This window comes from Nicotiana tabacum, chromosome 18 (assembly GCF_000715075.1).
Source record: "Nicotiana tabacum cultivar K326 chromosome 18, ASM71507v2, whole genome shotgun sequence".
Classification (NCBI taxonomy): Eukaryota; Viridiplantae; Streptophyta; class Magnoliopsida; order Solanales; family Solanaceae; genus Nicotiana; species Nicotiana tabacum.
This window is the reverse complement of record NC_134097.1, coordinates 130,467,399-130,539,487: the sequence shown is the minus strand read 5'-3', so window position 1 is coordinate 130,539,487 and position 72,089 is coordinate 130,467,399. Positions and strand designations below refer to the sequence as shown.

At 36.9% G+C, this 72,089-nt stretch overlaps 2 protein-coding genes across 2 annotated transcripts; one reads left to right on the top strand and one right to left on the bottom strand.

The window, feature by feature from the left end:
• Positions 1–39,803: 39,803 nt before the first annotated feature.
• On the top strand, positions 39,804–45,724 carry LOC142172695 (lysM domain receptor-like kinase 4). Its single transcript, XM_075236367.1, has 2 exons — positions 39,804–39,964; positions 43,948–45,724. The coding sequence occupies exons 1-2, from the start codon at positions 39,804–39,806 to the stop codon at positions 45,722–45,724; spliced, it is 1,938 nt and encodes a 645-aa protein (XP_075092468.1).
• A 1,208-nt stretch (positions 45,725–46,932) lies between these two features.
• On the bottom strand, positions 46,933–48,954 carry LOC107829541 (alpha carbonic anhydrase 7-like). The gene is made up of 5 exons (XM_075236508.1): positions 48,610–48,954; positions 48,394–48,496; positions 47,807–47,974; positions 47,650–47,703; positions 46,933–47,167 (listed from the first exon to the last, which is right to left on the bottom strand). Exons 1-5 carry the CDS (start codon positions 48,795–48,797, stop codon positions 47,084–47,086), a joined length of 597 nt encoding a protein of 198 aa, XP_075092609.1. The 5' UTR covers positions 48,798–48,954; the 3' UTR covers positions 46,933–47,083.
• Positions 48,955–72,089: the final 23,135 nt, after the last annotated feature.

The following is a 72,089-nucleotide window of genomic DNA, read 5'->3' as shown; positions in this document are numbered from 1 at the left end:
TTTGGGGAAGACCGTGAAATTCGCTAAACGGTCCTTCCGAATTCTAATTAAACCATACATTTTGTGAGGGCCCCGCAATCTATACGTTTTATTTGGCGAGGCTGGTCTCATTTTTATTTTTAAAGGATAAACCTACAATGAATATATTTTCTATTAAGTTCGTCTCTAAACTAAAAGAAAATCTCTTAATTATTTACATGCTGAAAAACGTAACTTATTAGTTATTAGTTTACGGCTAATGCGAATGGAAAATTGCGATCGAGTTTGTACAAAGAAAAACTGCTTTCATTTTATATTCTGTTATTCAATAATACTAGAACATGAGATTGACCATAATATCAAAACAGATTAATTATTCTCCGTAATTTAAACTAACATTATTAGATGAAGAAAGTATACATATGCAACCTCATTATTCATTAATCATTCAACTACATCTTTATACGAAGAAAGAAAAATTATATTCAACCACAAATCTAAACAGGAGGAATTCAACAGGAACAAAGCCTGATTAATATTTCATTTTTTGCTTCAAGTCGAGATTGTACAAATGTGTACCTGGAAACAGCAGTACAAGAACAAAAGAAGGAGAAGTCAGCAGCAGTAATAACACAGCAACAGCAGATTCAGCAACATCGCAAACCAGTACAGTAGGAATAGCAGAAAACCCAGGAGACTATAAACGACTCCAAGTATAGTGAAGAAGTAAAAGGCAGGAAGGTTCTGACTATTTCAGATCTTAAGCGAGGCAATGAAGCAGTAACTATTCTTTTTCAACTTCAAAACTCTCCAAAATGAATTCTGCCCCTGTATATTCAGTGTATACAGAATGTATATCGGGTGTATACTTCTCACTCCGCCCCCTCTTTTTTTCTTCTCTCTATCTAGTTTTTCCTCTCTTTTTTTCCACCCTTCTTCCTAAATTTTCTCTTCTATTTATAGCAAAATTTTCGAAATTTTCAGATTTGTTTTTTATTATTTTTTTAATTAAAAGAAATCCCACTTACAAATTGCTTTTATTTTTTTAGAAAAAGAAATCCCACCTTTATTTACTTTTATTTTTAAAATTCCAACTTTAATTACTTTATCTTATTTAAAATCCCACTTTTTATTTTTTTTAAAAGAGAATCTCGCTTTATTTAACTTTTCTTTAAAAAACAAACCACTATCTTTTCTTTTTCTTTTAAAAATGCTACTTTCAATTACTTTAAATTTTTTTAAATTTTCAGATACCTTTATATTTATTTTTTAATTCCAACCTTCTTTTACTTTTAAATTTTTTTTTAAAACTTTTTTTTTTTTAAATTTTCTACATTCTTTTACTTTTTTTTTTAAATCATTCCCGAAATTATTATATATGTTTTTTTAAAAAACAAAATAAAAAATAAAAAAATAAAATAAAATATTTTCGGATTTTTTTTTATATATAAAAAAAACAAAAAATAAAACTATTAATAGTGATAATTCACCTTTTATTTTTTATTTTTTTTTGGTTTTGTTTTGTGTTGGACAAAATTGAAGATGGGGTGTTGTGTTAATGGAGCGGACCGGGTCGACACGGTTTGAAACGGACCGGGTCATGGGGAAAGTTGGGCAATTATTTGGGCCTGTGGTTTGAAATTGAAGAAGTGGCCCAATCCGATTTTTCTTTGTATTTTTGTTCTCTTTTCTTCTTTTATTTTTCTAAAACTAAATTATAAAAGTACTTAAATTATTATTAAGAACTAAATTAAGTTATAAAAGCGCAAATTAACTTCCAATAACAATTAACGCACAATTAAGCATAAAATTGTTCATTTGGACATTAAATGCTAAAAATGCAAAAGATGCCTATTTTTGTATTTTTTTTATTAATTTAACAAATAAACATGCATAGACAAACATACAAATAGTTACACAAAATATCACAAAAATTGCACACCAAGAAAAATTATTTTATTTTTTGAATTTTTTGGGAGTAATTCTCATATAGGGCAAAAATCACGTGCTTACAGCTGCCCCTCTTTGCCCGAAGACACGAAGTGTTTTCGTGCAAAGATAAAGCGAGCGATTTTTGCCCATCCGAGTACTCAGTGTGAAGCATTTTTTTTTTGAAAAAGATTTGACCGAACCTTTGCTTCAAAGGTTTCCTACATATCCTGGGCTAAACAGGAATCAGGTCAATGTAGTTCGGGAAGTTTTGGTAGCTGGGACTACCGTGAGACTGCAATGTTACTGCTGTTGCATGCTGTTATCACTGCTTACCGATCTCCTTGTTACACCGTGTTTAAAAGAAAACAAGAAGCTAGGCTAGACTAAAATTTGTTCTTGTTGCCTTGCTTTCTTGTCAGCTTGTGTTTCCTCTGGTGCTTTTCTTCAGATGCTTTTCTTCCCTTTGACACATGCACTTGAGTTTGTGCTGGGACCTCTTGTTGCATCCTTTTGCTTCCCGGTGCTGGGGATTTTTATTGTTTCCTGCTGGGGATTCCTGTTGTAACCCTCTGTTTTATTGTCCTCTGACTTGATCTTGAAATGTGTGCCTCTGTTGTATGGGCGGGCTCCCAACTTCAATACTTGAAAATTAATGCTGAAATGTATGCCTCTGTTATCTGGGCGGGCTCCAAACTTCAACGCTTGAAATGTAAAGACTGAATGTATTCCTCTCGTTATACAGGTGGGCGCCTGGCATGAAATGTGATGACTGAAAAGTATTCCTTTCGTTATACAGGTGGGCGCCTGGCATCAACAACAACTTTGAAAATAAAATCCTATTCGAGGGCGGATGACCCAAAAATATCCTATTCGAGGGCGGATGAACCCAAAATATCCTATTCGAGGGCGGATGAATCCAAAATATCCTATTCGAGGGCGGATGAACCCAAAATATCCTATTCGAGGGCGGATGAACCCAAAATATCCTATTCGAGGGCGGATGAACCCAAAATATCCTATTCGAGGGCGGATGAACCCAAAATATCCTATTCGAGGGCGGATGAACCCAAAATATCCTATTCGAGGGCGGATGAACCCAAAATATCCTATTCGAAGGCGGATGAACCCAAAATATCCTATTCGAGGGCGGATGAACCCAAAATATCCTATTCGAGGGCGGATGAACCCAAAATATCCTATTCGAGGGCGGATGAACCCAGAATATCCTATTCGAGGGCGGATGAACCCAGAATATCCTATTCGAGGGAGGATGAACCCAGAATATCCTATTCGAGGGCGGATGAACCCAGAATATCCTATTCGAGGGCGGATGAACCCAGAATATCCTATTCGAGGGCGGATGAACCCAGAATATCCTATTCGAGGGCGGATGAACCCAGAATATCCTATTCGAGGGCGGATGAACCCAGAATATCCTATTCGAGGGCGGATGAACCCAGAATATCCTATTCGAGGGCGGATGAACCCAGAATATCCTATTCGAGGGCGGATGAACCCAGAATATCCTATTCGAGGGCGGATGAACCCAGAATATCCTATTCGAGGGCGGATGAACCCAGAATATCCTATTCGAGGGCGGATGAACCCAAATATCCTATTCGAGGGCGGATGAACCCAAATATCCTATTCGAGGGCGGATGAACCCAAAATATCCTATTCGAGGGCGGATGAACCCAAAATATCCTATTCGAGGGCGGATGAACCCAAAATATCCTATTCGAGGGCGGATGAACCCAAAATATCCTATTCGAGGGCGGATGAACCCAGAATATCCTATTCGAGGGCGGATGAACCCAAAATATCCTATTCGAGGGCGGATGAACCCAAAATATCCTATTCGAGGGCGGATGAACCCAAATATCCTATTCGAGGGCGGATGAACCCAATATATCCTATTCGAGGGCGGATGAACCCAAAATATCCTATTCGAGGGCGGATGAACCCAGAATATCCTATTCGAGGGCGGATGAACCCAGAATATCCTATTCGAGGGCGGATGAACCCAGAATATCCTATTCGAGGGTGGATGATCCCAAAATATCCTATTCGAGGGTGGATGAACCCAAATATCCTATTCGAGGGCGGATGATCCCAATTTCAACATCTTGGAATTGTCTTACCTCCGACTGTTTTTCTCCAAATCTTGTTGTCTTGCTATCTCTTAAAACTTGAATTGATTTCCTTGTTCTTTTGAGAAAATTTTCGACCATGGCAGAAAATCTTCTGCCCCAGTTTTGATGCTTTTCCTTGTTCTCCAGGTGGACGCCTGACTTCTGATATTTCAACTGTTCTTCCTTGTTCTCCACGTGGACGCCTGACTGCTAATTCAATTCTTCATCCTTGTTCTCCAGATTATTGCTATTTCTTTTCTTCATCCTTGTTCTCCAGGTGGACGCCTGATTGTTGTTTCTTTCATTGCTCTTCCTTGTTCTCCAGGTGGACGCCTGATTTCTGATATTTCATTGCTCTTCCTTGTTCTCCAGGTGGATGCCTGATTACTAATACTTCAACTACTCATCCTTGTTCTCCAGGTGGATGCCTGATTGCTGTTTCTTTCATTGCTCTTCCTTGTTCTCCAGGTGGACGCCTGATTTCTGATATTTCATTGCTCTTCCTTGTTCTCCAGGTGGATGCCTGATTACTAATACTTCAACTACTCATCCTTGTTCTCCAGGTGGATGCCTGATTGCTGGGGATAATACCACTGGGGGAGTCTCCTTTCTTTCCTTCCTTCAAATTCAATGTTTTTTCTTTTTTTCTTTCTTAACACTGCTGGGGATAAAAGTGTTATCTTCTTGGGATAACGTTGTTGAGGATAACGCTGCTGGGGAATTTTATCCCTTCAAATCGATGCTTCATTCTTCTGGAAGCTGCTGGGGAGGATAATGGCTCTTTGCTTTTCTGAGCACAAATGTCATCTCTTTGTTTTGTCTGCTGGGGATCAACTTCCTCCATTGGAAGCTTATTATGTTGCGGGAAACCCTGGTTCAAAGACCACTTCCTTGGTGCTATCTTTATTCTTCCCCAAATGGGTACCTGATTTCCAGAAAATTTTCTAACTGAAAAGAAAATTTTCTGCCCCAGTTTGCATTTTCCCTTATGGTCTTCACTGCCATTCCATTTACCTGTTTCAAACCAAACAAAATTTGTTAGTTTAAAAACCCGGTGGTTGGTTATGATACTCCTACTGGGATGATTTTTTCCCTTTCTCCCTTCCCCACTCTATGTTGTCCGACCCTCTTGGAACTTGGTCGAAAATCTGTTGGGGATGCTCCTACATCTCGATGATCTGTCGGGGGCCCTCTTGGAATTAGGTCCACAATTTTCTCAACTGTTGTTTTCCTATTTTTCTCCAACTTCCCCTGGAAATTTGGTCCTATTGGGATCTAGGCCCCTTTCATCATTTGGTCTTGCGACCAACTTCTTTTCTCTTATCGCCTTATCTTTGGCGTGTCCTATTCGCATTTTGCTTTGCATCATTTTGGCAACTGGTAGTAAGCTCTGAAAATCCTTTTCAAAAACAAACTGCTGGGAAGGTAAGTCTTTTAAACCAAGAAATGAAAAAGTGATGATTTCAAAAAATAGAAAAAAGAAGAAGTCTTTCTGAACAAATGCTAGGGAAAAGGAAAGAAAAGAACTTATCTGAATGATATAACCGATTCCAACGATCATGTCGTGCATTCCGAATTAATCAACCCAGTCTATTTGTATCAATCAACCTTCCAGACGGCCTCATGTTGCTGGGGATAAACAGGCACTCAACTCTTTGCGGATCCTTCCCGCCAATCTTGTTTTATCGCCTCATAGTGCCCTTCGAGGGGTTTTCACTAATAAGACTCTCTCATTTCTCTCAACTCCTGTCGCCTTATGGTGCCTGTGAAGGTTTTCACCGATAAGACTCTCTCATTTTATTTTATTTTTCAGCTGGGAATTGGAGTGTTGCCGATATGACTCTCTCTGTTGGGGATTCTTTCGGCTATCAATTCAGTTCCAGCTTATGATCTTCTTCTTTGCTGGGGATCAGAGTGTTATTCCCGACTTCCATTTGCATTGACTTAGCACTTCTCAGATACTGATCGGGAGGTCTTTTTTGGACATCAATAGGGATTTTTGTGTATGGCTGAAAGGAGAAGGGGGTATCAAAAGTTCAAAAATAATTTTTAGGGGTAAAATAGTACAACTCTTGGAATCAAACTTTCTTGCCAAAATTACAAGCGCCAACTTCTGCCCCAGTTTTTCTTGCTTGGGGATTTTTATTTTGTCACAATATGTTACCTTATGCACACTATGTTACACTATGACCGAGCCGTGAGGCGCCTACGTATCCTTCTTTGAGGAATCAGGGCAAACGTAGTTCCCATTCCTTTGTTTTTTTTTCTTGACTTTTCTTTTGTTCTTATTATCATTACTTTTTTCGTTTTCATTACAGATTCCAAAAGAGGGGTATGAAAGAGTAAATAAGGCTCAAAAGGGGAAGCAAAGGTCAAAGTGTTTGGATAGAAGAAAGAATTGCCTCCGTCATTTCATTCTCTGATAAATGCTAAGTACAAACAAACAACAATTACAATTACCAGAAATCATAATATCTCTTAACTGCGTCAGAATTGATAGCCATGTCGACGCATTTCCCTTCGATATTTGTGGATCATAAAGCGTCGGGCTTGCTCTGTTTAGATTGCGATGATCAACACATACCTCGGATTTTCCTTTTTTTTTTTTTTGGCACCACATTAGCCCACCAATCAGGATATCGAGCGGCCCGAATAACCTTAGTATTCAGCTGTTTGGTCACTTCTTCCTTAATCTTCCCACTCACGTTGGTTTTGATCTTCCTGAATTTTGCTGGACGGGGGGTAATGCCGGGTCAGTGGGCAATTTTTGAACCACTAGATTGGTGCTTAAGCCCGGCATGTCGTCGTATGACCATGCAAAATGTTTTGAATTCAGTAAGTGCTTTGATTAGTTCTTCCCTGATGTTTGGTTCCATGTGGATGCTTATCTTAGCTTCCCTGATGTCATCCGCATCCCCTAGATTGACGGCTTCCGTGTCATTTGAGTTGGGCTCTTTTTTTTTTCAACTTGGCTCAACTCTCTGTTAATTTTTCTGAAGGCTTAGTCCTCATCGTATTCCGACTTATCATCACAATCTTGTACTATAAGTTCGAAATCAGATTGATTGATTTCTTTTTTTAGACTAGGTTGAAGATCCGTCGTGCATGCCATGTCATTAGAATCAGTAGAAAGAGAACTGTTCAGAAGACAAAAATAAGAAGAAAAATTAAAACAAAATAAGGAATGAGGGAAAAAAACTTTCACTTTATTAAAATACGGGATAGCAAGGTTTCACACTTTGGCGAGCACAAGAAAGATTTGGATTACAACCCTGGAATAATCCAGACAACAAAAAAGAAAATCAGAGCCCACTACCAAGACTCCCTTCGTATAGGAAGAGGAGTAGCCATTCAATTGTTGATTTTTGCTTTCAACCCCACAAACTGTACATCTGCCTCATTGGACCCTTTTCCCAACACCATAACTGGCTTGTTATCCACCTTTTCCAACTATACCACCGTTTTCCCACTGGTTAACATTTATTTTGAACCGACACGGATCATCATCACTGTTTGTGAGGGTTTCTTTAGCTTCCCTCCTTCGTGCATTAGCTCAATCATGTGGGTTTCAAGTTGTGCCGGCAACGGGTTCTGATTGATGTTGGGTGCCTCTGGTGTCTGAACCTCAATCTTGTTGGTGTCAATAAGTTTTTGTACTGCATGTTTCAACTTCCAACATTTCTCGGTATCATGACCGAGAGCCCCCGAACAATACTCACAGCTTACCGAGTGGTCCATATTTTTGGGAAAGGGATTTGGCAATCTAGGCTCAACAGGACTCAACAAGCCTAACTGCCTTAATTTGTGGAACACGGCAGTATAGGTTTCCCCTAACTCAGTGAATGTTCTTTGTATTTTTTCATTTCTGAAAGCCTGATTTCCCCGGAAACCTACCCCTGGAGGGTTCTTGTAGGCTCTTGGTGGTGAATAGGTGTTTTGTAGTGGTGTATGTGTGTTCTGGGGAGCCGGTGCGCGCCATTGCGAGCGAACCGGAGGCTGAGTATATGTTTGGGCTTGGTTAATGGAAGAATGGGGCTCTGTAAGGTGATAGTAGTGTTGGGATGAATTGTGGTGGTAAGTTGATTGGCGAGGTCGTTGTTGATTATAGTAAGGCGGTGAACCTCTGGGTCCCGACCAAATTCCTGAACCAACTACCGCTGCTTCCTCTCTCTTCTTTCTTCCGATTTCTCCTACCCTGCCTTGAATAGCTTGAGTAGCTGCCTTAATTGCTGAATAGCTCATAATTTTATTTGTCTTGAGGCCTTCTTCCACCATACCTCCCATCTTCACTACCTCGTTGAATGATTTCCCTACCGCTGAAACCAAATGGGCATAGTAAGTTGGTTCCAAGGCTTGGAGGAAGTAGTCTACCATTTCACTCTCCTTCATAGGAGGATCCACTCTTGCTGCCTGTTCTCTCCACCGAAAACCATACTCTCTGAAACTTTCATTATGTTTCTTCTCAAATTTTGTCAAAGATAATCTATCTGGGATGATTTCCAGATTGTATTGGAAATGGTATGTGAATGCCTGTGCCAGGTCATCCCAGGTGTACCATCTCCCATGGTCCTGGCGTGTATACCACTCCAAAGCTGATCCGCTTAGACTTTGACTGAAGTAAGCCATCAATAATTCATCCTTTCCCCCAGCTCCTCGCATCTTGCTACAGAAACCCCTTAAGTGGGCTACTGGGTCGTCGTGCCCATCGTATAGGTCAAATTTAGGCATCTTGAAACCAACTGGTAATTGTACATTTGGGAACAAGCACAAATCCTTGTAAGCTACACTGACTTGCCCACCTAATCTCTGCATGTCTCGGAATGATTGTTCTAGACTTTTGACCTTCCTGAACATTTCTTCTTGTTCAGCATTTTTGGCTGGCTTGTCAATTTCGGTTGGGATATCAAAACGAGGAGCAGTTGAATGGATTTCGGAGGCTTTGAGGGTGGGCTCCGGGGGTAATATTGGTTGTCCTGGGCCTGGAATGTAGGCTCACTAGGAGATTTGTGGAATGTAGCCGGGGGAGGTGCTACGAAAACAGGAGTCACAGGTGGAGGAAAGTATGAAACTGGTTTTGGAGGTGGAGACTGCGGTGTTTGAGAGGTGGTTCCTCGGTAGTGTTGGTAAATGGGAAAATTTGGGGATAATTCAGTGGTAATATTATCTTGAGTTTGGGTCATTGATGGAGCAGGGTTAGTTGGGTAAGATAGGGGTAACTGCCCTGTAGACCAAGCCTGGTACATTTCAGCCATTTGCTGTTTGAGTTTAAACATCTCTTCTTTCATTTTCCCGACATCCATCTCCTCTAGCTCAATACCTGTGTTAACATCTGGGATAGACATACTTTCGGGTATTCGTCCTTTTGATCTCGTGTGATAATGATAATATGCCAGTATACTCTTTAGAGAAACTAACTGCTTGAATTCTGGAAATGAACAAACTTGTTAGTTTTGAGAATTTAACACATATATAATTACACGTTGAGATGCAATGCTCCTAGACAAATATCCCCTTTCTATTATGCATTTGCTCGACTGCTTGTGTCGTCCCAGTTTTCTTGAAAATTTTATTCACTTATATTTTATTTTATTTTATTATATATATTTTATTGTGGTGGTCGAATCTTATAGAGATTGCCTACGTATCATGACCCCGCATGAATCAGACCTTGCGTAGTTCGGACCAATAAAAGATAAGCAATACTAATCATTTTTTTTTCAATTTTCATATTGGGTTTCAAAGGTTTAAAAATGACCTACAAACTAGAAAATCAAACGACCCACATATTATAATCAAAAGTTTTACAAACTCCAAAACAAACGGCCAGCTTCCTTTCTCCGTTTGACAAATGCAACCAAACGGTTATTTTTGCAAATGTAGCCCCGTCCAAATTTTGAGGCCGGAGAGGATTATTTTATGACACTTTACACACTTGTCCGTTCTTTTACGAAAATAGCCTTTCGACAACTGAAAGATACTCTGAGGCTATTTCGGCAAGAACGGTTTAAGACGCGGCCGAAGCTGGCTCGGCTTATTATGACAAAATTCAAACGGTATTCACCTGACCGCCGACTATTTTTTTTTTTTTTTTCAAATTACAATAAAAACCTGGTGTTACAAACACGGCCCTTCAGCGCCTCGGGGACGAAGATTTTTAAGGCTGTGTGGGTCAACTAGACCAAAATCCTAAACATGACCCAAAAGGTGGTTGTTTATGCAAAGTCGGCCTTCTGGCGTCCCATTCGGGAACATTCGGCTATGTCTTGATAAAACAACGTCACCCGACTTCTTTATGACTCTTAAAATTTGACATATTTTTTTTTTGGCTATTTTGTTTTAGCAAAAAGTGGAGGCTGGACACTGCCCGACTTATTTATGAAAAAAAATTAAAATTTTGACATGTTTTTTATTTATTTATTGGTTTTTGGCTATTTTAGCAAAAATGGGGGTTGGACCCGATGAGGGTTGCCTACGTATCTCACATCCGGTGAGAATCAAACCCGCGTAGTTCGGGCAGGTCATGAATAAAGTAAATAAACTAATTTTAAATTATTATTTTTTTGAATTTGTAAAAGAACTGCTTTAAAAGAAGAAAGGAAGTATTTTTTTTTTTGGATTTTTGATTGATTTTCTTTTTGAAAGAAAGACTTCTAAGAATTCCTTTTCTTTTGATTTGAACTTTGAGAATTTCAAAAGTAAAAGGAAGATTTTTTTTTGTTTTTTCTTATTCTAAGAAGAAAGAAAATATTTTTTGGAATTTTACCTTTAATAAAAGAAATGCTTTCTAAAAAAAATATTTCTTGAATTTTGAATTTTATTTTCAATTTTTAAAGAAGAAGGAAAATATTTTCGAATTTTTTTTATTTTATAATATATATATATTTTTTAATAATTAAAAAGACTTTCTAAAGAAGTCAATAATGGAAAATATTTTTGGATTTTTTGTTTTGAAAATTGGGAGTCTAAAAAAACTTTTCTAGACTTTTTGGCAGGACAAATATTTTTGCAACAAATAAAGATATATATACATTTTTTGGAAATAAAGAAAAACTTTTTGGATTTTTAAAACCACTTTCAACGCCCGACTCTTTTTATTTTATTATTTTTATTTTTATTTTGGCATCTAAACAAATAAAACCACTTTCAACGCGACTCTTTTTATTTTATTATTTTTATTTTTGTTTTGGTATCTAAACAAATAAATAAATAAAAAACCCATTTTAAAAACAAGACTCTTTTTCATTTTCATTTTTATGGCAAGACAAACTATTTTTTTTCTAATTTGTTTTTGTTTTTTTAAAAAAAAAACAAGACAGAACAACGACTTTTTTTTCTTCTAATTTTTCCTTTGATTTTAATAAAACAAACTAATAAAAAAAATTAATTTTTTTTCATTTTCTCAAAATTTCGGCAGAGTTTTGACAGTATTTGGGCATTGGTTTTTTTTTCAAAAATAAACAGTCAATTCCCTAACCGCTATTTCTTTTTTCCAATTTTAAAATATTATTCCTGATATTCAAAAGTCAGTCAACACACAAATCCGAATCAAATAAATGCGCAAGTAGCAGCAAGTAAGATGCATCAGGATGGTCATTTTTTTTTGTACACCTGTCCTAGACAGACCCAACCCCTGTGTTGAGCCTCCAAAGTCAAATGCACGTGATGCAAACAATCGTTCCTACTAGGGATCCGGCATGAAGCTGAGTTATTCTAAGTGAAAAAAAACCTGAGGCATATTGATCTAGCCCTGGCTTACCCAAACGGACAGTTTGAGCCGAAGCGGGGGCAACGTACCGGGAGCACGAAAGTCTACCCGGCCTAGTTACTTGTCCCAACTTCGTCTTATTTGGTATGACTTCTAACAGAAAGGTGGGTCACGCGCACGTGTACACCATAAATTCAGAAGACTCAGAAAGAAGAAGGGTTTCGTAGCAGTTTTATATACACAGTTCAGATAATATTAAAGCGGTAAAAAGCAACATTTAGCACATTAAGCATAAATCATGTAAAAATCAGATAATAAATAAATCCAACTATAACAATTATTTCAAGCTCGAATTCTTGAACCCTGAACCACAGATTCTGGGTTTGTTCCCCAGCAGAGACGCCAGAGCTGTCACACCTCCTTTTTCCGCACCCGCGAGGGTGCAAGGGAGTTTTTCCAATTAAAGGACAATCGAGACGGGATTGGTTTATTTATTTTAGAGTCGCCACTTGGGAGATTTAGGGTGTCCCAAGTCACCAATTTTAATCCCGAATCGAGGAAAAGAACGACTCCATATTATAGTCTGCGTACCAGAAATTCGGATAAGGAATTCTGTTAACCCGGGAGAAGGTGTTAGGCATTCCCGAGTTCCGTGGTTCTAGCACGGTCGCTCAACTGTTATATTCGGCTTGATTGTCTGATTTTATACAAATATGAACTTATGTGCAAATTTTATCTTTTAACCGCTTTATTATTATTGTTTTTAAAAGAAATATGAGCATCGCTTAAAACACGTCTTTGGACTGCGTTACATGAAATGCACCCACAATCCGGAACACGTTTTATTTGATGTTTTGGGATTTGGATTCGGGTCGCATGAAATGCACACCCAGGCTTAAGAAAGTAAAATATTAAACACGCGCCTAAAGAGACTATCGCGTTATTATTTTGGGGAAGACCGTGAAATTCGCTAAACGGTCCTTCCGAATTCTAATTAAACCATACATTTTGTAAGGGCCCCACAATCTATACGTTTTATTTGGCGAGGCTCGTCTCATTTTTATTTTTAAAGGATAAACCTACAATGACTATATTTTCTATTAAGTTCGTCTCTAAACTAAAAGAAAATCTCTTAATTATTTACATGCTGAAAAACGTAACTTATTAGTTATTAGTTTACGGCTAATGCGAATGGAAAATTGCGATCGAGTTTGTACAAAGAAAAACTGCTTTCATTTTATATTCTGTTATTCAATAATACTAGAACATGAGATTGACCATAATATCAAAACAGATTAATTATTCTCCGTAATTTAAACTAACATTATTAGATGAAGAAAGTATACATATGCAACCTCATTATTCATTAATCATTCAACTACATCTTTATACGAAGAAAGAAAAATTATATTCAACCACAAATCTAAATAGGAGGAATTCAACAGGAACAAAGCCTGATTAATATTTCATTTTTTGCTTCAAGCCGAGATTGTACAAATGTGTACCTGGAAACAACAGTACAAGAACAAAAGAAGGAGAAGTCAGCAGCAGTAATAACACAGCAACAGCAGATTCAACAACATCGCAAACCAGTACAGTAGGAATAGCAGAAAACCCAGGAGACTATAAACGACTCCAAGTATAGTGAAGAAGTAAAAGGCAGGAAGGTTCTGACTATTTCAGATCTTAAGCGAGGCAATGAAGCAGTAACTATTCTTTTTCAACTTCAAAACTCTCCAAAATGAATTCTGCCCCTGTATATTCAGTGTATACAGAATGTATATCGGGTGTATACCTCTCACTCCGCCCCCTCTTTTTTTCTTCTCCCTATCTAGTTTTTCCTCTCTTTTTTTCCAACCCTTCTTCCTAAATTTTCTCTTCTATTTATAGCAAAATTTTCGAAATTTTCAGATTTTTTTTTATTTTATTATTTTTTTAATTAAAAGAAATCCCACTTACAAATTGCTTTTATTTTTTTAGAAAAAGAAATCCCACCTTTATTTACTTTTATTTTTAAAATTCCAACTTTATTTACTTTATCTTATTTAAAATCCCACTTTTTATTTTTTTTAAAAGAGAATCTCACTTTATTTAACTTTTCTTTAAAAAACAAACCACTATCTTTTCTTTTTCTTTTAAAAATACTACTTTCAATTACTTTAAATTTTTTTAAATTTTCAGATACCTTTATATTTATTTTTTAATTCCAACCTTCTTTTACTTTTAAAATTTTTTTTAAAACTTTTTATTTTTTTTTTAAATTTTCTACATTCTTTTACTTTTTTTTTAAATCATTCCCGAAATTATTATATATGTTTTTTTAAAAAAAAAATAAAAAATAAAAAAATAAAAAAAAATATTTTCGGATTTTTTTTTATATATAAAAAAAACAAAAAATAAAACTATTAATAGTGATAATTCACCTTTTATTTTTTATTTTTTTTTTGGTTTTGTTTTGTGTTGGACAAAATTGAAGATGGGGTGTTGCGTTAATGGAGCGGACCGGGTCGACACGGTTTGAAACGGACCGGGTCATGGGGAAAGTTTGGCAATTATTTGGGCCTGTGGTTTGAAATTGAAGAAGTGGCCCAATCCGATTTTTCTTTGTATTTTTGTTCTCTTTTCTTCTTTTATTTTTCTAAAACTAAATTATAAAAGTACTTAAATTATTATTAAGAACTAAATTAAGTTATAAAAGCGCAAATTAACTTCCAATAACAATTAACGCACAATTAAGCATAAAATTGTTCATTTGGACATTAAATGCTAAAAATGCAAAAGATGCCTATTTTTGTATTTTTTTTATTAATTTAACAAATAAACATGCATAGACAAACATACAAATAGTTACACAAAATATCACAAAAATTGCACACCAAGAAAAATTATTTTATTTTTTGAATTTTTTGGGAGTAATTCTCATATAGGGCAAAAATCACGTGCTTACAACCTGATTTACTTGCAGGAATAAAGTACTCTTTGGGGGAGTACAACATAGATGAATTGAAAAGAGCGACACATAATTTTAGTGAAGGAACTAAGATAAAACAAGTAATTGATGTACACTCAAAAATCAATCATGTTAATATAGTTAAGCTTCGAGGTGTTTGTTATGGTGAGGATGACATTTCAGGATCCTATCTTGTGTTTGAATATCCATCAAATGGAACATTAAGGGATTGTTTGTCAAACTCCTTAGCTTCTCTTAGTTGGAATAGAAGAACTCAAATTGCCTTTGACATTGCCACGAGGCTACATTACTTGCACTTTTGCAGTATTCCACCGAATACACACATGAACATAATTAGCAAAAAAAATCTTCTTGACTTCGAATTGGATGGCAAAATTAGCTATTTTTTAAGCAAAAGCTATCATTGGAACGACGAAGGAAATTGGAAGTATTGGATGTCTCGGGGGCTGGATTGCCCCTGTGTATCTAGTACATGGCTTAGTGTCTGAAAAATGTACATTTTTGCATTTGGGGTAGTATTACTCGAGCTCATATAAGGAAAAGAAGATGTAGATGGAAGCCTTTTTAGGGATTCAATTACATTTTTGAGAGGGGGAGCTAATGAAGGAGGATGCTTTGAACAATTGAAATTTTTTATTGATCCAAACCTTATGGATTACCCTTTAGCAGAAGCATTATGTTTAGTTGTTTTAGCTAAAGCTTGTATTGAAGATGATCCTCTTCATAGGTCATCTATGAATGATATAATTAAAATTCTTTCTAGAATAGTATGACTTTCTTTAGCCGAGGGTCGATAAGGCCTTCACAAGGTAGGTGTAAGGTTTATGTATACACTATCTTCCTCCGAACCCCGCATGTGGAAATAGACTGGATATGTTGTTGTTGTTTCCAGAATGGTATGGTTTCAGAAACATATTCCATTCATTATGCAATGTTAGTTATCATCAATTAATTGTACTTGCCTCGGCCACATATTAATGTCTCTTTGTAGTTACATTTTCACTTGATCTATGAATTCTTGCTTTCAATTTGTATTCTTTTTAATGAATCCTACTTCCTTTCCATCACTAAGGTCCAGTACTGATTATATATTCATTGATCATCTTTATAGTATTTGTTGAATTATTCTTGTTTTTCAACATGCAATTACAGAAAATGAAGCTCTGCCTAAATAGCTACTATAACTAGCAATATTTACAACTAACTAACCAATTTAATTAATCAACTAACTAGCTACAATGTATAACTATCCTCATCTAGTGTCCAGCTCAGCATTAGTGCACTGTAGTGCATCTATCTAATTCTTTTACACCCTTCCTCAAGCTAGGAGAGATGAAGATATTCTTTATTCCTAACTTGGATAGAAGATAACAATGTTGAGCAATAGGAAAGCCCTTAGTCAAGATGTCAGCCTGTTGTTTTTATGATGGCATATAGAGGGTGTCCACCATACCTTGATGAGTCTTCTCCCGAATGAAGTGACAATCAATATAGATATGCTTAGTCCGCTCGTGGAACACAAGATTAGTATCAATCTGTATGACAGACTTGCTGTCACTGCGCATTGGAATAGGCAGATGTAAGGAAACTCCCAATTCTTTGTATACACCTATGAGCCAAACAATCTCTGCAACAGTGGTTGCAAGACTCCTGTATTCAGCTTCAGCTGAGCTTCTAGAAATGGTTGCCTGCTTCTTGGTCCTCCAAGAAATGAGAGAGTCTCCAAATTTGATCAAGTATCCAGTTACTGACTTTCTGGTATTGGGACAGGAGGCCCAATATGCATCACAAAAGGCCTGAAGTGTAGGAGAGCTGTGAGATGACATGAGGATACCAAGGCCAGGGGCCTGTTTGACATATCTCACTACCCTAATTGCTGATTCCGTGTGAGAGGCTTTAGGAGCATGCATAAATTGGCTCAGACATTGCACAACAAAAGCAATGTCTGGCCTAGTAATGGTCAAGTAAAGTAGTGTACCTATAAATCTTTGATAGCTGCTAGGATCCTCTAGTGGTCGATCAGAGGATGAGCAAACATGAGCATCGAATTCACTATTGGTAAGCTTCTGGTTCAACTCCACCGGTGCACCAATTGATCGAGAACCTGCTAACCCCATGTCTGAGATTAATTCCAGAGAATATTTGTGTTGGTGCATCAGAATACCTTCATTACTTCTGGAAAATTCTATCCCCAAAAAATATCTAAATTCACCTAGATCCTTGATCTTGAAATTGTTCTGCAGAACATCCTTTGTGACATTGATTAGCTCAAGATCATTTCCAGTAATTAATAGATCATCAACATAAAGGAGAATCACTACCAACTTGCTGACTGATTTTTTGGTGAGCAAAGAATAGTCCAAATGACTCTGTGTATAACCAAAACCAGTCAATGCTGAGATCAACTTGATGTTCCATTGCTTGGATGCTTGTTTAAGCCCATAGAGGGACTTGCGTAACCTGCAAACTTTATGTTTACCAGCCTCAGAACTGAAACCTTGAGGAAGATACATGTATACCTCCTCACGTAAATCACCTTGCAAGAAAGCATTATAAACATCCATTTGATGTAAGGTCCAACCTTTAGTTGCAGCTAAAGAAACAACTCCTCTAACAGTGACCATTGTAACAACATGAGAGAAAGTTTCTTGACAATTAATTCCATCCTTTTGATTGTAGCCCTTGGCCACTAGCCTTTCTTTAAATCTTTCTACTTCACCATTTGCCTTATACTTGATCTTGTATATCCATTTACATCCTATGATCTTCTACCCTTTAGGTAGTGCTATAACTTCCCATGTCTTATTTTATTCTAATGGCCATATCTCAGCTTTCATTGCCTCTATCCACTTGATATCTTTGGCAGCCTCCTGATATGATCTGGGCTCAATGATGCTTGAGACATAGGCCACAAAGTTCTGATAAGGCTTGGACAGATGATCATAGCTGACCACTACTAATAGGATAAAGGCATGTGTGCCACTGTCTTTACCTTGCCTTGAGTTACAAAGTCCTTGAACCAGATGGGAGGCTTATTGACTCTCCCTGATTGCCTGACTGCATTCTGTATGGGCTCCTTATTAACAAGTTGCTCCTGAGAAATGAAAGTTGAAGACTGAACATGTGTATCTTGAGTTGGTGAAAGAGAGTCTGCCCTGGGCAAGACATCCTGATGTTGCACTTATTGCTCAATGGGATCAATGATGAACCTGTCTACCTCCATCTCAGGTTCCCTCAATACATGTGATTATTTTCCTAAATTAAATAACAAGTCTTCTGGGTTGGAAGGAACAATTTCTATAGGGGTTAGTGTAGGTATGTGATGCAGAGAACTATCAAGCAAATTAATAGGAGGACTCAGATATTGGAAAGGGTAGATGTCCTTATGAAATGTGACATCTCTACTAACAAAAATAGATTTGTTAGCTATATCATACTACTTATACCTCTTTTGATTTGCACCATATCCTAGTAAAATAAATTTGATTGCCCTTAGGGAAAATTTATCCTTCTTTCTGACATCTGTGGCATACCAGAGATATCCTATAACTCTCATGTGCTGCAAAGAAGGTGCTTTCCCATAGACAATATCATAAGAAGACTTGTTGTCCAGTACTACAGATGGAAACCTATTAACAATCTACACAGCCCCAATGATGCATTGACCCCAAAATCTGATAGGTAAGTGTCCCTGAATTCTTATTGCTCTTGCTATTTCTAATATATGTCTGTGCCATCGCTCGACCACTCCATTTTGTTGTGGAGTGTAAGTGCAAGAGCTTTGATGAACAATTATATTGGTTTTGAACAAATTACTACAATTGGAGTGGAAGAATTCTGGAACCATTGTCAGATCTAAACACCTTAATTTTCTGACCAAATTAAGTAGCCACCATCACAATAAAATCCTTCAATAAAACCACAACATTAGATTTAAGGTGCAGAAAATGAACCCAAGTCCATCTAGAGTAGTCATCAACCAATATAAGAAAATACCCCATTCCATTATGTGTTGGCACCTTATAAGAGCCTTATACATCCACATGTAAGAGAGCAAACATACTATCTGCGTTGCTACTACTAATTGGGAATGGAACTCTTGTTTGTCTTGCTAAAGAACATACTTCACAATGAGTAATACAAAACTTATCACTATTCTAAAAAGTAGTGAACTTCCTAAGAACAGACATGGGAACATGACCCATTCTCTTGTGCCAGAGTTCTGTAGGTACATTCCTTATTGCTGTCATAGACTTTATATTTTCAAATTGGACTGTCATATTTTGTTAACACAGAACGTATAGCCCATCTACCTCTCTACCAATATCCTTTACCCTCCCAGTGAAGATCCTGAAACACATAAAAACTAGGAAAGAATATGATGTAACAATTCAGATCTCTTGTCACTTTTGATACAAATATGAGATTGAACTTAAAAGTTGGCACACACAACACACCTTTGAGGACTTCACCTTCTGTCAATGAGCAATTTCTAATCTGAGACACCTGCTGAATCACCAGTTGAAAGTTTCACCTATGCCAGAATTTGCAACTGCATAATTAGTAACTGATACACCAGTGTTCAACATGGATTTTTCACCAACCATGTGGTTAGTTTCCCCAAAATCCACAATCAATTTCAAGTTAGTTAATGTAAAAAATAAAGGTTTAACTGCTAAGCTTACACTTGCATCAGATATGTTTGCCTTCTTTAACATGGTTAAGATTTGACTGTATTGTTCCTTAGTGAAGAATGGTGCTACTAGTGTATTCATGTGACCAACTGACTGCTAACCATAATCTTCCCCTACATTCACCAAGTTGACCTTTTTTCCTTTGAAATCAACTCGATATCCTATCACCTTATAGCAGTTCTCTTTCGTCTGACCTTTGATCTGACAAACCTCACATTTCATCAGCTTGAAGCAATTGTCACTGTTGTGTCCTTTCATGTTACAATAGTCAAAGTACATATTGTAATTTTTTCTATTCCCCTGTCCCATTCATGTGCCTCATATTGTTGTGAATAAGGCTGTTGGTTCAGTACCATTTCCCCCTAAATTTAGCATTCCAGAAGTTGCTTTCTGACTCTCATCGTGCACCAACATAGCATATGCTTGATTTACACTAGGAGTTGGTATCCTCATGTTTGACTCCTTACTTGGCTATATGAGTCATTAAGTCCTATTAGGAACTGTAGTAACCCCTGGTTTCAGAGATGAACCACATACTACTTAGATTCATCACAATTATAAGAAGTAAAAGCAATAATTGAATCCATTTCATCCCAAAGGTCTTTTATTTTTGAGTAGTAGACAGAAATAGGTGAAACACCTTGTTTTAGTGTACAAATTGCTCGAAGCAAATGATAGATTCTTGTCAAGTTAACTTTGTCAAATCTTTCCTGAAGATCATTCCAGACATGAAATGCATTTGAACTATAGAGAATTCCACTGAGTTAATTTGCACTTACATTGCTCTTAAGCCAGAAATCACCATTGCATTACAGCGATTCCACTGTTTCACCAGATCTCCTCTGTAATCTTCACGTCACACTGAGCCATCTGTGAAACATAGCATGTTCTTCACTAGCAAAGCTACTTTCATGGATCAACTCCACAACGAGTAGTTCTCCATTCCGACCAGCTGAATTCCAATTTGAACGACGCCAGGAGTGTCGCCGGCACCAAGGAATAAAGGGTGATTGTGGTCAATCACCATCGAGCTACCGCCAGTGACTCCGCTTGAAGTATCACTCATATTTTCAGTAACTATCTTTTTAATCGCTATTGAATTTGAAAAATAGGGTTTGCTTGCTACACTATCTCTGAATTCCTCGTTTTTCACTGTCAATTTTGTGAAAAATCCCTCAATCTAGTAGCTAGTTAGTTCTGATACCATGTTAAGTTGGCCGATTATCAGCCATGACTTAAGAGATTAGGAGGAGAAGAAGAATGAAGATAGAGCAAGGAGAAATCGACAACTTCTAGAATAATCTGATCAACATGCAATTACAGAAAATGAAGCTCTGCCTAAATAGCTATTGTATCTAGCAATATATACAACTAACTAACCGACTTAATTAATCAACTAACTAGCTACAATGTACAACTGTCCCTAGCTAGTGTCCAACTCAACAATAGTGCACTGTAGTGCATCTATGTAATTCCTTTACACCTATCATTTGTGAGATTATAATGGGTATATATGTTGTTGTTAAATTATTCTTGTCAAACTTTTTCACCTTCAGGTTAAGGTTTAAATGTTTAAATTAAATAATCCTAATATCGTAGCCAAGAAAATAAATTAAATATTCTGCTAGCATCATATAAAAAATAGTAGACCGGTGCACTAAATTTCCGTTATATATGCGCGGGTCCAGAGAAGGGCCGGACCAGAAAGATCTATTGTACGCAGCCTTACCTTGCATTTTTGCAAGAGGCTGTTTCCACGGCTCGACCAGTGACCTCCTGGTCACATGACAACAACTTTACCGCGAATGCTCCCCTTCTCTATCAGCATATAGCCGTAAAAATTTCGTACGTTCTCAGTGTAGATAAGTTGAAACATTAGAGCGTATTAGTTTATTTATTTTAATTTGTGACGGGGACATCTGATTTTTGTAATAGTACAAATTATGCTCTATGTATGCTAGCTTCAACAACGATAAAGAAATTTTCTAATCCAGTTTTGGAAGGAACAAATGGACTATCTGTTGAACATATGCATGACTAGTAGAATCTATATTGTGCTTTGCCAATTGTTTGACATAGTCTTGTCCAATAGTTAATTACTTGTTGCCTTACTCTAATTAATGAATCTTTCCTACATTTGTTGCTTTTGTGGGGTTAGTAGAATAAAAAATGAAGACAAATATGTCGAAGACTGAAAATGAGAGGCCTACTGGTACAAAGAACAAGTGCCACTAATTTATTTTGCTACAATTCAATAAATAATAAATAGAACCAAGAAATACACTATATTGTGGAAAGAATTCCGACCATGTTATGAAAATACATGGATGATAACGGCCATTAACGGGATAAGGCCATTTCTAGCTCATATACTGAACTCAATTTTATTGTATATAAACAAAATCATTGTGACAGTAACTATAAATATGGTAAGTTACGTCTAAGATTGTACGTAGAATCATTTTTATTATTCTTTAGGATCATTTGGTCGATAGAGTCGGATCGGTCGTTTGTTTGCTGCTTGGACTGGTCTTGAATTTGTTTCAGATTCCTGCAAAAAAAAATTATGATCAAATAAAGAATTAGCACCCAAGGTACCAAATATGAGTCATTTTGACAAATTTTGAAATATTTGACGTTTTAGACAATAAGTAAGAGTTTACCTTTTTTTCCCCTTCAAATTTACATTTACTACTCCAATTAATGGAGTATTAATTAAATGTGACGTATAAAACAAAAACTAAAAAGTTATTTAATTCAATCGAATATTTTTATGATTAAGGATAATCATATATTTCTTAAAGGGTTTGCCAAAATCTTAAAATGTTACAAAAAAATATGGACCGAAGGTGAAGTGTAGCAACTTACGTCATGAACAGCCTCGCCGATTAGTTTCATTTGCTCTCTTGTAACAGTCCTCACCTGAGAAAATATAAAGCAAACGAAATTGAATATTAAACTTCAAATTGATAGTGGCAAAAAGAATAATCACAGCATAGATAGAACGCTAGAGTTTTTAAATTACCTTTCTTACAATAGTCCAGACAACATCTTGAGTGCAAGGAGGAACAGTCAAGGAGCCAATATATCTGTAATATTTTCTGCTACCTAACTTCACTTGTTTTGGATCAATAACTCCAATATTTCTTTCCACACCTTTTGTATGGGCTAGAGCCTTTAAATCATCCTCGATATGTAACAAGAGATAGAGGCGGAAACATGATTTAAGGTTTATGCGTTTTGAATTTGCAATCGAACCCATAGCTCGTTAGTTACTGGGTTCGCAATTAAGTATTAATACATATTTAATGAATTTTCTAGTACAAATATATCGTCTAAGCAAAAAGTTACTAGGTTCGTCCGAACTGGTTCAAGATAATGAAATCAGTAGGGAATATGAACGAACCCACTTGAACTAACACATCTTCAATCACTCCTTCAGGATGAGCAAGGGAGCGATCAACCAACTGTAAGATTACTGTTGTTGCGCGCGGCTCACCCAACCCCAACTATCTGAACACAGATAGCAGCATCAAATTGATGCTCACTCCAAGATCACATAACGTTCGCCTAACTGCATGTTTACCAATTGAGATTTGGATAGTGAAACTACTCGGATCCTTCAATTTCTGAGGTAGCTTGCTTTGAATTCTTGAGCCACATTCCTCAGTGAGTGCCACAGTCTCGAACTCGGTCAACCTTCTTTTATTGGCCACTATGTCCTTGATGTATTTTGCATATTTGGGTACTTCTTGCAGGATGTCTACCAGTGGAATATTAATTTGCACATGCTTCAAAATATTGAGAAACTTTTTATACGTGGCATTATCCTTCAATTTCTGCAATCTTTGAGGGAATGGAGGTGATGGCCTCTCTCCAATGGTGGGGTTTGCTTAGCCACCGCCTCTTCGGCTGGCTTCTCTGACTCTTTTGGTTTTTCTGATTCTGACAATATAGTGGCCGAATTCTCATTAAAGGTTACTTGTTTTCTCTTTTTCAACTGGACTTCTTCTAACTGTCTCCCATTCCTTAATGACACAACATTAATAGATGCCTTAGGATTAGCCTTAGTATCGTTGGAAAGAGCTCCAATTGGTCGAGTATTTTGGGAACTAGCAAGTTGTCCCATTTGTCACTCCAAATTTCTCATTGTTGCGGCTTGGGCCTGCTGGCCAGCCATCACTTTCTTCATCATGCTGTGTGGGCTTGCTGCTTAGCCATCAACTTCTTCATCAGTTCCTCACTGTGACTTGTTGAGTTTGCATTTCGCTCAGCTTGAGGTGGTCTATATTGTTGTTGAGGTGCTTGTGGTCAATATTGATTCTTAGCACCTTGGTTTTCACCCCAAGAGAAGTTTAGGTGGTTCCTCCAGTTAGGATTGTAGGTGTTCCCATACTGGTTTGTCTGGCCCCTATTTGCATTACCCACAAAATAAATAGACTCTGGATTAACTGGGTATAAGTCGCTCGTATGACCCTCGCCACATACTTCTCAAAACAATTGAACCTATTGCACTGGTTGAGCTTGTTGCTTGTTAATAACCAAGGTCATTTGATTGACTTGGTTGGTCAATGTGGAAATCTGCACTGATAATGCCGAGACGACATCTAACTCGAGAACCCTACAGATTTTTGCAATTTGTGTCTGCCCATCTCTCCTTGCCAATCAGGATTGCTTTTGGAGAATTTGTCCAATAACGCATATATCTCATCAAAGCTTTTCTCCAACACTTGACCTCCAGCTGTAGCATCTACCACAATCTTTATCTCAGGATATAGCCCTTCTATGAATGTGTGAGCTAACACTTCATTTGTCTGATTGTGATGAGGACAGTCTCTTAGAAACTCCTTAAACCTCTCCCTAGCTGAGTATAAAGACTCCCCCGATTTCTATTTGAATGTGACTATCTCACTTCTGATCTTTGCACTTTTGCCTGAAGGAAAGAACCTTGTGTCACACCTCCTTTTTCCGCCTCAGCGAGGGTACAAGAAGTTTTTTCCAATTAAAGGACAATCAAAACGGGATTTGTTTGTTTATTTCAGAGTCGTCACTTAGGAGATTTAGGGTGTCCCAAGTCGCCAATTTAATCCCGAATCGAGGAAAAGAATGACTCTGTATTACAGTCTGCGAACCAGAAATCCGGATAAGGAATTCTGTTAACCCAGGAGAAGGTGTTAGGCATTCCCGAGTTCCGTGGTCCTAGCACGGTCGCTCAACTGTTATATTCGGCTTGATTATCTGATTTTATACAAATATGAACTTATGTGCAAATTTTATCTTTTTACCGCTTTCATAATTGTTATTATTATTTTTTACAAGAAGGTGAACATTGTTTAAAACATGTCTTTGGATTACGTCCCATGAAATGCACCCGCAATCCGGAACACATTTTTATTCAATGTTTTGGGATTTGGATTTGGGTCGCATGAAATGCGCACCCGAATTAAGAAGATAACATTATTAAATACGCGCCTAAAGCGACTAGCGTATCATTATTTTGGGTAGGGCCGTGAAATTTGCTAAACGGCTCCTCCCGAATTCAAAGCAATTAAATGTACATTTATTGAGGGCCCCGCAATCTATACATTTTATTAAGCGTGGCTCATCTCATTTATTTTAAATGGACAAATCTTAAAGCGACTACATTTTTCTATTAAAATTAGTCTCTAAAATAAAGAAAGAAAATCCTAATTAATTACTAGCTTTTTTTATTATTTTAAGAAAACATGGCATGCTAATTGCTAGATTAATACAAATATTGATGAAAAAGGAATTTTACTCAAAATTTCGAAATTATAAATAAAATAAAAATTCGACAACTAATATCCAAAAGAATCAAATACAACTCAGCATTGTTATAAAAAAAATTATTGAGATTAATTATTCACAACAATTTGAAACTAGATTTAACCATAATTACTAAAGCTTATTAGAAAGTTTATTAGACTTAAACGTTCTTCTAATCTTGCTTGAACTCAAATCATGCCTAATTTACGAAATTTAATTTAAATTCATGCCTTAGCTAAATTTAGCTACTTATTCATGATTAACCTACTGTTGATAATCTTGAAACCTTCATAACTAGTGAATTAACCCGTTTAGCCAAACCGATTCATTAAAGACTAACTTATGTTATTTTTTCTTATTCCAATTATTATTCAGTAATACATGAAATAACTTAAATACAATCAACAGAAGGAACAAAGAAAAAAGCGAAATTAAAACTTCAAAATTTCATTCTTCATATGTATTCATGCTTCAACATTATTAGCTTGCAATAGCTAGTATTACAGTCGTGTACCTAATATTGGAAGCAAAAGAAAATGAAGATGAGAATCAGCAGCAGTAATAACAATACAGCACAACAACAACAACCCAGGAACAGATTTGAAAATCAAAATAAAATCCAGAAACACCGACAACAAACAACGGACAGAAACTAAGGGAATTTTCAGGTTTGAAAGGCTAATTAATGTTTAACCCTTAATTTCTAAACCCGTATATCAGAATATTTGTGAGGTGTGTACGACACTCTCTTCTAATTTCCAGCTCCCTTTTTTATTTGTATTTTTTCTTTTCTTTTCTTTTTCTTGAAAGTTTTAATATTTTTCGGAATTTTCTTTCTCTCTTAAATATTCAGCTCTTTTTTTTTCTCTCTCTCTCTATCTGTCCGTCCTCTTCTGTGTCCCCCAAAAATCTGATCATGTTCTTTTATTTATATCACATCCCAAAACCCTTTAATCAATTAATAAATAAACCACTTTCTCCTACCAAACCCATTATTTTCCCACTCATCCCCTTTTAAATCCACTACCTAATGTTTTGTCCCCCACTACATTAAATAAATATATCAAACCCCAACCCATTACCTCTTGTCCCCCATGCCTAACATAAACAATTATATCACCCACACTCCATTACATTTTGTCCCCCATGCTTAACATAAAGAATTACAAAATGTATAAATCCTAAACTACCCCTCCGACCTTATTGCAATTACCATTTTACCCCTGAACGTACTGCAATTTACCAAACTACCCCCATCAGCTATAACCAATTCATCTAATTAATTTCAACCAAAATACAGCAAATATGACCAATTTCTAAACAATTTTCAACAACAAATTCAAACTAAATAATGAACAAGAAAGAACAACTAAAATTTTGATTGAACAATATTTTTAGCAACAAACAAACCTACTTTCAGATTCAACAACAACAACAACAAACAAGTATATTCAGATTTCTAAATTCAATAATCATTTGAACTTAAAATTAAATCTAACAACATTACAACCAATAATTTCTATATTAAAACTAAACAAGATCATGAAGCAAACAGAAGAAATAATCATAAATGATAAACAACAAACAAGAAAATCAAACTTATACTAATTTCGGATTCAAGAACAATCAAACAAAGTATGAACATAAATGAAAAGCTTCAACAACAATAACAAGCAAGTTTTATTCAAATTCGAATTAAGCTTAAATAAAACAAATAAACATATTCAAATCACTAAACTTCAAATAATCAATTGCTCTTTTTTAATTAACTCCAATAAAATTATAACAAAGATACATGATTAAAAAATTAAAAATCAAAACATAACTTCTCATTAAATCACTAAATTAAAGATGAACTTTAAACAAAATGAACACGAATTTAATCTACAACAAACAACGGATTCAAACAATTTAAACTAACTTTCTTTTATATTAACATTAAATCCTTTTAAATTAATAAAACAAACTGAAAAATATTTAATTGAATCTTCAACTTAAATCTTAACAACATTATAATTAAACTAATCAATTTTTATCTAAAAATAAATAAGAAAAATGAAACAAACTTATACTAATTTCAAATCTGAAAATATCAAACAAATTACGGACGAAATAAAACTTAAACCAACTACCCGTAAATGACCAACGACGAACTCGAACGAAAACAAATCTGCCCGGAAACAAATATCGCACCAAAACCATTTGAACGGACAAACAAGGAGAAGTAACGGACAGCAGCAATCAATGAGATGGAGCTTGCATCGCAGCAGCAGTACGATCTGCCATGGACGACGCAGCAGAAGGAGCAGAAGAAGCAGAGGACGCAGCAGCAACAGACGGGTAGCAGCAGCGGCGAGGAAGCAGCAGCGCGAATGGAGACGCAGCAGCGCGGCACAGTAGCATCGACTTGCCGGAGAAGAAGGAGCAACGATGGATGTTGGTCGGAGCTAAGGCAGCATGACGAAGAAGATGAAGCAGTTGGTTGTTGCTGGTCGTTTGGAGACGACGAGCATGGCAGGGCTGTGAGACGACACTGCGCGCAGAAGCAGCTCACGTCGACGAACTTGTGGTCGTCCATGGCAGGGCTGTGCGACGTGGTCGTGGTGTTGATCCAGTGGTCGTGAGGGCGGAGAAGATGAAGCAGAAGCAGTTGGGTCTGGACGCAGCAGAAGCAACAATGGTGAAGTATAAGAAGTAGGAGTCGCAGCGGCGAGCTGGGATTGTTCGTGGTTGCTCGTTGACGATGGGTTGTTCGACGACTAGCGAAGGGTGGTCGATGGAGGGGTTGTGCGCTTGTGTGAAGGTGAGCAGCCATGGTTGGCTATGGCAGCCATTAGAGGGGAAGGGTGACGGGCAGACATGGGAGTTGGGTGGTTTTGAGATTTTGGAGAAGAAGAAGAAAGGGTGGGGGGCGGATATTTTAGTTTAGGTTTTTTTTGAGTCTTTTTTTTTGTTTTGTTTTTGTTTTGTTTTGGGAAAAAATGAAAAATGAAGAGGGGTTGGGTATTGGGGTTATGGACCAGTTCGACCCGGTTTGAAATGGACCGGGTCATGGGGAAGGTTGGGCAATTTTTGGGTTTGTGGTTTGAATTTGAAGAAGAGGCCCAATCCGATTTTTCTTTATTTTTTGCTCTCTTTTGTTCTTTTATTTTTCTAAAACTAAATTATTAAAATACTTAAATTATTATTAAGAACTAAATTAAGTTATAAAAGCGCAAATTAACTCCCAATAACAATTAATGCATAATTAAGTAATAATTAAGCATAAAATTGTATATTTGGACATTAAATGCTAAAAATGCAAAAGATGCCTATTTTTATAATTTTCATTTTTTGTAAAACAAACTTAATTACTAACAATTGTAGAATTAAATCCTACATGCAAAATGCGACATATTTTTGTATTTTTTTATTAATTTAACAAATAAACATGTACAGACAAATACAAATAATTATCCAAAAATGTCACAAAAATTCTCAAAATTGCACACCAAGGAAAATCATTTTATTTTGAATTTTTTGGGAGTAATTCTCATATAGGTCAAAAATCACGTGCTTACAGCTGCCCCTTTTTGCCCGAAGACACGAAGGGTTTTCGTGCAAAGATAAAGTGAGCGATTTTTGCCATCCGAGTACTCCGTGTGAAGCATTTTTTGAAAAAGATTTGACCGAACCTTTGCTGCAGAGGTTTCCTACATATCCTGGGCTAAACAGGAATTAGGTCAATGTAGTTTGGAAAGTTTTGGTAGCTGGGACTACCGTGGGACTGCAATGTTACTGCTGTTGCATGCTATTACCACTGCTTACCAATCTCCTTGTTACACCGTGCTTAAAAGAAAACAAGAAGCTAGGCTAGACTGCAATTTGTTCTTGTTGCCTTGCTTTCTTGTCTGCTTGCGTTTCTTCCGGTGCTTTTCTTCCGAGACTTCTGGCCCTTTGCTTTTCTGAATACCAGTTTTCATCATTTTGTTCGGTCCGATGGGGACATGGCTTTCTTCATTAAGCTTTTCGGCGGTTCCTCTGGGGATACGGCTTTCTTCATCAGATTTGATATGCTGGGCATAATTTAATGTTCACATGCCCTTTCTTTCAAAATGCGTCTTTTTCTTCCTTTTGACACATGCACTTGAGTTTGTGCTGGGACCTCTTGTTGCAACCTTCTGCTTCCCGGTGCTGGGGATTTTTATTGTTTCCTGCTGGGGATTCTTGTTGTAACCTTCTGCCTTCCGGTGGGATTACTGATTTCAAAATCTAAAGTATAAGACTCAAAAGTATTCCTCTCGTTATACAGGTGGGCACCTGAATGCGAAAATATGAAATGTATGCCCGCATTATACTGGTGGGCGACCTAGAACAGAAATGAAAAGACAGAAATGTATTCCCGCATTATACTGGTAGGCGACCTAGAACATGAAATGAAAAGACAGAAATGTATACCCGCATTATACTAGTGGGCGACCTAGAACATGAAATGAAAAGACAGAAATGTATACCCGCATTATACTGGTGGGAGACCTAGAACAGAAATGAAAAGACAGAAATGTATTCCCGCATTATACTGGTGGGCACCTAGGACATGAAATGAAAAACTGAAAGGTATGCCCGCATTATACTGGTGGGCGACCGAGGACATGAAATGAAAAGACAGAAATGTATTCCCGCATTATACTGGTGGGCGCCTAGGACATGAAATGAAAAACAGAAATGTATACCCGCATTATACTGGTGGGCGACCTAGAAATGAAATGAAAACAGAAATGCATACCCGCATTATACTGGTGGGTGACCTAGAAATGAAAAACTAAAATGTATGCCCGCATTATACTGGTGGGAGACCTAGAAATGAAATGAAAAACAGAAATGCATACCCGCATTATACTGGTGGGCGACCTAGGACATGAAATGAAAAACAGAAATGTATACCCGCATTATACTGGTGGGCGACCTAGGACATGAAATAAAAAAACAGAAATGTATTCTCACATTATACTGGTGGGAGCCTAGGACATGAAATGAAAACAGAAATGCATACCCGCATTATACTGGTGGGCGACCTAGAAATGAAATGAAAAACAGAAATGTATACCCGCATTATACTGGTGGGCGACCTAGAAATGAAAAACTGAAATGTATGCCCGCATTATACTGGTGGGCAGCCTAGAACACGAAATGAAAAACAGAAATGTATTCCCTTGTTATCCAGGTGGGCGCCTAACTTCAACCAATAACTTCGAAAATAAATTCGCCATTCCTCTCTTCAGGCGGGCTCCTGACTTCATCAACAACTTTGAAAATAAAATGGCATTCCTCTCTTTAGGCGGGCTCCTGACTTCAACAACAACTTTGAAAATAAAATGTCATTCCTTTCTTTAGGCTGGCGAGATTTCAACAACTTTTAAAAATAAAACGTCTTTCCTCTCTTCAGGCGGGCTCCTGATTTCAACAACTTTTCAAAATAAAATTCCATTCCTCTCTTTGGCTGGCGAGATTTTAACAACTTTTAAAAAAATAAAATGCATTTCCTCTCTTCAGGCGGGCTCCTGACTTCAACAACAATTTTGAAAATAAAATGCCATTCCTTTCTTTAGGCTGGCGAGATTTCAAAAATTTTTAAAAATAAAACGTCTTTCCTCTCTTCAGGCGGGCTCCTGACTTCTTCAACTTAAAATTTAACAACCTCCGTTCTACAGGCGGGCTCCTGATTTCAACAACAACTTTGAAAAATAAACGCCTTTCCTCTCTTCAGGCGGGCTCCTAATTTCAACAATTTCTTAAATTTTAACGCCTCCATTCTCCAGGCGGGCTCCTGATTTCAGCTCTAATATTTTTTTTAAAAATAAATCAAGCTCCTTTCGAGCTTTGGAGAAAGATTCATCGGACTAAGATTTGATATCTCAGTAGAAAATTTCATCAGACTAGGACTTTTATCCTAGGAGGAAAATGTAATGATCAAAGGTTTGAGAAACTTACCTTTGCAATTCCTTTTTTTTTTCTTTTTTTTCTTTTTTTCTTTTTCTTTTGTTTTTTTTCTTTTTTGTTTTTTTTTCTTCTTTTTTTTTCTTTTGTTTTTGCATAACTTCTTCCTTCGAAGACTACCTCCCTTAAGACTCGTTTTGCCTTTCCCCGAAAGGAACCGCTGAGGATACCGATTTTCACCAAACTTGTGTTGGACTCCTCGAAACTGCTGGGGATAACACTGTTGGTGAATTATTTACTTACCTGTTGGGGGATAAAATGTTATCGGCTGGGGATAACGCTGTCGAGGATAACACTGCTGGGGGATTCTGACTCCTTCAGAACTAGTGATTCACTCTTCGGAAGGCTTTTGGGATGATACTGGCCTTTTGCTTTTCTGAGCACAAGTGTCATCCCTTTGTTCTGTCTGCTCGGGAACAACTTCCTCCATTGAAACTTATTATGTTGGGGGCAACACTGGTTCAAAGACCACTTCCCTTAAGACTGGTGTTATCTTTATTCTTCCTCGACTGGGTACCTGACTTACAGAAAATTTTCTAAATGAAAGGAAATTTTCTGCCCCAGTTTGACAGTCTCCCTTATGGCATGCATTTCTGTCATCAATGCCATTTCCTTTACCTGTTTCAAATCAAACAAAATTTGTTAGTTTAAAACGCGGTGGTTGGTTGTGATACTCCTGCTGGGGTTGGCTTTCCCTTTCTCCTTCCTTGCTCTGCGTTCCACAACTTGTTGGGGATGATATTATTTGCTGGGGATAATCCCTTTCTGCTTGGGGATATCCCTCTTCTTTTGTGGCATAGCTCGGAAACTGGCATTTCCCCGACCTTTTAGTCTAGTATGAATTTCCCAAATCATGCTCACTGCTCTCCTTGCTTTGTTCACGGGCCTTGGCCTTGAGGTTTATAACCTTTGGTTTTGGCAAGGATATCCCTCTTGACATTCGTCAATCCTTTTGTCAATTCCCTTTTGCTGGGGATATCTTCCTTGACACTGGCCTCGCACTTGTTCCTTGCTGACTATACCACTTGGATGTACTAGCCAGATCTCATCTTGCATAATTGTAAAACTGATGGCATATTTTGAAGTCAATTCTCACTTGTTCTGACCAAACAGACTCTACTGGGGTATTTTTCCATGAAAGGAGAAAGATAAAAAGGAACGGAATAAAAGATAAAGGAAAAAGATGACTCTTTAACAAAAGAAACTATAAATAAAAACCTATCAAACGCAGATACCGACTCTAATGGTCATGACATGCATATGTGGCCTATCCTCCGCCGTCAATCGTCTTTCAAGACCTTCCCTTGACAATTCCCCATCTGATTCTCAATCTTATTCGACTCATAGTGTCCGAAGGGTTTTCACTATCAAGCCTCTCTCATTTTGGTTTTTTCTCAGCTCGCATAGCCTTATGGTGTCCGTAAAGATTTTCACCAATAAAACTCTCTCATTTGTATCACTTTCCAACTGGGGATTTGCAGTGCTGCCGGTATGACTCTCTCTGCTGGAGATTAGAGTCCTTTCTATTGTGGAACAGAGTGTTATGTTCACCAGTAAGACTCTCATTTGTCTGACTTGGCATCTTTTGAAGACTGATCAGAAGGTCTTTCTTTGGACCGTAATGTGGGTTTTTTGGATAGGGCTAGAAAGAAAGGGTATCAAAGGCTCAAAAACAAATCAATTTGAGGTTCAAAATTACAACCTTCGGAACCATATTTGCTCACCACAAGCGCAACCCTTGCCCCAGTTTCTTGCTTGGGGATTATTTATTTATATATCCCAATTTCTTGCTTGGGGATTATTTATTTATTATTATTATTTTAATTTTTATTACACCATGACCGAGCCGTGAGGCGCCTACGTATCCTCTTTGAGGAATCAGGTCGAACGTAGTTCCCAATTCCTCTGTTTTCTTCTGACTTTCTTTTGTTTTTTGTTATCATTTTTCTTTTCTTTTCTCTTTTTTCGTTTTTTTGTGTTTTTTTTTCTTATCTTTTTATGTTTGTGTTTCTACTCTTTGCTACTGATTCCGAAAGAGAGGTATGAAAGAAGAAAATAAACAAGGCTCAAAAGGGGTAACGAAGGATAAAATGTTTAGGTAGCAGAACAAAATGCCTTCGTCATTCCAGTCTTCAAAACATGCCAAATGCAAACAACATAATTGAACATAGATTTATAGTATCTTCCGATGGTGCTGAACTTTGACAATTATATTCAACATTTGCTTTCGTTTGTCATTTCTAAAGCACCGTTGGGCGACACTCTCATTATCATGAACGACCCTCATGCTAATTTGGCGAATCTTGCTTTTAACGGTTTTCTTTGTGTTTAACTTGCCCTAGTTCCACATGACTCGAGCTCCGAATATTCTCAAACCATCCTTATTTTTCGGGGTTTTATGATTAACTTTTAAGATTAGGCCCAATTGTGGGCACATGTCATGTTACTAGAATCGACGCTGAACAAAATGATAAAAGGATCAAACAAAAAGATGACTGGAAATAATAAAAGACCAGATTTGCTTTAGACTACCAGTGGAATGGTTTGAATAACAAGACAAACAAAACAAACCAGAATAAAATCCTAAAACAAACTGTACAAAACTTAAACAAACTACTATGACAAAATTGAAAGATAAGAATGTTTGACGCAAGATAATATCCGGATTACAACCCTAAGAATAATCCGGACAACAGAAATGACAACAAAATAAACCACCAAAAGCTTCTCTCTTGCTAACCAAGGAACGGAGCGTCCTCCCACTTTATCAAAACTGGCATCTCAGCCACTGAGTTTCGTATCAGTATCGCCCAGACCATTGCCAACTTCAATATCATCAACCTTAGTCAACAAGTCCCAATACGATTCGAGTGCTTCTGTTATCAGGCCTGATCCCCGCAAAGTGTGCTTCTGGGTCTTGTATTTCCGGCTTACCACAAACAAACCACCTTATCTTTCTTTGTGATTCAAAAGAGAACAGGTTAGAATGGATTCAGTCGGTCCTCATTATTGACAACATCGTTTTTCCTTCTTTTTTTTCATTTTTCTGTCTTCTTTTTTTTCGCTTTTTTCATTTTTTTGTTGTTGTGGTCGAATCTTATGGAGATTGCCTACGTATCATGACCCCGCATGAATCAGAACTTGCGTAGTTCGGACAAATAAAAGATAAACAATAATAAAACATTTTTTTTTTTGGAATTTTCAATTTTCATATTAAAACAAACTGGGTTTCAAAGGTTTGAAGATGACCTACAAACTCGAAAATCAAACAACCCACATATTGTAATTAAAAGATTTACAAACTCCAAAAACAAATGGCCGGCTTCCTTTATCCGTTTGACAAATGCAACCGAACGGTTATTTTTTGCAAACGTGGCCCCTTCCAAATTTCACATGAATTTTGAGGCCGGGGAGGATTATTTTATGACACTTTACAAACTTGTCCATTCTTTTACGAAAATAGCCTTTCGACAACTGAAAGATACTCTAAGGCTGTTTCGGCAAGAACGGTTCAAGACGCGGCCGAAGCTGGCTCGGCTTATTTTTGACTAAAAATCCAAACGGTATTCACCCGACCACTGACTCTTTATTTTTTTTTTTCAAATTACAATAAAACCTGGTGTTGCAAACACGGCCCTTCAGCGCCTCGGGGACAGATTTTTAAGGCTGTGTGGGTCAACTGGACCAAAAATCCTAAACATGACCCAAAAGGTGGCTGTTTATGCAAAGTCAGCCTTCCGGCGTTCCTTTCGGGAACATTCAGCCATGTTTTGACAAAACAACATCACCTGACTTATTTATGACTCTTTTTATCGTTTTTTCAAATTAAAAAACTCAATATTGCAAACACGGCCCGTCAACGTCTCGGGGACGAAGATTTTTAAGGTTGTGTGGGTCAACTGGATCAAATCTTAAAAAATGACCAAAGGTGGTTGTTTATGTAAAGTCAGCATTCCAGCGTCCCTTTCGGGAACATTCGGCTATGTTTTGACAAAACAGCGTCACCCGACTTCTTTATGACAGAATTAAAATTTTGACATGTTTTTTTTTATTATTATTTATTTATTTGTTTTTGGCTATTTTAGCAAAAGGGGGGTTGGACTCGATGAGGGTTGCCTACGTATCTCACATCCGGTGAGAATCAAACCCGCGTAGTTCGGGCAAATTAACCGAACCATTTTAAAACAAGTCTCTTTTTGATTTTCATTTTTCATTGCAAGACAAACCATTTTCCTTTTCTATTTTTGAAAACAAGACAAAATAACGACTCTTTTTTTCCATTTTCAACAAAAATAAAACAACTTATTTTTCCAAACTAAAATAGAGACTCTTTTTCATTTTCTTTTTCAACAAACGACTTTCCAAAAATAAAAGACTTTTTTTTCCTATTTTTTTTCATTTTCTAAAATAATCAATTAACGCCTTAACTGTTATTTCTCTTTTTGTTTTCTCTTTTCTCTTTTTTTTTCAACATTCCCGAGATTCAGAAACCGGTCAACATGCAGGTTCGAAACAAATATATGTACATAGCAAGTAGGATGCATCAGGATGGTCTTTTCATATCAGGTTGCTAGTCCTAGACGGACCCAACCCCTGTGTTGAGTCTCCTAAGTCAAATGCAACGTGATGCAAATAAGCGTTCCTACTAGGTATCCGGCATGAAGTCACGTTATTCTATGTTCAAAACCTGGGTTGGTGTTCTAGACAGTGTACCCGAGCGGACAACTCGAGTCGAGGAGGGAGCAACTTTTCGGGAACCAAAAGGCCATCCGGCTAGTAACTTATCCGAGCCTCTTTCTTATTTCAAGGTATGACACTAACAACATAGGGAGTCTCAACCAGTAAGCACATCCCCGGAGGTGAAGAAAGAAGGGTTCGACACAGTTTATATATACAGTCAAATAATATCAAAGCGGTAAAAGCAGCATTTAGCACATTAGGCTCAAACATGTAAAAATCAGATAAAGCCAAATATAACAATTTATCTAAGCTCGAATTTCTAACCCTGAACCAGTGGTTCTGGGTTTAAGTCCCCAGCAGAGTCGCCAGAGCTGTCACACCTCCTTTTTCCGCCCCCGCGAGGGTACAAGGAGTTTTTTCCAATTAAAGGACAATCGAAACGGGATTTGTTTGTTTATTTTAGAGACGCCACTTGGGAGATTTAGGGTGTCCCAAGTCACCAATTTAATCCCGAATCGAGGAAAAGAATGACTCTGTATTACAGTCTGCGAACCAGAAATCCGGATAAGGAATTCTGTTAATCCGGGAGAAGGTGTTAGGCATTCCCGAGTTCCGTGGTCCTAGCACGGTCGCTCAACTGTTATATTCGGCTTGATTATCTGATTTTATACAAATATGAACTTATGTGCAAATTTTATCTTTTTACCGCTTTCATAATTGTTATTATTATTTTTTACAAGAAGGTGAACATTGTTTAAAACATGTCTTTGGATTATGTCACATGAAATGCACCCGCAATCCGTAACACATTTTTATTCAATGTTTGGGATTTGGATTTGAGTCGCATGAAATGCGCACCCGAGTTTAAGAAGATAACATTATTAAATACGCGTCTAAAGCGACTAGCGTATCATTATTTTGGGTAGTGCCGTGAAATTTGCTAAACGGCTCCTCCCGAATTCTAAGCAATTAAATGTACATTTATTGAGGGCCCCGCAATCTATACATTTTATTAAGCGAGGCTCATCTCATTTATTTTAAATGGACAAATCTTAAAGCGACTACATTTTTCTATTAAAATTAGTCTCTAAAATAAAGAAAGAAAATCCTAATTAATTACTAGCGTTTTTTATTATTTTAAGAAAACATGGCATGCTAATTGCTAGATTAATACAAATATTGATGAAAAAGAAATTTTACTCAAAATTTCAAAATTATAAATAAAATAAAAATTCGACAAATAATATCCAAAAGAATCAAATACAACTCAGCATTGTTATAAAAAAAATTATTGTGATTAATTATTCACAACCATTTGAAACTAGATTTAACCATAATTACTAAAGCTTATTAGAAAGTTTATTAGACTTAAACGTTCTTCTAATCTTGCTTGAACTCAAATCATGCCTAATTTACGAAATTTAATTTAAATTCATGCATTAGCTAAATTTAGCTACTTATTCATGATTAACCTACTGTTGATAATCTTGAAACCTTCATAACTAGTGAATTAACCCGTTTTGCCAAACCGATTCATTAAAGACTAACTTATGTTATTTTTTCTTATTCCAATTATTATTCAGTAATACATGAAATAGCTTAAATACAATCAACAAAAGGAACAAAGAAAAAAGTGAAATTAAAACTTCAAAATTTCATTCTTCATATTTATTCATGCTTCCACATTATTAGCTTGCAATAGTTAGTATTATAGTCGTGTACCTGATATTGGAAGCAAAAGAAAATAAAGATGAGAATCAACAGCAGTAATAACAATACAGCACAGCAACAACAGCCCAGGAACAGATTTGCAAATCAAAATAAAATCCAGAAACACCGACAACAAACAACGGACAGAAACCAAGGGAATTTTCATGTTTGAAAGGCTAATTAATGTTTAACCCTTAATTTCTAAACCCGTATATCAGAATATTTGTCAGGTGTGTACTACTCTCTCTTCTAATTTCCAGCTCTCTTTTTTATTTGTATTTTTTCTTTTCTTTTCTTTTTCTTGAAAGTTTTAATATTTTTCGGAATTTTCTTTCTCTCTTAAATATTAAGCTCTTTTTTTTCTCTCTCTCTATCTGTCCGTCCTCTTCTGTGTCCCCCAAAAATCTGATCAAGTTCTTTTATTTATATCTCATCCCAAAACCCTTTAATCAATTAATAAATCAACCACTTTCTCCTACCAAACTCATTATCTTCCCACTCATCCCCTTTTAAATCCACTACCTAATGTTTTGTCCCCCAGTACATTAAATAAATATATCAAACCCCAACCTATTATCTTTTGTCCCCCATGCCTAACATAAACAATTATATCACTCATACCCATTACATTTTGTCCCTCATGCTTAACATAAAGAATTACAAAATGTACAATTCCTTAACTACCCCTCCGACCTTATTGCAATTACCATTTTACCCCTGAATGTACTGCAATTTACCAAACCACCCCCATCAGCTATAACCAATTCATCTAATCAATTTCAACCAAAATACAACAAATATGACCAATTTCTAAACAATTTTCAACAACAAATTCAAACTAAATGATGAACAACAAAGAAACACTAAAATTTTGATTGAACAATATTTTTAGCAACAAACAAACCTACTTTCAGATTCAACAACAACAACAACAGACAAGTATATTCAGATTTCTAAATTCAATAATCATTTGAACTTAAAATTAAATCTAACAACATTACAACCAACAATTTCTATATTAAAACTAAACAAGATCATGAAGCAAACTGAAGAAATAATCATAAATGATAAACAACAAACAAGAAAATCAAACTTATACTAATTTCGGATTCAAGAACAATCAAACAAAGTATGAACATAAATGAAAAGTTTCAACAACAATAACAAGCAAGTTTTATTCAAATTCGAATTAAGCTTAAACAAAACAAATAAACATATTCAAATCACTAGACTTCAAATAATCAATTGCTCTTTTTTAATTAACTCCAATAAAATTATAACAAAGATACATGATTAAAAAATTAAAAACCAAAACATAACTTCTCATTAAATCACTAAATTAAAGATGAACTTTAAACAAAATGAACACGAATTTAATCTACAACAAACAACGGATTCAAACGATTTAAACTAACATTCTTTTATATTAACATTAAATCCTTTTAAATTAATAAAACAAACTGAAAAATATTTAATTGAATCTTCAACTTAAATCTTAACAACATTATAATTAAACTAATCAATTTTTATCTAAAAATAAATAAGAAAAATGAAACAAACTTTTACTAATTTCAAATATGAAAATATCAAACAAATTACGGACGAAATAAAACTTAAACCTACTAACCGTAAATGACCAACGACGAACTCGAACGAAAACAAATCTGCCCGGAAACAAATATTGCACCAAAACCATTTGAACGGACAAACAAGGAGAAGTAACAGACAACAGCAATCAACGAGCTGTAGCTTGCGTCGCAGCAGCAGTACGAGCTGCCATGGACGACGCAGCAGAAGGAGCAGAAGAAGCAGACGACGCAGCAGCAGCGGATGGGCAGCAGCAGCGGCGAGGAAGCAGCAACGCGAATGGAGACGCAGCAGCGCGGCACAGTAGCATCGACTTGCCGGAGAAGAAGGAGCAACGATGGATGTTGGTCGGAGCTAAGGTAGCATGACGAAGAAGATGAAGCATCTGGTTGCTGCTGGTCGTTTGGGGACGACAATCATGGCAGGGCTGTGAGACGACACTGCACGCAGAAGCAGCTCACGTCGACGAACTTGTGGTCGTCCATGGCAGGGCTGTGCGACGTGGTCGTGGTGTTGATCCAGTGGTCGTGAGGGCGGAGAAGATGAAGCAGAAGCAGTTGGGTCTGGACGTAGCAAAAGCAACAATGGTGAAGTATAAGAAGTAGGAGTCGCAGCGGCGAGCTGGGATTGTTCGTGGTTGCTCGTTGACGATGGGTTGTTCGACGACTAGCGAAGGGTGGTCGATGGAGGGGTTGTGCGCTTGTGTGAAGGTGAGCAGCCATGGTTGGCTATGGCAGCCATTAGAGGGGAAGGGTGACGGGCAGACATGGGAGTTGGGTGGTTTTGAGATTTTGGAGAAGAAGAAGAAAGGGTGGGGGGCGGATATTTTAGTTTAGGTTTTTTTTGAGTCTTTTTTTTTGTTTTGTTTTTGTTTTGTTTTGGGAAAAAATGAAAAATGAAGAGGGGTTGGGTATTGGGGTTATGGACCAGTTCGACCCGGTTTGAAATGGACCGGGTCATGGGGAAGGTTGGGCAATTTTTGGGCTTGTGGTTTGAATTTGAAGAAGAGGCCCAATCCGATTTTTCTTTATTTTTTGCTCTCTTTTGTTCTTTTATTTTTCTAAAACTAAATTATTAAAATACTTAAATTATTATTAAGAACTAAATTAATTTATAAAAGAGCAAATTAACTCCCAATAACAATTAATGCATAATTAAGTAATAATTAAGCATAAAATTGTATATTTGGACATTAAATGCTAAAAATGCAAAAGATGCCTATTTTTGTAATTTTCATTTTTTGTAAAACAAACTAAATTACTAACAATTGTAGAATTAAATCCTACATGCAAAATGCGACATATTTTTGTATTTATTTATTAATTTAACAAATAAACATGCACAAACAAATACAAATTATTATCCAAAAATGTCACAAAAATTCTCAAAATTACACACCAAGGAAAATCATTTTATTTTGAATTTTTTGGGAGTAATTCTCATATAGGGCAAAAATCACGTGCTTACACCTTGCCAAGTCATTCCATGATGTAATAGAATTAGCTGGTTCTACCTTCGGCCATCACTTTGCTTCGTCCAATAGAGAGAACGGGAAAAGTGTGAGCCTCACATAGTCTGGAGTGACTCCGTTAGTGATGTAAGTATCACTAATCTCCAAGAAATTCAGGATATCTGTTGTGGATCCTCGTGTGGAAGACCCATTAACTGCCCATTCGCATGAGGTAGTTGGATCATGCTCTGTTTTAGCTTAAAGTGCCCAGTGATTCTGGGCTTCACAATGCTAGAGGTAACATTAGCAATGCTGGGCATAGCCATCTCCTGAACAACCATACGTTGCTCCTCTTCCATGTTCACAGGAAATTGAACAAGTGCATGAAGATTATTTGTATCATTTACTTCCCTCAACCTCCTATGAAATGTTCTTCAGGTTCGGGATCAAATCCTTAAAGTCTGTCCTGACTTCTGACCCTGCGCATTCAATCAAAGTTCCTGAGATCAGAGTAACAATCAAGTAATGTTAGACTTGACGAAATAAACAATGAAAGCAAAAACTAGAGAGTAGTCAATATTCAAGTCCCTGTCAATGGTGCCAAAAACTTGTTGCTCCCAAATGCACATGCAAGTATACGTGGTCGTGCAAGTAATAAAATGATAAGTCGAGTGTCGAACCCACAGAGACTTGTATCAAGTATCCACTAAATTCACCAAGATTGTTATTCAGTCGAGCCAATTTGAGTTCAAGAGTTTAATTATACTAAACTATAATTCTAAGTAATAACTAAATTATCAAGCAACAAAACAGTTGTTGTGTATTCAGTAGAGACAAATATTCCAGGGTTGTGATCGATTCACCAATCCTATTATGTTCTAGTTAACTCTCCCCTTCATACAATTCACTCATGGTTGCTAATTAATCGAACAATTGCTCTCATAGCCTTCTTTCGAAGTACTACTCGCTTATTCAAAATAGATTAACACCTATATTCCTATGAAATCAATCTATTAAGAATGCATTAAGATTAAGATATTTAATTAAGCATGGTGACTAGGTATATTCCTATCCTAACCACAAATCCGCCTCCCTCCCAGAGTTAAGATCGTGCTCTCTTTAATTCTTCTCTAATCTAAACATGGCTTTCCCAAGCATAGCATAGATAGGAAATAGAACCTAGCTGTTGGACAGAAAATTAAGCAATTAATCACAGAATTGAAGAAACAACCATATATTGGTGAATTATAATCAAGGTTAAGTCGACATTAAATATCAATATTCATGTCTAAATCACAACCCCAGAACTATGGGTTTTAGCCACTCTTGATAGTATCAAACAAATTCATAAGTGTTGGATAATTAAAAATACTAAGAAACGATGAAGAAATCTGAGATATCCTTGCTCCGGGATGTTCCTCGTGTGTCTCTAGGTCTAAAGTGTGTCTAAAGTTCAGAAAATAACGTTTTCCATGTATTTATACCAAGTAGGGTCGGACCAAGACAAAATCTCCTTTTCCTAGCTGAAATAGGAAAACTTGCAAACTTATTGCTTTTCATGCGTTGCCCAATGCGTCGCACTAATGCCTTTTCATGTCAGAACACAAAAAACCCAGCCTCTGAACTTTAGAGATTTCTGATAAAACTTTGCATAATGCGTCGCACAGCGCCTCGCACTAGTGCATTTCTTCAGCAGTTGCTTCTTCCTTGAATTTTGACGTCCAGAATTAATTCTCGACCCCCGAAAACGATCGCGGCTTCAACCCTTGAGCTTTTACTCAAACTTCAAAGTGCCACATAGCTCGAATTAGTTCCAAAGTTCAGAAAATAATATTTTTCCATGTATTTATACCAAGTAGGGTCGGACCAAGACGAAATTTCCTTTTCCTAGCCGAAATAGGAAAACTTGCAAACTTATTGCTTTTCATGCGTCGCCCGGTGCGTCTCACTAATGCCTTTTCCTGTCACACCACAAAAAATACAGTCTCTTAACTTTATAGATTTCTGACAAAACTTTGCATTAATGCGTCGCACAGTGCCTCGCAATACACCACACTAGTGCATTTCTTCAGTAGTTGCTTCTTCCTTGAATTTTGACGTTAAGAATTGATCCTCGACCCCCGAACACGATCCCGACTTCATTCCTTGGGCTTTTACTCAGACTTCAAAGCTCCACATAGCTCGAATTAGTACCACAACATCTCCATTACTCAGAATCACTCCTACAAGGCATAAAACACACAATAAGTGAAAAACACTTGCGATTAAAGATCAAACACAATAAAGGTGCAGTAAATTAGAGTGCGATAAGCGACTAAAATATGCAATTATAGCCTACCATCAGAATCCCACATCGACAAAATACGGGAGAGATGCTGGCTATATAAGTAGACAGGCCTTAGACTCTAGTGACGCGTTTTAAAGTAGTGCGGGCCTAGGCCCGAAGCGGACAATATCACTAGTAAGTTAGGCTGTTACATATGATATCTGAGTCACTCCGCATGCAACCTTGAACGGTGGTAGGGTAAATCCATGAGGGGGTGTATATGACACCCTAGGCGAATTCCAAATCGATAAAATACGGGAGAGATGCTGGGTATATAAATAGACATGTTTTAGACTCTACTGACGTGTTTTAAAGCCGCGCGAGCCTATTTTCAAAGCGGGCAATATTACTAGTGGATTGGGCTGTTACATATGATTATAATCCCGAATCCATAAGGTTTAAATCCTAGCTCCGCCTCTGTTTCTGGTATTTCAACTTCACATAAGCTATATGGAGTGTAATACTGAAAGCTGAATGATGTATTAGTTATACATAAATTATCTTTATAATGCAAAGTTTTATACTGAAAACTGAATATTGTATAGGTTATACCGAATTATTGACTCGGATTATTGTATAAGGAAAGAGCTATGTCACTCTTATCAGCTAGAAACATATCCAGGCTCCATCACAAACGTCAGAAAATATTCCATCTTTTTTTTTTTTCGTCTACTTACCAATTACTAGTAGTCGTAGATAACAGTTGGATACAAAATGGCCGGCTGCTAATGTTGCCTTTCATATAAAAATTACCCACTCAGTCACAATTTGTTATTACTATATAGAAAAGCAAAGGAAATGAATAAAAAATTAATGGTCATTCCTTTCATATACTTCACTGCTTGGCCTGCCATTAAATCTCATTGGACATATTTTCAATGCTTGAGCAGAATGCTTACCATCTAAATTTTAATTTGTATGTCATGAATTTTCAATGGCTTCTAGTAATTTGCATCTGCATTAGCTCAAGCTATGGCCAGCAATTCTATGATTCAACCTCATGTTTTTCTAATATCAGTTCTCCAGGTACAAGATATACTTGTACTTCTCTAAATGATTCTTGTCAAACATTCTTGATCTATAGAACTAATCAAGATTTCACAACAATATCTGATGTTTCTTACTTGTTTGGTTTTTCTCCTGATGTACTACTCACCTTAAACAATGTCACTTCGTCGTCGCAGATTCTTGAAATTGGTAGAGAGGTAATTGTTCCAATTCAATGTTCTTGTTTAGGTGAATCCTTTCAAGCTAATATTAGCTACCATTCACCTACAAACACAAAATTCGACGACGTTGCTTGTGGAGTTTTTGAAGGTTTAGTTAAATCCATTACACTTTTGGAGGAAAATATATCCAAGAAAACCAATATTTCTGATGTCAATTATGATATCAAAGCTGGTACAGAGTTGCTAATGCCTTTGAAATGTGCATGTCCTGGTAAAGTTTTTGATGTTGGATTAAAGTACCTTATCACATACCCTTTTATTTCAGGAGATGATACAGGAAAAGTAAGTGAAAAATTCAATATTTCTATTGAAGATATATGGGGTGCTAACCATTTAAGTTTTAATCCCACTGTATTTTCAAATACAACAATTTTAGTTCCCTTGAGAGGAGAACCCTCTATTAATTTCAGCATACATGATTCTGATTCTCCTACTCCTGGTTTTTTACCAACACAAATGATAGAAAAATCATCCAAAAACCTGAAACTAAAGAAACTTTACATTTCAGTGTCAGCTGTTGGTTTTTTCCTGTTTGCTGCAACTTTAGTTGCTTGTGGTTTATATATAAGGGCCATAAGGAAATTCAAGGCAGAGAAAAATCGTTCTTCGATACATAAAAGCTCTGTTACTTCAGGTTCAACACCAAGAAATTCCCCTCCAACGACTACTAGAAGTTCCACGAATTCGTGCTTATCACCTGATTTACTTGCAGTAATAAAGTACTCTTTGGGGGAGTACAACATAGATGAATTGAAAAGAGCGACGAATAATTTTAGTGAAGGAACTAAGATAAGTGACAATGTATACAAGGGTTGTGTTGATAATGCTGAAGTATTGATCAAGAAAATAAGATTTGAGGACACAAAACAAGTAATTGATGTACACTCAAGAATCAATCATGTCAATATTGTTAACCTTCGAGGTGTTTGTTATGGCGAGGATGACATTTCAGGATCTTATCTTGTGTTTGAATATTCATCAAATGGAACATTAAGGGATTGTTTGTCAAACTCCTTAGCTTCTCTTAGTTGGCATAAAAGAACTCAAATTGCCTTTGACATTGCCAGAGGGTTACATTACTTGCACTTTTGCACTATTCCACCTTATACACACATGAACATAAATAGCAAAAATATCTTCTTGACTCCGAATTGGAGGGCAAAGCTTGCTGTTTTTGGAGCGAAGGCTGTCATTGGAACGACGAATAAAATTGGAAGTATTGGAAGTCTTGGGGGCTGGATTGCCCCCGAGCATCTAGTACATGGCTTAGTGTCTGAAAAAGTGGACATTTTTGCATTCGGGGTAGTATTAGTCGAGCTGATATCGGGAAAAGAAGATGTTGATGGGAATTTTTTGAGGTATTCAATTACATTTTTGAGAGGGGAAGCTAATGAAGGAGGATGCTTCGAACAGTTGAAATTTTTCATTGATCCATGCCTTAGGGAAGATTACCCTTTAGCAGAAGCATTATGTTTAGTTGTTTTAGCTAAAGCTTGTATTGAAGATGATCCTCTTCATAGGCCATCTATGGATGATATAATTAAAGTTCTTGCTAGAATGGTATGATTTTCTTTAGCCGAGGGTCTACATTTAGGCAAGGATCGATAGGGCCTCCACAAGGTAGGTGTAAGATCTGCGTACGTACTAGCTTCCACAGACCCCACATGTAGAAATACAATGAGTATGTTATTGTTGTTGCCAAAATTGTATGATTTCAGAAATATATTCCATTCATCACCATATGCAATGTTAGTAACACCAATTAATTGTACTTGCCCTAGTCAAATATTAATGTCTCTTTGTAGCTACAGTTTTCACTAGATCTATGAATTCTTGCTTTCAATTTGTATTCATTTTTATGAATCCAACTTCCTTTCCATCACTAAGGTACAGTAAGATAGTTCGCATCTTCAAAGACATGTCGTCTATTTCACCGAACCTCTCTCCGAGACAGTGCGCATATCGTTATATCTTTCGTGTGGATCGAAACTTACCCGATAAATAATTTCGCTACCTTAGGATAATTATAGTTACGGCCGTCTTTCAGCGGAGTGACCTCCATTATTCCTAATATGATTTCTAATCAAGAAAGATGAAACACATGCAAAATCTTCCGTAACATTTCAAGGGAATGCTACTAATGGAACATATAGGAATAATAGGTCCTATTACTGAATATATATTCATTGATCGATCTTTATAGTGTTTGTTGAATTATTCTTGTCAAACATTTTCACTTTCAGATTAAGGTCAAAATTTCTAAATTAAATAACCCTAATATCATAGCCAAAAAAATAAAGTAAATAGACCTCTATGCATATGATAAGATATAGTAAAAATTATATTCCTTGCACTGTCAGTAATATAAGTTAAATCATCTGATTTTTGTAATAATGCAAATTATGCTTTGTTGAGCTTCAATAAAGACAAGGGAATTTTCTAATCCAGTTTTGGAAGGAACAAATGGCTATATATATCTGTTGGACATATGCATGACTCATAGAATCTTTATTGTGCTTTGCCAATTGTTTGACATAATCTTGTCCAATTGTTAATTATTTGTTGTCTTACTCTAATTAATGAACTTTTCCAACATTTGTTGCTTTTGTGTGGTTAGTAGAATGAGAAATAAAGACAAATATGTCAAAAAGACTGAAAACGAGAGGCATAATATTTACAAAGAACAAGCGCCATTAATTTATTTTGCTACAATCTAATAAATAATAAATAGAACAAAGAAATACACTATATTGTGGAAAATATTCCGACCATGTTTTGAAAATACATGGAAAATAATAGTAGTTTACGGGATAAGGACATTCTTAGCTCATATACTGAACTCAATTTTATTGTATATAAACAAAATCATTGTGACAATAACTAGATATATGGTAAATTACTTCTGAGATTGTAGAGTCATTTTCATTATTCTTTAGGATCATTTGGCCGATAGAGTCGGATCGATCGTTTATTTGTTGCTTGGACTGGTCTTGAATTAGTTTCAGATTCCTGCAAAAGAAAAAAAATGTGATCAAATATAGAGAATTAGCACCCATGGTACAACTAAATGAAGAATGATTGATAACAACAATTTACCAAATATTAGTCATTTTTACAAGATTGAAATATTTGATGCTTCAGAAAATAAGAAGTATTTACATTTTTTTTTCAAATTTAAACTTACGCTCCTATTAGTGGAGTGTTAATTATCGTGACGTATAAAGGAGAATAAAGGGTGATTTAGTCGAATATTTTTATGAAGGGGAGCCTTAGTATAAATAGTAAAATTATTATTGCTATGTGACGAGGAGGTTACGGTTCGAGCCGTGAAAACAGTCTCTTGCAGAAATACAGGAGCTTAGTACACCAAGATATCCTTCTTAATCGAATAGTTTTATGATTAAGGATAATAATATATTTCTTAAAGGGTTAGCCAAAATCTTAAAATGTTACAAAATAATATGGACTGAAGGTGAAGTGTAGCAACTTACGTCATGAACAGCCTCGCGAATTAGTTTCATTTGCTCTCTTGTAACAGTCCTCACCTGAGAAAATATAAAGCAAACGAAATTGAATATTAAACTTCAAATTGATAGTGGCAAAAAGAATAATCACAGCATAGATAGAACGCTAGAGTTTTTAAATTACCTTTCTTACAATAGTCCAGACAACATCTTGAGTGCAAGGAGGAACAGTCAAGGAGCCAATATATCTGTAATATTTTCTGCTACCTAACTTCACTTGTTTTGGATCAATAACTCCAATATTTCTTTCCACACCTTTTGTATGTGCTAGAGCCTTTAAATCATCCTCGATTTGTAACAAGAGATAGAGGCGGAAACAGGATTTAAAGTTTATGCATTTTGAATTTGCAATCGAACTCATAGCTCGTTAGTTACTGGGTTCGCAATTAAGTATTAATACATATTTAATGAATTTTCTAGTACAAATATATCGTCTAAGCAAAAAGTTACTAGGTTCGTCCGAACCCTTAGATAACACCCTCCCTCCGCCCCTGATCAGAGATCGACCATCATAATTTTTTCTTATATAATCTGGTCTATATTTTAATCTATTGTAGCAAATGCTTTATTTTTCAGTTACTAATACCATTTTTAATGAACATTACTGAAAATTATTTTCTCGTGACCTAATAATATAAAGATTATGTTACGCTATAGAAGTTAGTTTTTTTCGGAATTAAGTTGTGTTTAGTGAGTGTATGTAATTAATACCATAGACAAGAAGAAATCAGCTCTTCCAATCTTGTACATAATTCCAACCACTGCAGTCTTTCCATCATTGCTTTCATGGACCAAATGAACTTCCAAATCGAACCTACAATTATTCATACACAATTTAGTCACTTTCTAAATATGGAAATTCAAGAATAAAAACAAGGAAATAAAAAGGAAAGTATATGTAATTAATTTATATTATATAATAAGAACCTTCTTCCATTGATGGTATGTTCAGAAGGTGAGTGCCAATGAGCCTGATTGAGTTGATATTGAGTTCCATTTATCTTAATATGTCCAGCTCCACCTTCCCATCTTAACTTCATTAGTAAACAATTATTCATCAAATTATCATATAAGAAATGTATAAAGCAGAGCGAAAAGAAAAATATATAAATCATTCAGAACGTCTCCATATTTAATAAACCATAACGCCCCTCATGATTAATTCAAGGAATTAATACATTTATGGAGGTAACATTTCAGTTGACAAACTCTTGTAAAACTTATTCTAGGAAAGAAGAATGATTAAATTCAAAAAGTAAGTTGATGATTTATTTCCAGATAGTAGGTAAAATAGTAAATAACCACAGACAAAAATGATTGTATATTTGATTAATTTCATGTAGGTTAAGCAGTTGATAGAAAGGACCTAGTTCATCAGTAACCAAAAAAATAAGCATTAAAATTTTGATACCATTTTAATAAAAAAAATTGAGTATTAAAGATTGATAATATGGCATCTAAATATATTGGTTAGAGCATGTAATATAATTAAAATTTTAGTTTTTGTAAGAAAAATAAGCGAGAAAATTTATTTTCTCCCTTTCTATGATACATGCTTCCTGTGGAAATACTTTCTTAACCAAATACCGGAAATACTTCCTGATAATATGGGAAAATATTTTTTTTAAAACAACTTACGTCATACCAAATAGTACAATACATGAACATGCGAAAACTTAAATATAACCGTGAAAGAATTATTTTTCAGAAAATTCTTAGGGAAACGTGCTACCGCTATCTTTCGGGTACATACTGAATAACCTGCTCATTGTGCAATAGCTCGCAATCTACGCAGAAGATGCAATTGTACTAGGGAAGCCCGGTGCAACAAGCTCTGACTGAGGAGGCTGATGGTGAGGGAAATCGATCCCAGATCTCCCCACGTGGAAAACCACTCAGCCAACGTATATGTCTCTTTCTATTAGTTAAAAAACATAGGATAATTCATAATAGCAAATAAAATGACCACCGACTATTTCCATGATTTTTCCTAGTGCAAATTATATTCAATGTTTAATCAGAATCGTTTGTTGAAAAGGACCGTTTGTAATTTTTTTTGTCTAATTAGATTTATTAATCTCATGTCATTATGTTGATGTTTATGATCTTGGGATAGAATATAAAAATAAAATAAAAAACAAAAAAAAAGAGTTTATCATTATACGTAGATAAGCAGATCGATGGATATATGACTTTGTGAACTCAATGGACAAATGATGCTTGCACTGGTGGTTGAGCACCTCCACCACCAACCCGTAGATTGAGGGTTCGAGTCATGCTGAAGGGTAATTAAGTGAGAACACAATTGATTCTCCTAACCGGGGGAGGGGGTTAAATTTCATAAATGGTCATATAACTATGACTCTTTTTTTACCAAAACCATATAACTTTATTTTCTCACACAAAAATCATAATACTTTCACTAACGCGCACAAAAATCATAAAACTTTCACTAACAACAACAACAACAACAACCCAGTATAATCCCACTTAGTGGGGTCTGGGGAGGGTAGTGTGTACGCAGACCTTACCCCTACCCTAGGGTAGAGAGACTGTTTCCAAATAGACCATCGGCATCCTTCCCTCCAAGAACTTCCCACCTTGCTCTTGGGGAGACTCGAACTCACAACCTCTCAGTTGGAAGTGGGGGTTGCTTACCATCAGAGCAACCCCTCTTGTCTATTTGGAAGTGGGGAGTGGGGGTTGCTTACCATAAAACTTTCACTAACTCACACAAAAATCATAATGGTGAGAAAACAAATTTTCGGTAGTATTTTCTTTTTTTGACGTTTTTTTATTTTTTATTTTCAGTCTAATAAATAATTACCCAGCTGCACCCAAAAAATAGCCGATAAAATATTTTTATGTATATATGTGTATTATACACATATAATATACACATTCTATATATTTTGGCTAGCTAATGCAATTAGTTTCGGCCACCGATTAATTTTATACTCTTCCTTAAAATAGGAATGATACAACCCAGTCTGACCCAATACCCTTATACGTAAGTTAAAATAATGCTAAAATTGAATTCTTCCCCCGTAAAAATCTTAGTTCGGAATGCATGAGATTCTGACAAAAAAATAACGAAATAAAAGGCATAATTAGCAAGCTAAAAATGCTATCAATTTGGAAAAAAAAAAATAAAAGATAGAAGTTTTATGGGTCTAAATTTGCCTTCAAGAGATTTAAAATGAAGTGGCATTACGAAAAGTAATATAGCCGAGGTCAAGACCTAAACAGTGGGGGTTACAGCTGAGCATTCGATAACGGCCGAGGTCAAGCATCGAAGGCGGCAGTAGCAGCTAGTTTTGTAATAGGATCTTTAGAAGAATATTCCAGTGAATATTCTTTGTACTTGTATTTTTAGGGTTGACTGGGGGTATGTCTCATATAAAAAGAAAAAGAGATAAGGTGAAAGACATGTAATATTCTCTGATAAGAACACTCTTGAAAAGTAGATTCTCTCTAGATAAATACAAACAACACCTATTTAGAGATATTCGTTTTGGTTGATTGTTCTATACTTTTCCCATCAGATCCGAGAAAATCTCCGATATTCTTATATTTGTCTGTAATTCATCATCTTTGGAAGGAAGAATCATCCACCTCATTCAATATTGGGTGAATTATTCTCCTTATTTACTATAGTGCCATCTATTGTTATTTAATGCTTGACATTCCTCTCCCATTATTGACATAGAAACATTAAATACATGTTGCATTTATTCTCTCCCAACATTGTTCAACATCATCCAGCTAGACTGATTATAAATCTGAAGTTATTATTATTAACTAGGTTTAACCCCCCATTATTATATAAAATTAATTAGTTCAACCAAAGGATTATATTTTTTGGTCAAACAATTTGGCGCCGTCTGTGGGGATTTCCTAGTTAAAATTTTAGTTTCTTCTAGATCTATAACTGGAAAAAAAAAATGCAGAACCCCCTACTCTCTTGTACACACAGATCTAACATGGCAGGTAACAGAGAAGAAAGGATGAAGGCAGTGGCCGATCTCACCACCAATCTCTTAAACACCATCAACGAGGTTTCCGACACGGAGGGTGAAGATGTAACTCCGGACGCCTCTCCCAGGTGAAGTGGCCCGCCCCTCCCTCATGATAGTATCACAATATCCCACGGTAAAGGGACTTCCACGTCTACAACGGAAGAGGTGCCACCAGCAATGAAGAAATTACTTGAGGCTTGGTTGACAAGCACACTACATGCCCGCCCAAAAAGCAACCAGAGAGAATGTGAGGACCAGTGTTGCACCAATAGCGGCCGAGCAGCACGACCTTCCCCCTCCAATAACAAGTATCACTCACAATGTTAGTAATGCAGGTGACGATACCCTCACAACCATTCTGAGGAATATAAAAAAAATGGAAACGAGAACAAAATGCTACTAGACCAAATGAAGGAACATCAATAAAGGGTAGACAAAATACCGGGTGCCCCAAAACTCTTACCAAAAATAGATGTGGGTCGGTTCGTGGAACAACCCTACATTGAGAAGCCGACCCGTATGCCATACCTAAGACCTTCAAAATTCTACCCTACCTACAAATATACGACGACACAATCAACCCTAAAGATTATGTGACTCACTACGTCACTGTGGTAAAGGGGAGCGACCTCGCCAAAGAGCAAGTATCCTACTTCCTGTTGAAAAGGTTTGGTGAAACCCTCACCGGAGGCGCATTAACTTAGTATTCGCAGCTGCTCGCATGCTCCATTGAAACCTTCGAGGAGATGGCCAACAAATTCGTAATGGCCCATGGCGGAGCCAAAAAGGCGGAGGCAAGAGTGAACGATATATTTGTTATAAAACAATCACTTGGAGAGGGACTGAGGGACTTCCTTGCTCGATTCAACCGTGTAAGGATGACCTTACCAAATGTATCAGAAGGCATGGCTGTAATAGCTTTCCAAAACGGGCTGAACAGAAACGGGTCGAGGGCGACTAGAAAGTTGTTGAGTCGGCTTATGAAATATCCCCCAACCACTTGGGATGAATTATATAATGCCTACTGTGCCAAAGTCCATGCGGACGAAGACGACCTAAATGCACGAACCTAACAGTTAACATCGGTATAGGGCGAGTCCAGGAAAGACTGAAGAAATGATGCCACAAGAAACGATGCCAGAAGAGATCTAGCAGCTCCAAGACCCAACCGAGAAAGGCATCAACCATATGTCATGGGTGCCTTCATGACCCCCTCCCGTCCTGAAGAAGGTTCATCTAGGCCAAGGACAGGGACTCACCGGAGTGAGAGAGGTATGCCCCCTTTGCTATCTGCTCACAATTTTATGTCTCGCCTTCAGAAATAGTGTACGCATTGGAGAAACTCGGCCCAAAAGTGAAGTGGCCGCAAAAAATGAGGTCCGATCTAAGCACCAGGAAGTCCAATGCCCTCTGTGAATTCCACCAAGAGCGAGGTCATAAAACAGAGGACTGCAAGGCAGAAGGTCGTGAACATACTTCACCAAGGGCACTTGAAAGAGCTGTTGAGCGATCAAGGAAGGGCCAACATTGCTCGAGGACGTGAACAACACCAGGGGCCGCAAAAATCACCTTCACCAACTCGTACCATCCAAATGATCATCGGAGGCGGTGACGATGCGTCAATCAATAGCGTAAAGTTCATCACGATCCACAAACTCAAACGGTCGATCACTCACGAACGGTATGACGAACTCGAAGAAAGTATCATCTTCGATAAGTCGAATACCCACGGTTTGTGTTTCCCTCACTATGATGCTCCGCATATTAGATACAGATGTAAAACGTATTATGGTGGACGATGGAACGATGCGTGAATTATCCACCCTCGAGTGCTTGCACAGATGAAACTCGAGGATAAGATATTGCCACGCTGCATCACGCTAATCAGTTTTAACAATGCAGTTGAACGAATATCCGTAGAAATCACACACCCCGTTTTGGCCGGCGGCGTCACTCTGGAAACCACATTCCACATCATGGACCAAGATACGACATATAACGCCATAATAGATCGACCCTGGATACACGCCATGAAGGCCATTCCCTTCACCTTGTACCAAGTTATCAAATTTCCCACACCATAGGGAGTGTTCAGTATACGAGGAGAACACCGCACTTCCCGAGAATGCTATTGTGCATTGTCCAGGATTGTACATACACCCAACAAATGAATGGAAAAGCAAAGGAGGCATAGAAATTAACAGGGTCGAGGTCGGGCAGTGACAAAAGGGAGGACGTCATAAAAGACCCCGAAATAATAGAGGCCACGAGATCAACCGTAGAAGACCTCGATCCGTCCAACTTGATGATAACGACCACAACAAGAAAGCCTATATCGGCCACAAACTTCAAGAACCAGGTAAATTCCATCATTTCTTAACTAATAACGCAGACTTGTTTGCCTTTTCCCATGCAGACATGCCAGGTATCCTGAAGGAGATAGCGACACATAAGTTGAACGTCGATCCATTTTACCCCCGGTAAGGCAAGTTAGGTAGAAGTTCAACTCCGCAATAAATGATGCAGTCCGCGAGGAGGTTGAAAAACTACTGGAAAACGGCTCCATCAGGGAATAAAATACACCCAATAGGTCGCCAACGTGGTCATAGTGAAAAAGAAGAACGAAAAAATGGCAGATGTGTGTATACTTCACAGATTTGAACAAATCATGCCCGAAAGACTCATTCCCACTACCCCATATCGATCAGCTCATTGACGCAACAGCTGGCCACGAACTGCTGAGCTTCTTAGACGCATACTCGGGCTATAACTAGATCCTCATGGAGGAGGAGGACCAGGAGAAAACCACCTTCATCACCCATCAAGGAACATATTGCTACAGGGTGATGCCTTCCGGACTGAAAAATATGGGGGCGACATATCAAAGGTTGGTGACAAGAATGTTGAAAGACCAACTCGGCAAAACCATGCAGGTCTACATAGATAATACGTTGGTCATGTCCAAAAGGAAAGAAGATCACATCAACCACCTGAAAGAAGCCTTTGATATACTCAAGCGATATAGAATGAAACCGAATCCTGAAAAATGCGCATTCAGCGTGACCTCAGGGAAATTCCTAGGCTTCCTAGTATCACAACGAGACATCAAGATAAACCCCGACAAAATCAAAGCTATAGAGGGGATATCATAGAACTTAACCAAAAAAACGGTTCTGTGACTGATCGGTCGTATAACCGCCCTGCAAGATTCATCTCGCGGTCATCCCATAGATTCCATAAATTTTTTGGCGTACTCTAGAAAGACAACAGCCTCCAATGGACCTCCGAGTGCGTCGATGCCCTGAAGGAGTTAAAAGCTTACCTATCATCACCACTACTTCCCAAAGCGGATCCCGAAGAGTGCCTCCTCTTCTACCTAGCCGTATCCGAAGTGGAGGTAAGGTAAACCCTCGTTTTTAAAGAAGATACTACCAGCCCCAACTTTCTCACCTGCGGTCACTTGACCGCTTCTGCGGTCTATCCCTCAGCTGCCCACTTCCGCTTCTGCGGCGAGATGACCGCATCTGTGGTCTCAGCACTTCCCCACCAAACCGCATATGTGCCCTTTTGGCCGCTTCTGCGGCTTCGCACCTGCGGCCAAAACCTCGCAGGTGCGGTTACACCAGATGTCAGCAGGCTTAGAAATCTTCATAAGGACGAATTCAACCCGTTAACAACCCGAGGCCCCCGGGACCCCGTCCAATCACACCGACTAGTTCCAAAACATAATCGGACCTACTCAAGGCTTCAAATTACATCAAACAACGCTAAAACCATGGATCACACTACAATTCAAGCTTAATGAACTTTAGAACTTCAAACTTCTACATTCGATGCCGAAACCAATCAAATCACGTCCGATTAATCTCAAATTTTGCACACAAGTCACACTTGACTTTACGGACCTACCCCAACTTCTGGAATAGGAATCCGATCCCGATATCAAAAAGTCGACTTCCGGTCAAACTTCTCAAAAACCTTCAAATTTCTAACTTTCGCCAAACGATTCCAAAATGAACTACGGACCTCCTAATCCACTTTCAGACGTGCTCTTAATACCAGAATCACCATACGGAGCTATTCTCAGACTCAAAATTCCAAACGGACATCAATAACATTGAAATTCACTTCAACCCAAATTTATGAAATTCTTCCAAAATGCTAACTTCCACAATAGGCGCTGAAACGTCCTCGGGTCATCCAAAACCCGATCTGAACATATGCCCAAGTCCAAAATCATTGTACGAACCTGTTGGAACCTTCAAATCCCGATTCCGAGGTCGTTTACTTTAGAATCCAATCTTAGTCAATTCTTCCAACTTAAAGTTTTCGAAATGAGAATTTTATTTCCAATTCAACTCCGAAGTTCCCAAAATTCAATCCCGACCACGCGTACAAGTCATAATACTTGAAGTGAAGCTGCTCGTGGCCTCAAACCGCCGAACGATGCGTTAGAGCTCAAAACAACAGGTCGGGTCGTTACACGAAATTCCAAACGGACACTGATAACATTGAAATGTACTTCAACCCAAATTTATGAAATCCTTCCAAAATGCCAACTTTCCATAATAGGAGCCGAAACATTCCCGGGTCATCCAAAACCGGGTCCGGAAGTACACCCAAGTCTAAAATCATCATTCGATCCTGTTGGAACCTTCAAATCCCGATTCCGAGGTCGTTAACTCAAAAGTCAAACATTAGTCGATTCCTCCAACTTTAAGCTTCCGAAATTAGAATTTTCTTTCCAAATCAACTCCGAATTTTCCAAAATTTGAAGTACAGTTCATAATACCTGAAGTAAAGCTACTCAAAGTCTCAAACCGCCGAACGACGCGCTAGAGCTCGAAATAACCGGCTGGGTCTTTACATAACCATTTTTGTTGGTTTATGTATGAAGATGATATAAGAACAGAAGAACCGTGAGTAGCAGAAGTCACCAAAACCAGCGAAAATAGAGGCACGAGATAAAGAATAACAGGAGTAGAAATCCTGAATGGAGAAGAAAGAAGAAGATACAAATTCTCAAGGTTAGGGAAAACAAAGAGTGAGGTCAAGGGTTCATTTCTCTATTTGTAACAATCAGGGCATCAGTACCGAGGAAACAAATCGTCAAAGCCCAACACAAATATCGAAATGACAGAGGCACGGTAAATGATGCAACGCATCGGGAAAACATGTAATAATGACGCATGACGTCATGACGTCACTCCGAATTAATGTAACCATAGGTTATGGCTCACACAGCGTAACATAGCCACCTCGATCGGAACAATGCTGCTCGAACTAGCCGCCTAAATATCTCGACCACAACTAACATAGTCCGCTCATCAAGGTCGTCTAGGGTCGACCTCAATAAGCGGAGGGACTAACTGTATGGGTCTAAATTTGCCTTCAAGAAATTTAAAATGAAGTGGCATTACGAAAAGTAATATGGCCGAGATCGAGACCTAAACAGTGGGGGTTATAGTCGAGCTGTCGATAATGGCCGAGGTCAAGCATCAAAGGCGGCAGTAGCGACTAGTTTTGTAGTAGGATCTTTAGAAGAATATTCCAGTGAATATTTTTTGTATTTGTACTTTTAGGGTTGACTGGGGGTATGTCCCATATAAATAGAAAGAGAGATAAGGTAAAAGACATGTAATATTCTCTGATAAGAACACTCTTGAAAAGCAGACTATCTCTAGATAAATACAAACAACACCTTTCTAGAGATATTCGTTTTGGTTGATTGTTCTACTTTTCCCATAAGATCCGAGAAAGTCTCCAATATTCTTGTGTCTGTCATTCATCATTGTCAGAAGGAAGAATCATCCACCTCATTCAATATTGGGTGAATTATTCTACTTATTTACTATAATGCCACTTATTATTATTTAAATAGACGTTGCATTTATTCTCTCCCAACACTGTTCAACATCATCCACCTAGACTGATTATAGATCTGAAGTTATTATTATTAACTAGGTTTAATCTCTCATTATATAAAATTAATTAGTTCAACCAAAGGATTATATTTTTTGTTCAAACAGAAGTGTCATATGTTGAAGGATTTACTATTCACTTTTAGTATTATTTTAATCTATAGAAGTGTCATACTAGTTATATAATTTTTGTGAGAAAATAAAGTTATATGACTTTGGTGAAAAAATTCATATATAGTTATATGATCATTTGTAATATTTACCCCCTAACAGGGTGGGGCGGGATAAGAAAAACAAAATTTAACTCATTGTTTATTACTCTAATTACGTAATTATCTAAGTTGTTTACATATAGAAAGATAACATTTATTTTGAATTCATAACGTTAAATTCTGCATTCGCCACATCAATAAATTTGTAAGAGAACGAAAAACCTAAAACAAAGAGATGCAAAAGGAGAAGGGGTAAAAAAGTTCCTAATCAAACCAGTAAACTAAACATTGAAACTGTGAGAAAAATCACGAAAGAGAGAAATCGTAAATATTAAAGATTTTTTCTCATTTGTAACTTTTTTTGTTGAATACAACATCGAGTAGACATATAAAACAAGACAAAAAGTCATTGCAACCATAAGTAAAATAGAACAATGTGAAAACCTTCCCTATCAACGATCTACTTCAGAAAATAACTCCATACATCTTAACTCTTTTAGCAAACACCATGGATGATTCTCAGCAACAACTACACCAGACCACTACGCCTACAAAACCCCCAGATATTGGATCTATGCAAATAGATGATACAAATATGCTTACACAACCTCCAACTTTCTTACAAACTCTACTAACTGATAAATATCTTATGCCATCCCCAACCACGCAAATACCCTCCTTAACCACTATAGATCTAACAGATGAAGTTCTTCACAACCCTACTTACGATGATACTTTTATACCAATTACATCGACTGATAAAACACGATTATACGAACCATGGAAATACTCTATCATCGTTAAGATCTTTGGCAAAAGGATTACGCATCAAATCATGCATGATAAGTTGATGTCCTTATGGAAACCTACAGAGGCTCTCCCCCTCATTGATTTGGGTTCTGATTTCTTTCTCATTAAATTCCAAAGAGAAGAAAATATGCATAAGGCCTTGCACGGAGGACCATGGTTTATTCTAAGTCACTTCCTAACTGTCAGAGGATGGGAACCTAAGTTCAAAGCCTCCTCTACATAGCTTACATACTCAGCTCTATAGGTCAGGTTGCCTGAATTGCCTACAGAGTTTTATGACTTGGAAATACTCGGCAGGATTGGTTCTAAACTAGGGCAACTGCTGAAAATAGATATATGTACATCATCAACTACACGAGGACGATATGCTCGTATCTGTATTGAAGTGCCTTTGGAGAAGCCATTAAAAACTCATCTATATATAGGAAACCATAGGCAATCCCTTCTATATGAAGGATTAAATCTTTTATGTACCAACTGTGGGAGATTTGGACACCCTGCCAATAATTGCCCTGAAAGTATTAGTGTCCCAAAAGATCAAAATGAGGAAAACAAACAGCTACAATCTACTACCTCTACTAATAACATATCTTTGAAGAACAATGAATGGAAAACAGTAATCTTTCCTAAGAAAAACTTTCATCTACCTAAACAACTCCCTCTTGGCAAGGAGCAGGCAACTATAATGGCGGTTTCACCAGTGACACAGACATCACCAAGTAATTTCTCTAACCCTACTCAGGCTGCAATGGGCCGAGTCTCCCCCACTAGGCCTGTTAAGATACATGAGCCCACTATAGAATCTAAAAATAAATTTCAGTTGCTCTCTATAGTTAGGCATACAGATTTTCAATCTAGCCAATCCTTCCAAAGCTCAATAACTAATAATAATAGTAATAAACTACTACAAGCCCAAGACCTTGCTAATAACCACTTACTGGATGCTGATAAGCTGCCGCCCGTTATAACCAATCGTCTTTCCCTTAACCCTAAGCCTACATTACTAAAAGATCACTCCTTAATCTTAGTTGATTATCACATGTCTCATCAGGATTGCATGACACCTATTCTACCCTTGCCATGTAACCAGCCATACACTTCTATAAGCCAATCAGCATTAACCAAGTCAGAAGGATCTCTAGAAAATTCGGTCACGTTGAATCCGTCTCAACCTAAAGGAGTAAAAACCTTGCATGCTATAGTAAATACAGTTACTTCTGATGATAGGTTTCCTCAAAACCTATGTAAACCGCATGATGATCTTTCATGTGAATATCATAATGACAAACCCATTATCTTATCTCCTTCACTCACTAATATTTATCCTTCACTAATTCAAACACCCACGCCTAGTACGATTATTCCCTCTTAAGCAAAGCAACTACCATACTATATTTTTAATGTAGAGACCAACATTCATAAGTATGACTCGGAGTCAGTTTCTGAGGGAAAATTTATAGACCAACAACCAATTTTTCCATCTTCTTCGTCTCACAATGGTAGGTCCTCAGCTGCCTAAGAGTACATCACCTATGATATACACGTCCCAGATAATGACCACAGACCTTCCTCTCCAATCTTGGCTGGAAATGGGATTGCAGGGATATGCTCTAGTATTTACACTGCAACTCAACAACCAAGAGGTGGTGCTGCTCATACAAAACCCAACACATATAGCAGAAATAGTGACAGAAGGGATGAGGTTGGGAATGGAAGCCTACAACCAGAATCAATGGCACACGACCCAAACCCCTCTTCCAATGAAGCAGCAGGCTTCCATCTCCACTCATCAACCTTGGCCATATCAGTTCACCTAGATGAATATAACCTGGGATCACACAGTAAGTCTACTACCTTTTTATCCACCCCATCATATGGGTCTGGTCTATGCTCCTTGGTTTCAAGCTCTAGACTCCTTCAATCCACTCTCCCCTTATTCAAGTCTACTAAATCCACTAGAGAGTCTAACACCACCAACCAGTCCAGTGCACTCACCTCCTCCATCTCCACAAGAACTAGACAGAGATACAAGAGAGGAACTGATAGCCATACTTGCGGAGATGAGAGAAACACGAACGGGATTTTGGTGGTTAAAAGGGATCCAGTTTTACAACCTCAAAGAACAATTTGAAAAAAAATTCATTCTAAAGTGTCCTCCGGAACTGAAAACATGCAGCCTCAATTCCGTCAGACCACCAATCCGGAGGTTGAAAAATATGCCATGGTCATCATTCCAACGCTTCTTTAACTTCCACTGAGTCTAGATTCGATGACACCCTCAGTTGTCAATCCACTGACTCAAGCTCCTACGAACCAACCCAGGAACCCTAATTCTTACATGAATTTCTTAGTTTGGAACTGTATGGGCTCCCATAATCAAGAGTTTAGGAGACACTTTAGGTCTCTATTAGATAATCATAAGCCCACTCTTGCTATCTTACTGGAAACACACATGCAAGATCATACACGCTTGCGTGAGGATTTCAATTTCACAAATATGGCTCAAGCTTCTGCAAATGGACTCATTGGGGGTTTGGTGGTGCTTTGGAATGCTGATCTTATTAATGTCACTGAAATGAGAATTTCTGAACAGGAAATACATTGCCTAATCCAGGTTAGTCCTACAAAACCCTTCTGGCTATTATCTGCTATTTACGCTAGTCGACACTACCAATTACGTGATATGCTTTGGAACAGTTTAATTAATTTGCATATTAACAATGATTTGTCATGGCTAATAGGGGGGGATTTTAATGAAATTCTAGAATCTAGGGATAACTTTGGGGGTCTACCCATTAACAATAATAGGGCTGATAAATTTGCTAACTTCATGCATAGTTGTAACCTTGTGGATTTAAGTTTTCAGGGTAGTCGTTTTACTTGGACTAATAAACAAAGAAATGGGCATACCATATTAGAAAGACTAGATTGTTTTTTGGCTAATTATGATTTGTTAAGTTTATTTCCAAACTCTAATGTGACACATCTTCCTCGTACACTCTGATCATTGTCCTTTACTAATTAATTTAGAACCTCCTCAACCATTCCACAAAAAGATATTTAGATTTGAGACTATGTGGGCTTCTCATCCTCAATTTCAACAATTGGTTCATGCAACATGGTCGAATGATTCACCTTTATTAACTACTACTGAAAATTTTAAGAGGGTAGCAACATGTTGGAATTATAATATTTTTGGTAATATCTTTGAACGAAAAAGAAAATTGCTTGCCAGATTAGCAGGCTTACAATCTTCATTCCATTATCCTACTAGTATCTTCTTGCAAAATTTAGAAACTCAATTGACTTTGGAATATAGTCACATTCTTCGTATAATTCTGGCAGTTAAAATCTAGAATAAATTGGTTGAATGAAGGGGATGCAAATACTAAATTTTATCATCTATCCACTCTTCATAGACGTCGTAGAAATAAAATAACTACTTTACAAGATAACGTAGGGAATTGGGTATCTACTTCTACTGAAATTCTTTGCTTAATCTTAAATTATTATACTGATCTATTTCAGAGTGACCACTTAATCTCTAAGAACATGAGTATGGATTCATATAGCCGTGAGATCTCTTCTAATGATTTACTTAAGATGGATTTACCCCTTGATGAAGAAGAGATTTTAAATGCTTTAAATAATTTTAAGGCCTACAAATCACTAGGACCAGATGGATTACATCCATTTTTCTACCAAAAATACTGGAAGGATGTAGGTGTTAGAGTAACCACTTTTTGTTATAATGTATTTAATTCTAAAACTGTGCCACTTGAGCTTAATAAGATTCTCCTTTGCCTTATCCCTAAGGTAAAACATCCTACAAGAATACAACAATTTAGGCTAATTAGCCTTTGCAATACTGTTTATAAGCTAATTACGAAGATAATAGTCAATAGGCTTAAACAATTCATAAGTAAGATTATAGGACCAACACAAACTAGCTTCCAACAAGGTAAGAGAGCTTGCGATAATGCTATAATAGTCCAAGAAGCTTTAAATTACCTTGCTAGAATGAAAGGGAAATATCCTTCAATGTTATTAAAACTTGATTTAGAGAAAGCTTTTGATAGATTAGAATGGTCTTTTATAAGACATGCTTTATTTTACTTTAATATTCCCCCTTCAATGATTTCTTTAATTATGTCCTGTGTTACAACTACATCGGTTTCTATTTTAATTAATTGTTCAAGCACACATTACTTTACACCCTCAAGGGGTATCCGTCAAGGAGATCCATTATCACCATATTTATTTATCATGTGCATGGAATTATTGTTTAGAAATATTTCACAATCAGTGGATTATCTAAAATGACAACCAATTCGACTATCTAACAAAGGCCCACTACTATCTCATCTTTTCTTCGCAGACGATATTATACTATTTTCAAAAATAACTACTAAAAGCTGTCATGCGATCATTGATGTGTTAAATAACTTTTCAGAATACTCAGGGCAAAGAATTAATTTTGATAAATCAAAAATTTTCTTCTCCAAAAATTGTGGTCCTACTGAAAAGGATTTTGTTATCAATTCATTTAGTATGAAAGAAGGCACCTCTTTTGGCAAATATTTGGGATCCTCATATTCCAAGCAAAACCTAAAAATGCTGATTTTCTGTTCCTACTTTATAATTTTAAGAATAAATTAGCAGGATGGAAGTCTAAATTCCTAACACTAGCAGGAAGAGCTACCTTAATAAAATCTACATTAAACCAACTACCTAATCATTTAATGCAATATATACACATTCCATCCCATATTCTACACAAGTTAGATCGGTATCAACGAAATTCTAATGGGGCACTACATTAGAAAAAAAGAAACTACATCTTGTCAAATGGAATGATATTACTAGGCCAAAAAATATTGGAGGATTAGGAATTCAAAAATTACGTGATAAGAACAATGCTTTATTAGCAAGTTTAGCTTGGAGGCTATTCAACTCACCAAATGCTATGTGGGCTAGGGTCTTACTGTCCAAATATATTCATACTTCTCCTATTAATAATCATTCTCACATTTGGTCTAATATAACTACTGATTGATATCTATGTCAGCTAGGTATAAAATGGAATATAGGAAGAGTCACTCACATTAAACTTTGGGATGACCAATGGATTGCACCTGGTACGACTATCAGATCAGTTATTTATGGTCCCTTACGCTTAGAGCATCAAAATATGACTATTTCTTCCTTTATGGATAACGAAAGATAGTATAAACTGCCATTTGAGATGCCCAATAACATTAGCCAACTACTTCAATCTACTTATATCTCAAAATACAGTAATAAAGTTGATAGTATTTGCCGGGGTTTAACTCCTACGGGCCTTTTCAGTACTAAGTCTATGTATGGTATATTAGATGTACTTAATAATATTTCTGCTCCTACTTATATAAATTCTGAGTGGATATGGAAGTTACCGGTCCAACCCAAAATCCAAGGGTTCATGTGGCTTCTTGACAAAAAGAGGCTACCCACTAAGGACTATCTCAAACATATCAATGTAATTCAAGATGCTACATGTCAATATTGCCAAAGGACAAATGAAAACATTAATCACTTATTCCTAGAATGCACAAGTGCTAAAACATATTGGCAGAATTTAGGCATTCTTGAATTCATAAATCATCATTTGCAAGGAACGCATGCTTCTAATTGGGTCCATCAACTTATAACTTGCAAGGACCTTCACTTTCCATAAAAAATAAATCCAGCCACATAATTGTCTCTAAGTTTATGGAATATTTGGGTAGCACGTAATAATAATTGTTATAGACATATTACATCCACAGCTTCCACTAAATTAACTACTCAACAAGCAGTCGGATTCACATATCTTGTAGCTAAAAAGCACACTATTAGGAAAAAGAGACAACATAATCTTAAATGGAAACCTCCTAAATATCCTTTCTATAAATTAAACACTGATGAAGCCCATACTTTGGGCAAATCTGGTATTGGTGGACTGATACGAAATGTAAATGTTGATTGGATATTAGGATTCGCAGCAGCAATAACAACAGATTCACCATCTTCTGCAGAACTACGTGCTTTGATACAGGGTCTCCAATTAGCTCTCGAGCATAATCTTGTACCACTGGAAGTGGAAGTGAACTCAAAGGATATCATAAGGCTCCTTACCTCTAATAATGTGGCAACTAATAACTTAATTTCTGACTGCAGGTACCTCCTGGACAGGTTGGGTAAACCTATAGTATTGCATGCGTACAGAGAACAGAATAGCGTTGCAGATAAACTAGCAAAGGAAGGCTACAATTTTGGCATTCAATCGGTGGTGCATATTTTTGATAGCAACCCAGATTTTGCATGGGCAGTTTTTGAGCAAGAGAAGAGTGCAGTGCAGGAACTTGTTTTGGATCACTATAGGCCTCACTCTGATATTTATAATATTGTAAATACGTATTGTAATAGTGACAATCCTAGGTGTGGTAGTAATATAGTTAGGTATAATACTTTAGCACCCACTACCGATGCATCGGTATGTAAGAGGATGCAATACGAACACCATAACGAAAACTAAACCTCAACGTATTATCATGTGCTTCAGACTAAAAAAACAACGTTTTTTTGTTGTTGCAAACCTTCTAGACACCTTTAGAGAAGCCTTAAAATTTGAGACTGGTTGCGTATGTAGTGACGTCTTAATTTTTTGTATAGTTGATATTTGAAATTGTTCTAGACTTCTATAAGTTGGTATGCGGATCATTCCGATGACCCAATCATGTATTTCTAGAATATCTCTTTCTAAAATTTGTAATAATAAGCATACAAATCTATGAGTTGATGAGTTTGCAATCTGCCTATTCTATTTCCTCGTATGGGAGATTTGATTTATAGTTCTTTATAAGTATTATATATTTAATTATATGACCTTTTCACAAGAGATCTTTAAAAACATAAATGTAAGAGATCTGCAAAAACAACATTAAAAATCTTTGTAGAATTATTTTTTTCTATTCAAATCGTGAAAATATATATGAGAAATACCGATTCATTTGATGTTTGCACCAAACCAAATAACAAATGTAACCTTAAAAGTCAAAAATTAAACAGGAAATATACATTGTATTTGTAACCTTAAAAGTCAAAAATTAAACAGGAAATATACATTGTATTAATTAATCATCGTTAATATAAGAAACTTGTTTGTTTAAAAAAAGTCATGCACTTTTTCCTTTGATCCGTTTGTTTTTCTCATATAGGGCCATAGGCAGAAATAAAGAAAGCTAATGCCCCAAATAGCAAACTTCGCGGCTTTCTGTCCAAGTAAGGGAGAATCGTACTACTTAATTGAGTAGGTTAAAAATTTCTTGGAGGCTGCTTTGATTTTCAAGAATTTTATCTCCACCATTTGTTTACTAGTCCATTTAAATCATTTTTTAAGGTTAGATATTCCAAGATGGAGAAATCTTCAAATGTTTGTTACACCTGTGTTGTTTGATTAAGTAGAATATTATGTGTCAATTTACTTGATCAACTCTTTTTCCCCATGTTTTTTTTCTGTCTTTTGAATCCCACTTACCTAATTTTGTTTTACTTTTCGATTGTGCAATAGGTGAAACAGCTTTCCCCTCAACTTAGAGCCCGTTCGGCTATGACAATCTTTTAACTTTTTTCGATTTTTTTTTTATTTTTTTTCTAAATTAGAATTTGGCCATAAAATTTTCAATTTTCAATTGAACATGAATTCTGGAATTTTTCGAAAATTGAAAAAACTCCAAAAAGCTGGTTTCCAAAATTTTCACTCAGATTACTCACAAAAAATCAAAAACAATTATATTCATGTCCAAACACAACTCTAATTTTCAAATACTATTTTCACTTTTTCTGAATTTTACAATTCTTATGTCCAAACGCCCACTTAATATGAAAAATCAAACTTTCCTTTAAAAAAAAACAAAAAAAAAAACTTTGGATTATAGGCATTCTTGTACTCTAGTGCAAATTCTAACCGTTGATTGACAATTGAATCGGCCCATCGTTATAGGTAGCAATACCTAGCTCTTATAGGTAGCAAGATTATAGGTAGCAATACCTAGCTCTTATAGTCTGTACAGATTTAAAGTATATACATCATACAATCGTTGTTGGGATGATTAATAATATTTTTTCTTCACCAAAAAAATAAAATAAAAAAAGAGGCTAAAATGTGTTTTGCTATTTTAATGACAACTTCACTCTGGAAATTTCTTCGTTCCCTAACATAACATGAAATTTGCAATAAAATGAACTTAGACATCTTGAAAATATAAACCTTACACGTGTCACAAATTTTATCTAAACTTTTCTATTCTCAGAAGCAATAGAATAAACATGTCACAGACACATAAAAAATCCGTATATTGCATTCCTTATGCTTTCTAACAATCCTTAGATTAACGATACATGTGATCATAAAATCTTGATTCCACTTTCTGATTAATAAATGATTGAGCACGCAAATTATTATTCAATCTGTATTGTTGTAATAACCAATACCTTAAAGAAATTATTCCCATAGACTATGCTCCCAAAGATTCTTAAGTGCTTAACACTTAGCTTTCTTCCACTCCATACTTTTTGAAGGGTTTGATTTCTTCAAGAAATAATATATCCTTCTAGTATAGAACGATTTAACTCACCAGTGTATTAGTACCAAAAATTTCGGTGAACTTTAAACCACTCAATAGTCGTAAAACACACTGAAAAATATTGTGCAGAAAAAGAAGAAGATAATCAGAAAATTTTGTAAGTAAAGATTCTGAGATTCAAGGCATATTTTTAGACCATTTGACACTGTTTCTGAAAAGGTTTTGCAACCTTTGAGAAACAGCCATAGCTGTTGGAACAAGTGGGAAGAAATATTGCGGGAAAACAGAAAACAAATTTAAAATAATCTGAAAAAAACGGATCGGACCGGACCGGGCCGCAGGTCATGGGTTATTCCTGATTGAATTTTTGTTAATTAATTAAATAATTGAAAGGAATATTTGTCCGAAAAGATTAATCAATCAATCAATCTTTGATCAGATCCAAAGTCGAAGCCGAGCCGAACGAGCGAGTGATGACGACGTCACGAGGCTTGTCTTCTTCTTAACTCTTTAAGAGTTAGAAGAAGAGCAATTGTATATATACCCATTAAAAGCCTTTTTTTCCTCCAATATGGAACAATGTCCCTTTGCCTAGGAGGGAAACTCAAATATTTCATTTTTCCTCCATTTTCCATTCACCCTCTTTAAGCTACACCAAGCTTAAAAGCCCAACACAAATTACACTTATTACGAAAATGTCTAAAATTACACTTGTACAAACATGTATGTATATCAAACAACCAACAACACTTGTGTATGGCACATCTTTCATGGTTCTCATTTCAACTTCATTTTTCGAACATTGATCTTTACTAAGTTTATCCCCTTTTACAACAGGTGCAACATCAGGTCTACATCTTGCATTTTAAAAGTTTTAAGAACACTCTCAATGTAGGAACACTGTGATAAACTCAATAAACCATGTGACCTATCTCTTTTAATTTCTATCCCAAGAACAATAGAGGCTTCACCAATATCTTTCATATGAAAAGACCTAGATAAAAATTATTTGGTCTCATTCATCAAGCCCAAATCATTTGTGAAAAGCAAAATATCATCAACATAAAGAACAATAATAATGAAACTACCATTAGCTATTTTAAGATAAACACATTCATCAAGCTTATTTTTCACAAATTCAAATTTTGTAATGATTTCATCAAATTTCAAGAACCAATGCTTGGAGGCTTGTTTAAGCCCATATATGGATTTGTTAAGCTTGCACACTAGATGTTCTTTACCAGCTTCTTTAAACTCTTCAGGTTGAACAATGTAAACTTATTCAAGCAGACTCTTGTAACGACCCGATCGGTCGTTTTGAGCTTTTGCATTTCGCTCACCAGTTCTCGGGCATGCCTTGCCCCGTGTGATGCAATATGACTTATGTAAATCGTTGGTGTTGGGTTTCAAGTTAATCAGTATTTAATTTGGAAGAACAATCTCAGTTGAAAGCTTACAATTTGAAAGGTTTGACCAGGATTTGACTTGTGTGTTTTTTGATCTCAGATTGGAATTTTTATGGTTTGGTTAGCTCCATTAGGTGATTTGTGACTTAGGAGCGCGATCAGAATGGATTTTGGAGTTGTAGAGAAGATTTAGGCTTGAATTGGTGAAATTGAGATTTCGTCATTTTCCGGTTGATAGGCGAGATTTTGATATAGGGGTCGGAATGGAATTCCAAGAGTTTTAGTAGCTTCTTTGTGTCATTTGAGATGTGTGTGCAAAATTTCAGGTCATTCGGACGAGATTTGATAGACTTTTTGATTGAAAGCATAATTTAAGAGTTCTTGGAGTTCTTAGGCTTGAATCCTATGTTAAATTGGTGATTTGATGTTGTTGTGAGCGTTCCAAAGTTTTGAACAAGTTTGAACGATGTCATGGGATGTGTTGGTACAATTGGTTTGAAGTTTCGGGAGTTCCGGGATGTGTTAGGCCAAAAATCATAGCTGTAGCAGGTCCAGAAGGGTTGCAGGCCTCGGAACCCACCTGCGTGGTCCACACAAAAAGAAGTGCGGCCGCAGTATGTGTTGTGCGGACTGCACAAAAAGATGTGCAGCCGCGGTAGGTGTTGTGCGGACCGCACAAAATGTTGTGCGGACGCGGTGAGGAACGTTTCACTAGTACTACTTCGGAAGTTCATATCCTTTGATCTACAAGGAATTTTGATATGATTCAAAAATAACACTTGTAGCCCTTCGTATCTAGTTTCCAGAAAGGTAAAGATAACGCAATTTGCAAATCTATAGCGAATGTTATGGCCAAAATACTAAAGCCTGTCACTGTAGAGGAAAGCCTGTGCGGCCGTGGTCGTTTTTGTGCGGACCACACTGGTTTTGTGCGGACCGCGGTCGATTTTGTGCGGTCCGCGGAGGTGGAAATCTGTGGGGTACTCTATAAATATGAGGTTTTGGGTTTTATTTGATATTTTGACCTAGAGAGCTCGGATTTTGGCAATTTTTCAAAGGTTTTTCAAGAAATTCATCGGGGTAAGTGATTCTAACTCAGATTTGGCTAGAGTATATGAATCTATCATTGAATTCATCATTTAATTCGTGATTTGGGATGGAATTTGGGAAGAAAATTGTGAAATATTGCAAAAATATAAAATGATGATTTGAAAGGCCAAATAGTATCAGAATTGGATAATTTACGTATGGTTAGACTCGTGAGAGTATAAAGATTCTAGTTTTATGAATTTTATCAAATTCTGAGATGTGTGCATAGGGGTTGGGTTTGACCAATTTCTGGAATTATACGATAATTCGATTGTTTTCGCTTGGGCTTTGTTCCCTTAGCATATTGTGACGTATTCGTTCTGATTTTGGATAGATTCGACGCGCGTGAAGGCCAATTCGAGGGGAAAAGGCGTCGCGAGCTAGAGAGTTAGCCGGTTCGAGGTGAGTAATGATTGTAAATGATGCTCTGAGGGTTTGAAACTCCAGATTGCACATCGTAGTGCTATATTGAGGTGAGGCACACGCTTGATGACGAGCGTGAGGTCGTGTACTATTGGGGATTGTGACCTGGTCTGTCCCGACTGATGATTTTACCGCGTATTTGACTGAAACTTATATGTTATCATCATGATTTGGGCTGATTGCCATATTTGGGCTTCATGCCAACTATTTGAACCTTTCGTAGATTTTTATTACTATTTCCTCACTATTTTGACTTATTAATTGAACTCAGTCATGTTATTTTCCACTGTTTTACTACTCAGCCATTTTTACTCTGTTTTGAGACTTAAATGATATTTTAAATGATGTTTTGGGCTGAGAAATACTGTTTTACCAATGCCTGAGGGGCTTGTGAGTATTTTTGACTGAGTAAGGTCGAGGGCCTAGTTGTGAGGAAACACTGATACTGATTTGAGGCCGAGGGCCTGAGATATGTACGCCATGAGGTGGCTTGTTGATATTGTTTATGAGGCCAAGGGCTTGAGATATACCCGCCACGAGGTGGCTTGACTGACATGAGGCTGATGGCCTAGATTTGATGCCACGAGATGGCTTGATATTGCGCTTGGGCCGTAAGGGGCCCCTCCCGGAGTCTGTACACCCCTAGTGAGTGCGAATACCCATTGTAATGTGAGATATAGCCCGAGGGGCTGATATTGTTCTATGTGATAGCCCGAGGGGCTGGTATTGTTCTGAGATATTGCCCGAGGGGCAGAGTTGTTGACATTGAGCCCGAGGGGCGAACCTTTATGTGTTTATCTTTCATATTTACCTGTTATTTACCTATTATTTGTGCCTGAGGGACGGATTTCTGTGCTTATCTATACTAACTATTTTGAATTCATTTGTGTATTGTTGAAAAAGCCATTTTCAAAGAAGTTTATACTAAGCTAAGATGTTTAAAGAGATTTTACAGCTTCACTGCTTTCTTACTGGTTTTTGAACTACTTCTATACAACATCTTGGTATGTTTTACGTGATTTCTTACTATTCAGACTTTAGTTATGATTATTACTTACTAATTTGGAGTACTCACTTTACTCCCTACACCTTGTGTGCAGATTCAGGTATTTATACACGCGGTAGTGGGTTTTGGCTGATCGGAGGCAGAGTCATCAGAGTTTAACAAGGTAGCTGTCGACGTTCGCAGCACTGCTTCTCTCTCTCTCTCTCTCTCTCTTCATTCATTAGTCTTGGTATGCTTTACATGATTTCTTACCATTCAGAATTTATTTATAATTATTACTTACTGAGTTGGAGTACTCATTTTACTCTCTGCACCTTATGTGCAGATTCAGGTATTTATAGACCCGATAGTAGGTTTTGGCTGATCGAAGACAGAGTCATCGGAGTTTAGCAAGGTAGCTACCGGCGTTCACAACACTCCCTCTCTCTCTCTCTCTCTCTTCATTCATTAGTCTGTATTTGTACACTCAAACTTTCAATTGTATTTATACCCTAGTAGATGCTCGTGACTTATGACACCTCGGTTAGGGCTGTGTCGGGTTGGACTTTCCACATTGTTATCGATATTTCCGCTATTTAGTATTGTTTAAATCATCTTTAGACTATTTTTATGTTGATTAACTACTTTAAAAATTGAGTTGGGTTGAACAGGTTGGCCCTATCTTCACGAGAGGTGCCATCACGACTGGGTTCGGGGTTAGGGTCGTGACAAGTTGGTATTAGAGCCTAGGTTATATAGGTCTCACGAGTCATAAGCAGGTTTTGTAGAGTCTCGCGGATCGGTATGGAGACATTTGTATTTATCCTCGAGAGGCTGCAGAACCTTTAGGAAAGCTTCACATTTTTGAATTCTTATCGTACGTCCTTGATTCAGTTTGAAGTGTAACTCTTTGAATTCCTTCCACGCGTTCGTATG

Coding starts and splice junctions, on each gene's coding strand:
- LOC107829541 (XM_075236508.1), bottom strand. CDS start 48,797: ATGATTTATATATTTTTCTTTTCGCTCTGCTTTATACATTTCTTATAT. Junction 47,975..48,393: donor CTGATTTCTTCTTGTCTATG/GTATTAATTACA, acceptor CTCTTGTTACAA/ATCGAGGATGATTTAAAGGC. Junction 47,704..47,806: donor TCTGGACTATTGTAAGAAAG/GTAATTTAAAAA, acceptor ATATTTTCTCAG/GTGAGGACTGTTACAAGAGA.
- LOC142172695 (XM_075236367.1), top strand. CDS start 39,804: ATGGGTTGTTCGACGACTAGCGAAGGGTGGTCGATGGAGGGGTTGTGC. Junction 39,965..43,947: donor TTGGAGAAGAAGAAGAAAGG/GTGGGGGGCGGA, acceptor TTCTAATATCAG/TTCTCCAGGTACAAGATATA.